The following is a 60948-nucleotide window of genomic DNA, read 5'->3' on the forward strand; positions in this document are numbered from 1 at the left end:
CTATTTCTCTCTGCAGCACGGGACACTAGGTCAGGAGACACCGGAAAGAGAAATGATTAGTATATTCTGGCCTCCTCTCTCCTTCACCTTCCCCTCTCCTCCCGACTCTACATCCCAAAGCCCCGCGGCTAGACTGGCTCAGGCTCCCCAGGGGAAAGGACGTGGGCTCCCTTCGTAGGCTGTGGGTTGGGGGCAGGGAAGCAGGCCGCACAGAAGTCAGTTTAACCTAAACACAGATCCTCCCATGTAGTTTGGGCCTGTTTCCAAGAACCAGAGGAAGCATTACCCGAGGACAGCCCTGCGCTCCTGGTGCCTGCTGCTGCCTTTCTGGTCTTGGGGGCTGGTCGAGTGGTTCCTGGTCACCTACAGGGAAAGGACACACAATCCAGCTTCTCAGGCTCCCAGTGAGGTGGACAGGGCCTAGCAGGGTCTAACCGGAGGTGAGGCAGCACCACCCCCTACTGGTAACAAGCCAGTCCTGCTCCCCCCAGCGGCTCCAACCTTCTGTCTAAGCCTGCCTCCTCTCTTCCCCAGGGGCAGCCATTCCCCAACTGTGGTCCCCAGAGACTGTGGCTCTGGGTTCGACCCCCTCAGAAGCTGCAGCCACATCCAGCAGCTGGGGGAACAAAGTGGGTGAACAGGACTTAACAGCGTAGGCTGTTCCTCCGCAAGTCTATGTCCACAGTTGCAGTTTGGGGCACTGCCACCATCACCCCTGCCCCAGAAACCCCACACAGAGGATGATGTGGCCCAAGACAACCATTGACCTCACCCCATCTCCTGGGGGAGAAGTTGCCTGGGAGCAAGGCTGAGCCCCCAGCAGAGACAGCAAGAGGTTTCTCTCCTCGTCCCCTCACCCCTCCTATCAAACCCAGGAGACTCACCTGGGGGTGCAGGCCCTCTGGGCATGTCGTCTCCCTGGTTCCGGGCCAGGGGCTCTAAGCGTCCTGAATCCTGGGAGGCTCTGGTATTGAGGTTACCACTGCTGGATGCCCCACGATGTCCGCACGAAAAAGATCGCCCTCGCCTGTGTGTTGGAAGCTGAAACAAAATTTCTTACCAATTTGGATTCAGGATGTGTGTGTGTGTTTACTTGGTTGCATGTGTATCTATGTTTGTGTGTGGGTGAGAGAGAACCTGTTTCGAGGCTGGGGTAAGGCAGGGGACTGGAGTGGAATGTGACAGGCTGGTCTCATCAGCACTTTCTCCCTCAGTCAGCCCCAGGCCAGCAGACAGAGTTGAGCCAGGGACAACAGTGGGGTACTAAGAAAGCTCAGGCCCCCTGCAAGGAACAGCTAGGAAATAGGAATCAGGAAGCTGATGACTCTAATCACTGAAGTTTTGTTCCCCAAACTTCTAAGGGGTCCCCTGATCCAATTTCAGCTACCAGTTCACCCTTCCATCCCAGCCTCTGTCTGGGAGAGGAGGCCGGATACCAGCCATGTGGGGGGGAACAGTGACCCCCACACCCCAAGGGAAACCTTAGTGTTTGTCCCTAGTAGAACAACCCCGATCTGGCATCCTAATGACCCAGTGACCCAGGGGAGCCCAATGACCACCCCTGAGGGATGGACAGAAGGAGCACAGGTAAAGAACTTTGCGGTGGGGGGCGGTGGGAGGGGGAAGGGGGAGAGAGGAGGAGCATGGCCTACTCACTTGGCCCTTTGCGACTGGGTCTCTATTTGGGTCCTTGTCTTCTCCTGCCACCGCAGGTTCGGACACCCTTGCCCTCCTGGCCACGGATTTCTTGCCAGTGCCGCTGTGCTTGGACTGTTTGGTTCCCGAAGGGACCGAGGAATACCTCTTGGACCTCCCAAGCAGCGGAATACCAGAGATTGGGGGGAAGGTGGCCGGTTCCAGGGGAGCTGCCGAGACTCGCTGCCCCCAGGGAGGGAAGATTCTCCCCAGGGCCAGGTTGGAGATCCCCTGGGGGGATTTCTTCTCCGGGACCCCCCTCCTGCTAAGAGTGGCCTGGGGCAGGCTGCTCCCAGCAGCAGCACCTCCGAGATAGGGCCTGCTTCCCACCTTCCCCCTGAGCACGCTTTGCATTTTCTTAGGGGAAGACATTTCCAGCTCCCCAGCGTCCTGCCTTTCCACAACCGAGGTGAGTCCCTGGGGAGCGGAGGGCAGGAAATTCTCCCTGACTTGGAAAGCCGAGTGTCTGGCTGTGTCCCCCGGATCCTTAGAGCTGCGGGGCTTGACCTGGCCTCCTTCTTTGAGGCAAATGCTCACTCTAATCGGCTGGAGCTCACTGAACTCATCTGACGACTCGGTGTCTGAAGGCAGCCCCACCAGGCCTTTCATGACGGACTGCGGCCGATCGGCAGCCGCCTTCATCCTGCTCTTCGTGCCTCTCTTAGGCGTCCCCCAGGTCCGGCCCCCCTCAGCCCCATCAGGCGGGAGAGGGCCGGCCACAGCCGGCTGCGCTTCTCCACAGCTCTGGGCGGCCGCGCCTCGACCGCCGGGAGCCGCCTTGGGCCCGGCCCACAGGCGGGACTCTCTGGCGGCTGAGCTCACCCGGGACGGGTATCTGCGGACGCCCAGCACGTCCCGGTCGGTCAGCTGCTGCAGGATGGCGGCCGCAGACTCGTCGGCCAGGTCCCGGGCGTCCCCCTTGTCGTCCGCTGAGGAGCCGGGTCGGCCTTCGCGGCCCCAGAGCACCGGCCCTCCTGCTTCCAGCACCACCCGCTCGGACTCGAAGCCCTTGGGGGCCGCGAAGCCGCCCCTGCCCTCGCCCTGGCCGATCCGCGGCGCCCTGGGGTTGGGGCCGGGGGCGGGTCGCCCCTGGGCTCTGCGGCCGGCCTGGCGGACGCCGTCCCGCTCGCCGCCCTCTGGGCCGAAACCCGCTTCCGAAACAGACACCTTATCCGGGGAGCTCATGTCGCGACCGGGGCGGCCTCGCTTCAGGGGCGTCAACTGATCGCCCGGGTCCCGGTCGCGCTCACAACCGTGGTCACGGAGGCTGAGGCAGGTGGCCTTCTGAGGCGGCGTCAGGCACCACTGGCGCCACACGAGATCACCTCACACGACGCGCGGCTGTCGCTGCGAGGTTAACGACCGCGCTGGGGCCTCCTTATTGGTCCGGCCTCCGCCAACCAGCGCGCGCCTTGTTGGCCCGCCCCTCGAGGCCCAACCAATGGGGTCAGGGCCTCTGGTTCGCCGCCAAGTCCCAAGGTGGTCGGGCAGTTGGCGAGTTGGCAGCAGAGCTGGTGATGTTTAGAATGCGGCTGTCAGGCCTCTTGTCGCACCTCTTCCTATCCTGGCTCCCCTTTCCGATTAGAGTCACAGCTCCGAGCCACTGTGTCCCCTGTACAAAAGGGATTGGAGGCGAGGGGGCTTCTCTCGGGGGTGGTGAGGAGAAGCCACAGGATGGAGTCTCTGGGTGCCTAGTGAGGGCAGAAAGCCCTTAGCAGCCTCCCATCTAGCCCAAGCCTTACACCCAAGAGGAGAATGGGCACAGTGATCAGGGGTCCACATACTATTTTCCTAAAGGGTCGGAGAGCCAAGGGTTCGTATTTACGGGTTGTAAGGTCTCTTTCTGGCTCCTCTATTAGATAGACCATGAAATCGGCCTGTGCGCTCAGCAGATGTTATTGGCAGGCAGTTTTGGTGGACAGGCTGGGGGTTGCCCAGCTCCCTCAGCCCCTCCCACACTCCGAGGCAATTCAGAGGAGAAGGAATCGCAAGGTTCTGTGCACACCTCGAAAGAAGCTTGCCATCTCCTACCTGGGAAATGTGAACTAAAAGCATGAATCGGTTTTCACACACCACATTTGCAACCTTCAAAGAGTTTAAGCACTCCGAGAATGGGACAGGGTAGGAGAAAGCTGGTGCTTTCTCGTGCCCACAGTTCGATGCTGTTACTGGGAGAGGGCGGGGCGACACAGAAGAGTCTTGGAGTGGATCATTTGAGTCCGTGAGAAGCACAGACTGTGCGTCTGGCACTCTTCTAAGCGCTGTACATGAATAGTTATGCATCTTTACGACAGTCCTTGCACTGAAGTACCCACTATTATTGCTCACTTACAGGTGAGGGAAAGGTGCTGAGAGGTTCAGCCACTGGCCCAAAGTCATTCAGTTTGTCGGGGTCAGTGTCAGGTTGGAAACCAGGCAGTCTGGCTCCGAATTCCTTGCTTTAAGCAAAAAAATCTTAAAACTGAAAAAAAGGAAAAACAAAAAAGAAAGCAACAACACCTTTTCCCTCTATGTCCTGGCAATTCGCTGCCAGGTACATTAAGGAGACACCGCCGTTCTTGAAGTGTACCAGGGCATATGCATAAGGATGTCGGTGACGGGAAAATCTAGGAACACCCTAAATGGATGAATGCACCGTGGCACATGCATCCAGTAGACTAAACTGTGGCAGTGCAAAGGAGAATGCATCAGGCCGTGTTCACAGATTTCAAAAACATCCTCCTGACTGCATACTGCAAATTGCAGAGTGATGGAGTTTGATAGATTATACACACACAAGTCAATCTTAGCTAATATTTGAGAATTCATATAGGTGTATGTATAGGTATATTTTCAAGGTCTAGAAAGAGCACAACAAATAGCTGTTGGTGGTGGTGGCAGTGGATGTGGATCACCAGGTGTCTGTCAAACTTTCCTGTAACTGCTGTTTCCCAGATTCCCTGAGAGGAGCAGTACTGATATCTTTGGTTTCTAGAAGGCCTTGGAGTGTTAGAATTTCCCTTGTTTGCACCCACCCCCTACTCCAACAGCCCTCCATCCCTTCCATCCCTTCCTTCCTCTCTTTCCCATTCATACTCCTCTGTCTTCAGTCACCTCTCCCTCCTACATCCTGCTCTGGCAGACCTCCTGGAGAGGCCTGGGGTGTCTGAACCACTCTTGCCTGCAGAACTCAAAGGACTGATTTCTCTGGGTCTGCACCTGGGCTCTGACTGTGCTGGGGAAGGATACAGAGCAGGGGAGATTGGGTGCACTGTCAATCTGCAATCCTCCTCCTCATGCGTGCCCCCCATCATCCCTGCCTGTGTGTGGTTGCTGATGTCTCCCACTTCTCCCAGGGACATTTAAAGACATGCTAAAATGGATAAGGAAGGATATAGCGAAATACCCTGCACCTATCACCATTATAGCAAATGTTACCAGTAGATCCAGTGGCATCCCTCTCACCATTTCCATTCCCTCCCTCCTTCCACCCCTTCCTTCCACCCTCATAGAGAGAATCCTAGAACTTCTTCCCACCATCTACACTCTCTTCATCCGGGCATCTCTCCTACTCCTCTTCCCTTGCACCCCATAGGTCTCCCGTGGTGTCACTAATCTCTGCTAACTGCCCCCCACCACCCTTGCTCCTCAGGATCCCATATTGGTTTTCACTTACTGTCTCGGCCTGGGGTGAGGTGTCAGTGTTAAGGGGTTCCTCTTGGCCTTCCCCACTGTAATAGCTCTTACCCCACAGACCGATGACCCAGTTGGAGGTCAGTGCTCCAACTGCTAAGTGTATCATTTACAATGATCAACTTGGGGCTTGGAGGAATGACCACTGTCTTGGTCCAAGGACCCAGTCAGTTCACTGGGAACTGGTCTCTCTCCCCAGCTCCTTTGATTGCCAGGGCCTCATAAGTCCCCCTCTAACAGGGCCCCATTGTGACACTTTTGGTCTCTGGAATCGATGTCAGCACAGATCCTGTGGCCAGTAGTCCTAGAGATGTGTGTGTCTATTCATCCAGCCCCAGTGTACAGTCACCTGAGCAGCTGAGAAGCTGCTATGAACTTTTGCATACAGGTTTTGGGGGAATGTAAGTTTTCATTTCTCTTGGGTAAATGTCTAGGAGTTAGCTTGCTGGATCAAATGTTAAGAGTATTTTAACTTTATATGAAAGGTACAAACTGTTGCCCAGAGTATACCATTTTGTATTCTCACTAGCATTGCAGGAGAGTTCCAGTTGTTCCTCATTCTCTCTACCACTTAGTATTGTCTGTATTTTTTATTTTAGCCATGCTTATAGGTATGTCATAGTATTTCATTGTGACTTTAATTTGTATTTCTCTAATGCTAATGAGGTCAAACATCTTCTCAATAGCTTCATGACCACCCATTATTTTCTTTTCAGTGTTTTTGCTCGTTATATATGGAGTTGTTTGATTTCTTATTACTGAATATGGAATGCTCTTTATCTCTTTTGGATACAAGTCGTTTATTGTAAGTGTGTTTTGCAAATGTTGTCTCCCAGTCTGTGGCTTATGTTTTCATGTTCTCTTTTTGGTAAACACTTTTTGAGGTATAATTCATGTACTATATGATCCTCTTTGTAGTTTTCGAATCAGAAGGTGACATTAGCAAGATGGAGGAGTAGGAAGGCCCAGACCCTCCTTCCCCCAATGGAGACATGGACTCAAGAACGATATATGGACCAATTCCCTTTGTGAGAAACCCAGAAATCAGTTAAGAGGCTTCTGCACCCCAAGGGAGCAAGAAACCAACTACACTGAAACCGACTGGAAAAACTCATGGCTGCAATGGTCTTCAAATAGCTAAAACAATTTTCAGATAGATTAACAAAGCTGTAGGCTTTATACTTCCTGACTTTGAAACACATTGTAAAGTGACAGTAATCAAAATAGTATGATACTGATAGAAGGACTTACATAAATAGCAATAGAACAAGATGAGAAGCCAAAACTATACCTATGTAAAAAATAGTCAAGTGATGTTTGACAGTAGTGGCAAGAATACACAATGGAGAAAGTATAGTCTCTTCAAAAATGGTAAATGGAAAGCTGTATATCCAAATGCAAAATAATGAAATTGGACCCTTATCTTATACCATACACTAAAATCAAATTAAAATGATTTAAAGGCTTAAACATGAGATCTGGAACTATGAAACACTTAGAAGAAAACCTAGGGGAGAACAAAACCACAACTGACTGCTAAACAACCATCAAAAAAAGACTGGAACCTAGCAAAAAAGATCTTCTGCAACTTGAAACATAAAGAGGGAACCACAGCAGGATGGGAGGAGTGGCTTGCTCGCAGTATAATCAGGCCCCATTACCCCTGGTGGGCAACCCACAAGGTGAAGAATAATTAAGTCACAGAGGCCCTCACACAGGAGTGAGAGTTCTGAGCCCCACATTAGGCTCCCCAGGCCAAGGTTCCAGCAGTGGTTGGAGGAGACCCCAGGATATGTGGTTTTGAAGGCCAGTGGGCCTTAACTCCGGAAGCCCCACGGGACAGAGACTTCATTCTTTTGGGAAGCGTATCAAGAATCTCACGTGCTCCAGTTCCAAGGGCAGAGGCAGTGATTTAATAGGAACCTGGGCCAGACCTGCCTGCTAGTTTTGGAAGGTCTCCTGGGGAGGTAGGGGATGGCTACAGCTCACCCAGGGGACATAAAAGCTGGTGGCAGACATTCCGGGAGTGTTCATCTACATGCGCTTTCCTAGAGGCTGACATCTTGACTGGATCATTAACTTGAAGACCTAGCCCCCACCCAACAGCCTGTAGGCTAAAGGGCTGGGAAACCTCAGGCCAAACAACATACTAGGTAGGAACTCAGCCCCACCCATCAGCAGACTTGAACCCTAAACTGCCCCTGGACAGGCTCCTGGACAGGCTCCTAGCCAGGGCCCTACCCACCAGAGGACCAGGGCCAAGCTTCACCCAGCAGTGAGCAGGCAACGACTCCACCAGCCAGGAAACCTGCTTAAGCCTCTAGTCCAGCCTCATCCACCAGGGGCAGATACCAGAAATAAGAAAACAACAATCCCAAGCCTGAGGAAGGAATCCACAGACACAGGCCAGACTCTACACTGGGATTGGCTGGACCCAGGCCCTTGGGTGACAAGAGAGGAGTGCACTGCTGGGATGCATAGAATGTCTCCACCGGGGGCCACCTCTCCAAGGTCCAGAAACATAACTAACCTACATAAAAATACAAACAGAAAGATAGACAATATGAAGCCGCAATGGAATATCTCCTAGGCCAAGGCACAAGATAAAATCCCAGAAGAAGAAATAAGTGATGAGCAGATAGGCAATTTATCTGAGAAAGAGTTTAAAATAACGATGGCCAAGATGTCCAGAGAACTCAAGAGGAGTATAGACGCACAGAGTGAAGTTTTTAGCAAAGAGTTGGAAAATATAAAGAACACCCAAAGTTGAAGAATAAAATTACTGAAATGAATATCACACTAGAAGGAAGCAAGAATAGATTAAATGAGGCAGAAGAACGGATCAGTCAGATAGAAGACAAATTAGTGGATATCACCACTGCAGAAGAGAAGAAAAAAGAATGAAAAGAAATGAGGATAGTTTAAGAGAACTCTGGGACAACATGAAGCACACTAATATTCACATTATAAGGGTCCCAGAAAGAGAAGAGAGAGAGAAAGGACCTGAGAAAATTTTTGGAGAGATAATAACTGAAAACTTCCCCATCTTGGGAAAGGAAACAGTCACCCAAGTCCAGGAAGCACACAGAGTTCCACACAGGATCAACCCAAAGAGGAACACACCAAGGCATGTAGTAATCAAATTGACAAAAATTAAGAATAAGGAGAAAATGTTAAAATCAGCAAGAGAAAAGCAACAAATAACATACAAGGGAACTCCATAAGGTTATCAGCTGATTTTTCAGGAGAAATTCTACAGGCCAGAAGGGAATGGCTTGATATATTTACAGTAATGAAAGGAAAAAACAACCAAGAATACTTATCCAGCAAGGCTCTTGTTCAGATTTGATAAAGAAATCAAAAGCAGATAAACAAAAGCTACAAGAATTCAGCACCACCAAACCAGCTTTACAGCAAATGTTAAAGGAACTTCTCTAGTCATCAAACCACAAGAAAAGAGAACAAAAAGAAGAAAGAGGAAAAAAAGACCTACAAAAGATTGCTTTGGCAATTCAGGGTCTTTTATGGTTCCATATAAATTTTGGAATTGTTTGTTCTAGTTCTGTGAAGAGTGTCTTGAGTATTTTGACAGGGGTTGCTTTGGTTCTGTAGATTGCTTTGGGTAGTATGGCCAGTTTGATAATGTTGATTCTTCCAATCCAAGAGCGCAAGATAACTTTCCATTTCTTTGTATCATCTTCAATTTCCTTCATCTGTGTTTTACAGTTTTCAGAGTATAGATAACCTTCTTGGTTAGGTTTATTTCTAGGTATTTTGTTGTTTTTGATGCTATGGGAATGTTTATGCCAGCTATGAAATTCTGACTTTTGAAGTGAAAGGAAAAAAACAGTGAATGAAGGGCTGCAAATGACAAAATACCCTTTTGTGTGAGTGAGTTGTATTCCATTGCATATATATGCTGTATCTTCTTTATCCATTCATCTATTGATGTGCACTTAGAATGCTTCCATGTCTTGGCGATTGTAAATAGTGCTGCTGTTAATAGCGGGGTGTATGTATCTTTTTGAATTAATGTTTTTTCTTTTCTCAAGTATATGCCCAGGAATGGAATTGCTGGGCCATGTGGTCATTCTGTTTTGGGGACTTTGAGAAACCTCCATATTGTTTTCCATGGTGGCTACACCAATTTACATTTCCACCAACAGTATACAGGGGTTCCCTTTTCTCCACCTCCTTGCCAACATTTGTAATTTGGTGATGGCCATTCTGACAGGTGTAAGATGGTGTCTCATTGTGGTTTTGATTTGCATTTCCCTGATGCCGGTGATGTTGAGCAGCTTTTCATGTGCCTGTTGGCCATCTGCATTTCCTCTTTTGGAAAAATGTCTGTTCAGTTCTTCTGCCCATATTTTAGTGGGTTGTTTGTTTGCTTGCTTGCTTTTTAATAGAAGTACAGTTGATTTAAAATGTTTTATTAGTTTCTGGTGTACAGCATGGATGGACTTGGAGGGCATTATGCTAAGTGAAATGAGTCAGACGGAGAAAGACAAATACTGTAAGATATTACTTACATGTGGAATCTAAAAAAAAAAAAAACACAACAAACTGGTGAATATAACAAAAAAAAAAAAAAAAAAAAAAAAACCAGAATCACAGATGTAGACAAGGAACTGGTGGTTACCAATGGGGAGAAGGAAGGGGGAGGGACAAGATGAAGGTGGAGGATTAAGAGTACAAACTATCAGGCATAAAATAAGCTACAAGGATGTATTGTACAACATGGGGAATATAGCCAATATTTTATAATAACTATACCCTAACCTTTAAAAATTGTGAATCGCTATATTGTATACCTGTAACATATAATATTGTACATCAACTATACTTCAGTTTTTAAAATATGGTATTGTAAACTAAATAAAGTTTAAAAAACCTGGGGGAAAACATTCATACATTGGTCTTGGCTAGGATTCCTTGAATATGACACCAAAAGCAAATGCAAAAATAAGCAAATGGGACTATGTACATTAATCTAAAAAGTTTCTGCTTTGCAAAGGAGACAGTCAACCAGGTTAGAAAGCAACCTATGGAATGAGAGAAAATATTTGCAAATCATACATCTGATAAAGGGCTAATATCCGAAATATGTAACAAGCTTCTTCAACTGAAAAACAAAAACCCAAATAACACAATTTTTTTTTTTTACATGAAAGGGGTTTTATTTGCAGGGGGTGGGACTCTAGTCAAACAGTCCAAACCCTGTGTCATCCACATGGACTCCCCCTACTCCTCATTCTTCTCTTTCTTCTCTGCTGTGGGTGGGGCAGAACCACAGCAGGAGCTGCAGATCCTAGGGCAGCAGAGACGGCCACAGCCCTGCCAGCAGGCATGCTGGCCAGCTTTCTGACACCCTGGACAATGACATCCTCAATGTTCTGTCCGTTCAACTCACTGATAACCTTGTTGAGCTGGTTGTCACCCGCCTCGATGCCCACGCTGTCCAGGATCTTCTTGATGTCCTTGGTGCTGGGGGAGGCATTGCTCCCGAGAGTGGCCAGCAGGTAAGAGGAGATGTAGCACATCCCTCCATGGTGCTTCTGGCTGCAACAGGTTGGTGCCCTGGCCTGGCCACCCCACTCACTTGGCAGCAGCCCCAAATAACACAGTTTGAAAAAGGGCAAAGGTCAGGTCAAGACCAGAATCTCAGGATGGCCCCAAGTGGTCACTGGCTCAGGGCGGTCCCTTGACTTGCCTGTGGCCTCCGTGTGCTGGTGATCATCATCCTGTGCATGGGTCACGGGCAGAGAAAGCTACAGAACCAGGCCAGAGGGGACCCGTCACGCCAGCGTGGGTGCGCTTCCTGGCCAGCTGGGTGGGGATGTGCAGGGAAACGTGGGATGGGTAGAGGGCCTGGGGACCATCTCGGGGGCCAGGCCCAGAACCCCAGAGTGCACACGAGTGCATTTGTCATTTCTACCGACTGCTTCCTTTGGAGCTGATACAGTGTCCCCTACACAGAGCGCACTTTGAGGCCCACGGAAGGGAGAGCCCCCAGTGCGGGGCCAGCGTGTGGTGAGCACAAGGGAGTCAAGGCTGGGTGGATGCCCAAAGAGGCAAAGGGATTCTAGAGTCTCAGCAAAAAGCACGTCTGGAGAGCTTCCTGAGTGTTGGAGTGATGGAACTTGATGTCACGGGCCGTGCTGAGCACCGCGGGCTGTCCTTCGTGCCCCGCCCCCACGGAACTCAGCTTCACAGGTCCACCATGGGGAACCTGTACGCGGGAAACGTAGCATACAAAGCCACCCCGAGCCTTTTACTCCACACTTAGAGCTGCTGTCACACCACACACATGCCTTCCCATGGCAGTACGGTCTCTGAACAGGGAATTTTCGGTGGCTGTTTCTCTGTGATTGGGTACTTGGGGTATCTCCAGGCTGTTGTGATATTCTATACATCCCTGCAGGTATGTTGCTGTGCCCAGTATTGGTATTCCCTCAGGTGGAGTTCTTGAAGGGGACTGCAGGCTCGGAGGGCAGGGTCTGCGAGGGTCTTCCTGTAGCCAGAGTGCTTTCCGGAGAGACTGCCCGCTAACATTTGTGACAGTGCAGGCTCGGCTCACCCCACACTTTGTTTCTAGCTGACTGTGTTATTCTTTTATGGAAAATCTTTGCCACCTTGACAGGCAAAGAAGGGTGCTGGTTAGTCTCTCCTTGCGGGAGGGCTGGAGCTGTTGGTGTTCCAGGGCTGGACCCTGGAGCCCATGCCTTCTTCTTTTGTGAATCAATTGCCTGGTCTTTGCTGAGTGGTCCAGCTTTTTATGACTGGCATGAGTTCTTCCATTTTAAGGGTATTAAATCCCAAGATTTAAGATTATAGAGTTTGTTCTTGAAGAGACAGGTAAGAGCAGACAGAACCTGGGAGGGGCTAGAACCCACCCAAGGTGGGCTGTCTCCACAGCCCCTCCCGGGCTTGCTGTGATTCCTGTGGGGGTTCATTCTGCTGCCAAGGGGATAGTGTGTGCGGCTGTGCTGGGAACTGAACCAGGGAACCCAGAGGGGTCAGGGTTCTGTGTGCCAAGAGACTAGAGTGGTAGCGATGGGACAGCGGACGCAGCTGGATTGTGTGTGTGCGTACACGTGTGTGTGTCTGGACCGAGAGAGCCCCCAGGACCTGTGTTTGCAGCTCCAGGCTGTGGCCTGGGCAGGGCCATAGGGACAGACTGAGCTTCTATCATGAGGTGTTCAGGAAGTCCTTGATGCCCAGTCCCTGAGGCTGTGGGGAACATTGAAGGCAGCAGGTGCAGGGGTAACGAGGAGAGCCTGGAGCAGCGTTCCTCAGTGTCGCTCAGGGAACACTCGTCCCTTGAGCAGCCCTGAGTGAGATGCCTGTGGGCCAACACCCTGGCCTCCACTGCCCAGTCTGCCCTGCAGAACACACCCCTCCACTGCCCTCTTCCCAGTCCCACTGCCCTTGCTTTCTTTTAGCTGTCAAAGGTGACGAACGAACAAAAAAAGGGCTCAGAAGAAGAAAATCAGGGGTGTGGATCATCCCTGGGCTGCCCTGATGTGTGTTTACTCCTCCATCCGACACTTGCTGACAGAGGCACGGAGATGAACCCGGGGCACGTGGGGCATTTTGCACTCAGTGACACTTCTTCCTTGTCCTGGATGAGCAGCCTGGCGTCCAGGGGCTGGAGGGGCTTCAGCAAGAGTGCAGGGCCAAGGCTGCCCCATCTTCCTGAGAATCGCTGACACGCTGGGAACTACTGGAGCCATGGCTCTTTGCCCAGAACAGGGCTCGCTCCCATCCAAAAGAGGGCTTTCTGCTGGCTGACTGTCCTGTACTCTGCTCGCCCTGATGAAACGTGTGACAGATGCTTCCCTTTTGTAGCCTCACTCCCTTGACTCCCTTGGCCTGGGAGCAGGTGGGCACTGGCCCCCAGGGTAGCTGACCCATGGGTAGCAGGCCATGGTGAATCCGTGGAGCATTGGTTCTACAGGTTCTGGGGAAGGAAGGCCTGGGTGCCCACTCTATGTGCCACCTGCAGGTCAGGTGATCTCAGGGTCCTGACTGCTCCCAAAGCCTTGGCACCCAGACTGCGGGAGAGGGCTCACAGCCTCTTACCTGCAGAGTGGTTTCAGCTGGGATGCAGTTTCCGGTCCCTGGAGTGTTGCAGGTGTTCTTGTTACTGCAGTCAGCTTTATTAGTTTCAGGGACGCTGATGTGCTTAAGCCCCACAGAGTGTTAAGAGCACCAAGGGTACTTGGCGGTGGTCTCGTGGGTCACATTTGTAATCACACAGGCTGTCCCTGCTGCCTCCCTGCCGGGCCTGCTGCCTACCTCCCAGAAGTAGGGCATCCAGGACTAGGTCCGGGTTGCCACGTGCAGAGGGCACTGTGTCTAGCTGTGCTCTGGGTTTGGGGTGCTGTTTGCAGAGCACTGCACAGCCGGCATTTACTCTGCACTGTCAGAGTGGAGACCCAGGTCACTTCTCTGGTCGTAGGCACTGCAACAGGGGTTTGGAAATGCTCTATGGTTAAAACCCTTGTTTTCAAGTACATTCTGTTGTTCCTGCTGGAAGGGCTCCTACCTTTTTGGCTGAAGAAGTGCTGTGCTCAGTTGAGTTCTGTTGAGAGTTCCTGGCATTTATAATTCATGTAAAAATAAATGTGTTGTCTTCTTTTGAAAAAAAATGGGCAAAAGAATAGATATTTCTCCAAAGAAGATACATGAATGGCCAACAGGTATATGAAAGATGCTCAACATCACTAATCTTCAGGGAAATACAATTCAAAACCACAGTGAATTACCACTTCACATTTGTTAGGATGGCCATTATTTTAAAAAACATAAAGTAGCAACTGTTGGCAAGGGAGTGAAGAAATTTAACCCCTCATGCACTGTTGTTGGGATATAAAATGGCGTAGCTGTGATGCAAGACGGTATGGAGGTTCCTCAAAAAATAAAAATAGAACTACCATATGATCCAGCACTTTCACTTCTGTATATTTATCCATAATAATTGAAATCAGGATCTTGAATAGGTTATCGCACTCCCATGTTCATCGCACCATTATTCACAACCACCAAGAGATGAAAACAACCTAAATTTCTATCAACAGATGCATGGATAAAAGATGGTACATATAATGGAATATTATTCAGCCTTTAAAAAGGAGGAAATCTTGCTATATGCTACAATATGAATGAACTTTGAGGACATTGTGCTAAGTTAAGTAAGCCAGTCACAAAGGACAAATACTGCATGTTTCTACTTAGGGAGGGTATCTAAAGTAGTCAAACTCTAAGAGGCAGAAAATAGAGTCCTGATTGCCAAGGGCTTGTGGGAGGGGGAATGGGGAGTTGTTCAATGAATGTATAATTTCAGTCATGCAAGATGAAAAGATTCCAGAGATCTGATGTACAACAATGTTCATATAGTTAACGACACAGTACACTAAAACATTTTTAATGAGGTAGGTTTCATGTTATGTGTTTTTTACCACAGTAAAAATAAATTTAAGAAATAAAGTGCCTTATTAAATGGTATTTCATATATTCACAGAGTTGTGCATCCATCACAATTAATTTCAGGATATTATTATTAGCACAAGAAGATGCCCTGTATGACCTAGCCATCACCTCCAATCCCCCAACCCACCCTTCCCCCAGCCCTAGGCAAGCAATAAACTACTTTCTCTTTCTACGGATTTGCCTATTCTGGAAATTTTGTATAAATGGAATCACACAATATATAGTACAGTGTGACTGGCTTCTTTCACTTAATAGAATGTTTTTGAGGTTCATCCACATCACAGCCTGAATCAGTACTTCATTTATTTGTATTGCCAAATAATATTCCATGGCATGGATATGCCACATTTTATTTATCCATTCATCAGTTGATGGCCATTTGGGTTATGTTTAGCTTAAAAATGTTATGGATAATGCTGTTAAGAATATTCACATACCTTTTGAATTCATGTGTATTTGTGTGAATATATATTTTGAGTTCTCTTAGGTAGATAGCTAGGAGTGGACATTCTGGATCATATAGTAACTCTATGTTTAACTTTTAAAGGAAATACCAGAATACTTTCCAGAGAGATTCCACTATTTTACATTCTCACTAGACGTATATGAAGTTCCTGATTTTTCCATATCCTCTCCAATATATTTGTTATTATCTGTGGTTTTGATTATAGCCATCCTATTGTTTTTGCAAAATGGTATCATTATGGTTTTAATTTTTATTTCTCTACTGATGAGTGGTTTTGAACATCCTTTCATATGCTTATTAACCATTGCTATACCTTCTTTGAGGAAATGTCTATTCAAATCTTTTACCCAATTTAAAAAAAAAATAGACTTTATTCTTTTAGAGCAGTTTCAGGTTCACAACAGAAGTGAGTAGAAAATACAGAGTTCGCACATAGCCCTTCCCACCCACACATATACTCCCCTACCCTCAACATCCCTCATCAGTGAGGCATATTTGGTACAATCAATGAACCAACATAGGCACATTATTATTAACCGAGGTCCATAGTTTACATTAGGATTCAATCTTGATGTCGTACATTCTATGGGCTTTGACAAATGCGTAATGAAATATAGCCACCACTATAGTATCATACAGAGTAATTTCATTGCCCTAAAAATCCTTTGTGCTCCATCTATTCATTCCTCTCTCCCTCCTTCTCCTCAAACCCCTGGAAACCATGATCTTTTTATTGTTTCTGTAGCTTTGCCTTTTCCAGAATGTCATTTGATTGGAATCGTACAGTTTGTAGCCTTTTCAGACTGGCTTCTTTCGTTTACTGATATGTCTTTTAAGTTTCTTCTGTCTTTCATGGATTGATAGATCTTTTTTTTTGAACTGCACATATATTTTTTAACTTAAATATATGTACTGTTCATTGTTTCTAAGAATGTTTAGAGCTTTAGCTTTTTAAACTTACATAGTTATCAAAGGAATAAAGCAAACCACAAAATAAGAATTAACTCAAAAAGATACATACACCCTGCTATTAACAGCAACATTATTTATAATTGCCAAGATGTGGAAGCATCCTAAGTGCACATCAATAGTTGAATAGATAATGGAGATGCAGTATGTGTGTGTGTGTGTGTGTGTGTGTGTGTGTGTGTATGAATAAAACTCGCCCATAAAAAAGAAGGATATTTTGCCATTTGCAGCTCTTCATTCACTTTTTTTTCACTTCAAAGACCACAATTTTATAACTGACAGAGACATTTCCATTACATCAAAAAACAACAAAACACCTAGAAATAAACTTAATCAAGGAGGTTATCTATACTCTGAAAACCAAAATGACACAAAGAAATGGAAAGATTCATTGTGCTCTTGGGTTGGAAGAATCAACACTATCAAAACGGCCATACTACCCAAAGCAATCCACAGATCCAACACAACCCCCATCAAAATACTCACGATATTCCTCACAGAATTAGAATAAACAATTCCAAAATTTATAAGGAACCACAAAAGACCCTGAACAGCCAAAGCAATCTTTTGTAGGTCTCTTTTTTTTCCTCTTTCATCTTTTTGTTCTCTTTTCTTGTGGTTTGATGACTAGAGAAGGTCCTTTAACATTTGTTGTAAAGCTGGTTTGGTGGTGCTGAAATCTTTTAGCTTCTGTTTATCTGTGAAGTTTTAGATTTCTCCATCAAGTCTGAATGAGAGCTTTGCTGGATAGAGTATTCTTGATTTAAGTTTCCCCCTTGCATCACTTTAGATATATCATGCCACTCCCTTCTGGCCTGTAGAGTTTCTGCTGAAAAATCAGCTGATAACCTTATGGAGTGCCCTTGTATGTTATTCGTTGCTTTTCTCTTGCTGATTTTAACATTTTCTCCTTATCCTTAATTGTTGTCAATTTGATGACTATGTGCCTTGGTATGTTTCTCTTTGGGTTGATTCTGTGTGGTACTCTCTGTACTTCCAGGACATGGGTGACTGTTTCCTTTCCCAAGTTGGGACCTTTACTTGCCATAGTCCCTCCTCCCAGCAGTATGGCAATTGGCTGGAAATGCCCTGATCTCTGCCTCTCTCTGGGAAGGGAAAGAGGAGAATGAAGCATACATCCAATGTTGAGATTTTTTTTGTGGGACACCCAAAGGATTAGTTTCTGTCTTGCCCCAATCAAAGCACTGACAAGAAAGGGTGCCAGGTTGGGAGCTTCTGAGAATAAAGGAGACAATGTGGGTTATTACACACTCATTCACCCAGTTTATTCCCCCAGCTCTGTGAGGAACAAGTAGGAGAAGCTCTCTACTTTCAGCTTCTCCCTGGGGAGGAGAGAGTTGGAGCGTGCGTCTACATTTTTGGCTTTTCAGTCAGTGGGGATTTGTCTGAGGAACTGGTTTCTGTCTCACTGGTCTCAGAATGCTGATGGGACTCAGCATCCTCTAGATGCTTGAGGGTCATTTAGAAGGAAAAAGAGTTGGGTAGCTTGTTGCTTCAGAGAAACTGAGATACAGCAGACATATACTAGATGGCTCTGAGTATTTGTCTTTTCCCAGTGTACAGTCTCCTGAGAAATGCCAATCAGTCTTTTTAGGATGATGAGCAATTTGGTGAGGGAAATGGTTGGGGTTGGTTTTTGGAAATGTCAAGATTGAGGTTCATACAGAACATGCAGGTGGATTATCCAGAATGCACTTACAAATTTGGTTCTGGAGCTCCAGGGAGTGGTCAGAGCTAGAGATACCTATTTTGAAGTCATTCATTCCTTCATCAGATATTTATAGGAGTGTTTTTTCACACACTGTTACCTTAGACGTCCCCTGTGGTTCTCCACCTGATTTTATTCTCTTCACCCTCCTCAGAGGTAACCTTTATTCTGAATTTGTCATCATGAACTCAATTTTTTTTAAGGCAGAACAAGAAAATGTTTAAACAAAATTCTCTCTCTGCCCGTATGAGCCACTCCACACCTCTCCTTCAGGTGTGAATTGTGTATCTGCATTATACATTAACTAGATCCCCTTAGAAGACACAGGAATGCCTACTCGCCAAAAAAAAAAAAAAAAAAAAAAAAAAAGCAATTTCCTTCTGGCACCAGCAAGGTAACTCCTTCAGAAATAACATTTCTTTCTCAATCCTGTAAGGAGTCATGATGACCCACTACTCACCTTGTTGGACTATGTAAACTATCAATATGCTACTTTGATGCACAACCATTTGTCTCAAATCTTTGGTAACTATGCTTTACTTCTAATAATATAGAATAATTGTATTTATTCTTATTAAATTAATTATTATTATTATTATTAAATTAATTAATATTATTATTTAAAAAAATAATAATGGACCAGTCCTCAAAGCTTTCTGAAATACTGTCTCTCAGGTTATAATCCTCATGTTGGCTTGAATAAAATTTCCCATTTCTTTTTTAGATTAACTATTGATTAATTTTTCGATGACATTTACATAGCATAGCCCCCAGGATATCAGATATACCCGTCAGAGGACACTGGGAGTCTACCCCAAACTGCCACTCTGTACCAGCACAGGCCCTTTGTGCCCCACCATCTTCTTGATACTCCTCAGATGTTCCAGTGAGTTCTGATATCCAGATGTCATTGTTAAGTGATGATCCTAAAACTTTTAAAATTTGAGCTGTTTTCATTTAAGACTTGGAGTCTTAAGGGGAACCAATGCTTTCCTAGACAAGGACCTAGGGGGGCCTGGGTGGGAGACCCAGGGAAACATAGGTGGCTGGTTTTTGTTAAATTTGGCTTAAATTGAAAAAAAAAAACACCCAAGTTGATATGCGGTCTAAACAAACCGTTTGCTAGTGAAATGAGAGACTGAATTATTCAGCTCTGGTGAACAAGGGACACTTGCTCCTTCCAGCCATGAGGTGTCCTCAGGCAACTGAAGACCTAGCAGAAGTGTCTGAGGATTAATCCTTGTGATGTGCAGCAGTCCTACAGGGACCCCAATTACAACCATTAAGTAAATACTGTTCTTCCTGGGAGTGCAATAGAGCCTGAAAACCTAGCTCCCCAAGCACCCATGGTGGGTTTTTTTTTTTTTTTTTTACTGTGGGAGTGAGAAACCAAGACACATGAAAGAGTCAAACTGACTCAAAGGCAATTCTTTGGGGAGCAAGACTTGGAAGTAGCACACATCCAATCCACTGCCCTGTTCTCAGAAAGTTGTTTAGATCATATCTGAATTAGGAGACCAAATTAATAATGGGAAATTGTGCCTCAAAGGCCAAACAGCTCCTAGATGAACAGCCACCTATGGGAAGCCCAACTGAATTTATGCATAACACTTATGGAACTGATACTTGCAAGTGCTTACTTATTTGGGAACTGAGGGAAGTCTTGAGCTGTAAATGATCAAGAAGGGACACTTTTGACAATCCAAAATTAGTTTTGTGTGCAGTCAGAGAAAGCTTGCTTGATAAAACATCTTTTCAGAATTTTGACCCTAAGAAAACAAGTCCTAGGAGAACTTGATTTTCTCTCCCTGTGCCTTGAGATGTAAATGTTCTACCAGGACTCTCAGGCCCTCCTATCTTATCTAGACCACTTCTAATTCCTGAGACTGAGAGGAAAAAAGGAGGGGAGGAAGAAGTCTTTTAACTCAAGCAGGAAAACTATGAGATCTCTGTATCTATATGGATGTATGCGTGTCTATGTATGGTATAGATATTATATGTCTTTACCTTTAGATGGTGTTAGTCAAAATTAATTTATAAATGTGTTATATTTAACTGGGTTAAAGGAAAGCAAACGCTTTTGTAAATTCTCAGAAATATGAAAATAACTAACCTGAATGAATTTAAGGTTCACATGACATGGGAAATATTCAGAATTAAATTAAAATCTGGTTGGTTTAAACTTGTTGGTTTAATTAATATAAATATGTATTTACAGTCATCAACATTAAGTATAATACTTTTATTGTACCTAGGTTTACTAGAAGTCAATAAGATCTTATATCTGCTGCAAATTTGCCAGCGAGGAAAATAACTTGATATGATTTAATTTTGTGAATAAATTGGTTGTAAATGAGATGAGAGCCTTTAGGAATAATTATATTTTTGGGATATCTACTTAAAAATCATCTCTCCAGATTTTGGTAACTTGACACTTTAGAGTTTACTAAATTAAGTTAAATGATGGAAGTTTATTAAATATCTAGCTCATTCCCCAATAAAATAAGATACTAAAACATTAATTACTGAACATGGACTTCCTTTTTACAGAGAGACTAAGGATATTTAGGACTATTAATAAATATGCTTGGTGTCACACTGAGACATTTCTATAAGAAAGCACATGTTTTTTTAGAAATTATAAGTAGTATTCATAAGTTTGCCAATCTACAGAATGCTAATGTAAAAAACAGTTCATAATTGTTTACTTCTTCATTTTCACTAGAAATTTGAGAATTCTAATTAATATATGTAATTAAAATTAAAAATTAGTAAGGAAAACATCTTTGTGTGCAAGGAAAAGGAAGGTCTAAGAAATGGAAATGCATTTTATTAAGGTAAAAGAAAGTAATTTTGTCCTAAAGCTTGATATTTCTAAATGGGAAAGAAAATAAGGGATGAACTAATATGGATACAGAAACGTGTGGAAGATTTGTGGAACAAGAACCATGAGAAAGGAATTTTATGCGTAGTCAGGACTGGCTAAGGTTAAATTGAATATAATTAAGTAAATACGTTTTAATATTAAAGCTAAGGTGGTACAAAACTAGAGCTTGGTTTTCTCTATTCAGAGGACAAAGTTTTCCTGGAATATTGACCTGCTTTTAATAACAGATTACAAAAGTGTCTTTACCTTTTAAAGTAATTTGTTGTAACTTTCTGTATTTGCTTTTAAAATCTTTTATTGTCACTTTGGTTAAGTGAATAAACATTGTTTCACAGTGATCTATGATCCTATTTGACCACGTGTTTCAAAACAGTTTAACATTTTTCACAAACTTCCCTAAGGTCAAATTCTTTTATTTTTTTTGTTTTTGTTTTGGCTTGTTTTGTTTGTTTTATGAGGGGGTGGTAATAGGGTTTATTCATTTATTTCTATTTGGAAGAGGTGCAGGGGATTGAACCTGGGACCTCATGCATATCAAGCATGCACTCTACCACTTGAGCTATACCCTCCCCCCAACCCAAGGTCAAATTCTAATTGAAGTTCCTTTGACCTCCAGGTAACTTTGGGATACCCTGAAGCATCTCAGAGAGAGCTATATTAAACTAATTAAAATTACTTGGTGTGTTGGATTACATGGGAAGCACTGTCAAGTGAGTGGAATATAAACCTCCTTAGGTTATACTGTATAGGTAAAGTGTCATTAATATAAATATTCTAGAAGTTACATGACATTTCTTAAAATTGGATATGTCCTCGTATAATGTTATCAGTCATAATTCTAGTTATTATCTTAAAATGTTTTATATCACAGCAATAACTAATTGTCTTTGTCAATTGCATTGTAATCAGATCTTAACCACATCTTTTAAAAGTTTTTTGTCAGTCATAGAAAGCTACTGTTTTACTCAGGCCTTCACAAAAATGCTTCATCTTCAAGAAGATTCATTCACAGACAAGCAAAAGCTAAAAGAGTTTAGCAACACTAAACCCATGCTAAAAGAAATATTGACAGGTCTACTCTAAATAGAAAGAAGCAGGATGCTACAAAAATGAGAAACTCATAATTGGAAAGGAGATAACTGCCATGAATTACAGAAAGAATAAACACAAAATTGTAAAAGAAGACATCTAAATCATTAAGAGTGGGAGAGGGAAGCAAGGAAAGCCACTGTGGAAAACAGTATGGAGATTCCTCAAAAGACTAGGAATAGACTTACCATATGACCCAGGAGTCCCGCTCCTGGGCATATATCCGGAAGGAACCCTACTTCAAAATGACACTTGCACCACAATGTTCATAGCAGCACTATTTGCAATAGCCAAGACATGGAAACAGCCTAAATGTCCATCAACAGATGACTGAATAAAGAAGCTGTGGTATATTTATATGATGGACTACTATTCAGCCACAAAAACCGACAACATAACGCCATTTGCAGCAACATGGATGTTCCTCGAAAATGTCACTCTAAGTGAAGTAAGCAAGAAAGAGAAAGAAAAATACCATATGAGATCACACATATATGGAATCTAAAAAAAGAAAAAACATAAATACAAAACCGACACAGACTCATAGACATAGAATACAAACTTGTGGTTGCCAAGGGGGCAGAGGGTGGGAAGGGATAGACGGGATTTCAAAATTGTAGAATAGATAAACAAGATTATACTGTATAGCACAGGGAAATATACACAAGATCCTATGGTAGCTCACAGAGAAAAAAATGTGACAATGAATATATATATATGTTCATGCATAACTGAAAAATTGTGCTCTACAGTGGAATTTGACACAACATTGTAAAATGACTATTGCTCAATAAAAAAATGTAAAAAGAAAGAAGATTCATGAAAGGACTTTTTGACAAGTACAGGTTTCTGATAACTTTCAGATCATACTGCTGAACTGGATAAGAAATTAAAGAATTCAATTGGAAACCCTGATGGCTTCATAAAACTGTTAACAAAAGATTAAGATCAAGGATTAGTCACATAGGCCTAAGTGAACTGATGAATATGGTTATAATTTTTATGATTTTTTGTCTGAAATATTGGTGGTTTTTAATCTGTGTTTTCCAGATATAAGAAAGTCTTTTCCCATAAGCTAATTATGGTTTATGGCAACTTGGTGAATTATACCTTTGTAAGTAGAATTGAAACATTTATCTTTTCTCTCTCCTGATTCCTCCAGAATTTGAAAACTCTTAATGAGTATTCTTATTTTTATCTGCATAAGTTCAATAAGAATCTGTTCTCCTTATAGCAGAACATAATTGGAAACATTGGTTCTATTACCATGGCTTCGACTGAAATGTCATATTTAGAAAATACATAAAATCAAATATGACCAGAGAGCTTAAAAAACTAAAGTGGACTTTATGGAACAGTAAGGCCCCTTGGAAAAACAACCTGGTTCCCTACTTATAGTCTTCACAGTAGCCTTATCAGGTAAGTAAGAAAGGCCACCTCCTGGCAGATGTTGGAATCTCAAGATATTTTGGGGACCTCAAGAAGAGAGGAATTCACCCAAATCTACAAATATCACAGGCAGAATCTGACAGCAAGCCCTCAGTATGGCTTTCCTGGCCTTGAGAGGCCTTTTAAAAATTCAACCTGAAATTCTTTGTGACAAAGTTCCAACAAAGCCAAATTTAAAAGAGCCTATTTGATCAATTATGCTTATGTAAATAATTAGGCCAGGTTTATTGAAACCATTTTGATTTTGCAAACAATTTAGTCTTAATTTGGCTATATTTGGTAGAAATAAGGATAATTTTAAAGAGAAAGAAAAGTAATACCTTTGTGGATATTAAATTCTAGTGTCATTTAATGTCTTTGAGGTTCTATATTTACTGCCTAAGACTCACCTCCTAGATGGCTCCTTGTTGCTGTGTTACATTATTGTAGAATTTAATTGAATTATTAAAAGGACAGTTCAAGTTTGTTTCTGAAGCTTATCACAGTAATCTATCTTTGGATGAAGATCAGATTCCCCATGACTTGCAACCAGGAGACTGTGCATATTGGAAGAGACATCAGATAAAGGACCTCTTACAGCCACATTAGAAGAGGCCATATTAGGCCTCATCTCCTGAACAGACTGTATCTCCTGTTTCTGACACCCAGCTTCAACTAATTGAGACCAGCACTACCAAACCAGGAAGAGAAGATGACACAAACTTCAAAACAGACTCAATAAAAGATAGCAAATCAATTAAATGAATAATTAAAAATCTTTCTACAATGAGTAGCTCCTCTCCAGATCAGACATTTCACATAGAAATAAGAGCAACACTCCAAAAACTCTTCCAGAAAATAGAGGAGGAATGAAACCTTTCCAAGTAGCTCTATTAGGCCAGTATTACTGTAGTGTAAGCCTCTGATGGTAGAGTGTTTTTTTGTTTGTTTGTTTGTTTTGTAATGCAAGAACCTGATATTAAGCTTTTGGTTGCTGAGGTATCGACTTCAAAGACAGCTGTATCAAATAAACACATTGCTAGCTACACAACTAGATAAAGAGCCAGACCACCACACCCCTGAAGTTTCCTTTGTTTTAGAGATATCTGGTTGACTTGGATAACTGACCATTTGGCTGCTTGTTTTTCCCTCCCTGTGCTTTAATACCTGTTCTTACGTTTTAAATTTAACAATAAGAAATGAATCCACAAAACCCTAAGGCCCCCATCCTTGACCCCAATAGAAACAGAACCCCATGTCTCAGCTCTCTTTCTCTACCCACAACCTTTTTTGTGTGACCCCAGGTATGGCACATATCCTCCAGGACTTGTGAGTAATAAACCTTGTCCTTTCAAAGTTTCCTGATGGTTACTGCTGAGGTGCATCTTGAATTATAATAAGAACCACAAGGGCTAGTTCAACCACAACCTTGATTCTGAAAGGGGAAATATCTGTGGAGGCTCGTTTTGGGGTCCAGGTGAGTGCCCCCAGTCATGCCTAGATGATAGTATCACTTTTGATAGGCTGAGACCAATGCAGAACAATTACCCTGATGCCAAAGACATGCAAAAGCATCCAGAATAAAGCTGCAGACCAATCTTCATCATGAATATAGATGAAATAATCCTCAACAAAATATTAGCAAATTGAATTCAGAAATATATAAAAAGCATTATATACCATAACCGAGATTTACTCTAGAAATACAAGTTTGGTTTAACATCTAAAAATCAATTTATATAATACACTAGATTAAAAGAAGAACTGAAACATGATCATCTTAACAGATACAGAAACAGCATTTGATAAAATCGAACTACTTTTCATGATAAAACTAATTTAAAAACTAGGAATAGAAAGAAACTTCTTCAACATGATAAAGAATATCTATGAAAAACCTACAGTTAACATCATATTTAGTGGTGAAAGACTGCATACTTTTCCCCTAAGATCAGGAACAAAGACGTGCTCACAACTTTTATTCATCATTGCATGGGAAGCTTGAGCCAGTTCAAACAGGGAAGAAGGAGAACTAAAAGTCATCTAGATTGGGAAGGAACAAGTTTTTATTCTCAGATGACCTGATTTCACATGCAGAAAATCCTAAGGAATCCACAAAAATCCATTAGAACTAATAAACAAGTTCAACAAGGTCTCAGAATACAAGAATGGTATATAAAATAAACTATATTTCTAAATACCTGTGGCAAATAACCCAAAATGAAATTAAGGAACACTTAATACTAGTTATAATTCAAAAGAATAAAATGCTTAGGCATATATTTAACAAGCCAAATGTAATACATATGCACTAAGAAACACATTGATCTTTGCTGAAGGAAATGAAAGATGATCTAAAAAATGGAGAGACATTGCACATTCAAGATTGGAAGACTCAAAATTTATATGATAATTCACCCCAAAGTGATCTATTGATTCAATGAATCCCTATCGAAATTCCAGCAGGCTTTCTTTGCAGAAATTCACAGGTTGACCCAAATATTCATGTGAAAATGCAAAAGACCCAGAATATTCAAAACTATTTTGAAAAAGAATAAACTTAGAGGACTTCCATTTTCTGATTTCAAAACGTACTATAAAAACTCAGATATCAAATTAGCATGGTACTGGCATAAGGATAGATCAATGAAACAGAATTGAGAGTTCAAAAATAAATCTTTATATGATTTTTCTATGATTTTCAGTTCAATAGGGAAAGGCTAGTCTTTTTTTTAAACTTTTTTTATTGATTTATAATCATTTTACAATGATGTGTCAAATTCCAGTGTAGAGCACAATTTTTCAGTTATACATGAACATATATATATTCATTGTCACATTTTTTTCTCTGTGAGCCACCATAAGATCTTGTGTATATTTCCCTGTGCTATACAGTATAATCTTGTTTATCTATTCTACAATTTTGAAATCCCATCTAGTCTTTTCAACATGTGGTGTTGGGACACTTGGATATCATCATGCAGAAACACAAACGTAGACCCTTGCTTCATACCACACAAAAACCTTAATTCAAAGTGAATCAGAGACTTCAGTTTATAAAAGCTACAACTATAAATCTGCTAGAAAAAAATAGAGGAGAAAAATCTTTGTAAACATGGGTTAGGCAATGATTTCTTAGATACAATACAAAAGCATGATCCATTTTTTTAAAAAAACTTGATAAATTCGATGTCATCAAAATCGAAAACTTTTATGCTTCAGAAGGCACTATTCAGAAAATGAAAAGACAAGCTACAGCCTGGGAGAAAATATTTGAAAGTCACAGATCTAACAAAGAACTTGCATCCAGAATAAGCAAAGAATAAGAAAAATAAATAAATAAGAAAAATGACCACATTAAATAATCAGGCAGTTCCAGTCAAGATGCCGGAGTGGTAGGACCACAAGCTTGCCTCTCCTTACAACTACAACAAACCCACAACTGAATGCTAAACAATCATTGAAAAAAAGACTGGAACCTAGCAAAAAAAAGATCTTCTGCAACTGGAAACATAAAGAGGGAACCACAGCAGGACAGTGGGAGGGGCGTGCTCACAATATAATTGGGCCCCATACCCCCAGGTGGACAACCCACAAGCTGAAGAATAGTTAAGTCACAGAGGCTCTCCCACAGGAGTGAGAGCTCTAAGTCCCATGTCAGGCTCCCTGGCTCAGGTCCTGGCATTGGGAAGAGAAGGAGACCCCAGGACATCTGATTTTGAAGGCCATGGGGGCTTGGCTCTGGGAGCCCCTCACAGGACTGGGGGAAACAGAGACTCCATTTGCTTGAGAAGCGTACATGGAAACTCACATGCACTGGGTCCAAGGGCAGAGGCAGTGATTTCATAGGAACCTGGGCCAGACTTGGCTGCTGGATTTGGAGGGTCTCCTGGGGATGTGGGAGATGGCTGTGGCTCACTTAGGGGACATAAAAGCTGGTGGCAGACATTCTGGGAGTGTTTATCTACAGGAACTTCCCTGGAAGCTGACATCTTGATTGGATCATTGGCACCAAGACCTAGCCCCTCCCAACAGCCTGTAGGGAAGCCTCAGGCCAAACAACATACAGGGTGGGAACACAGCCACACCCATCAGCAGACTGCCTAAGCCACAAAGGCCTCTAGACATGGCCCTACCCACCAGAGTTCCAGGACCAAGCTTCACCCAACAGTGGGCAGGCACTGGCTCCTCCTGCCAGGAAAACTGCATAAGCCTCTAGTCCAGCTTCATCCACCAGGGGCAGATACTAGAAATAAGAAAACAACAATCCCAAAGCCTGTGGAAGGAATCCACAAACAAATAGGAAGATAGACAATATGAGGCTGCAAAGGAATATCTCCCAGGCCTGGGCACAAGATAAAACCCTAGAAGAAGTAAGTGATGAAGAGATAGGTAATTTATCTGACAAAGAGTTTAAAGTAACAATGGCCAAGATGTTCAGAGAACTCAAGAGGAGTATAGACGCACAGAGTGAAGTTTTCAGCAAAGAGTCGGAAAATATAAAAAATACCCAAACAAAGTTGAAGAATAAAATCACTGAAATGAACAATACACTAGAAGGAACCAAGAATAGACTAAATTAGGCAGAAGAATGGATCAGTGAGCTAGAAGACCGATTAGTGGAAATCACTACTTCAGAACATAGAAAAGAAAAAAGAATACAAAGGAATGAGGATAGTTTAAGAGACCTCTGGGACAACATGAAGCACACTAATATTCGTATTATAGGGGTCCCAGAAAGAGAAGAGAGAGAGAAAGGACCTGAGAAAATTTTTGGAGAGATAATAAACAAAAAATTCCCCAACTTGGGAAAGGAAACAGTCACCCATGTCCTGGAAGTACAGAGAGTACCACACAGAATCAACCCAAAGAGAAACATACCAAGGCACATAGTCATCAAATTGACAACAATTAAGGATAAGGAGAAAATGTTAAAATCAGCAAGAGAAAAGCAACGAATAACATACAAGGGCACTCCATAAGGTTATCAGCTGATTTTTCAGCAGAAACTCTACAGGCCAGAAGGGAGTGGCATGATATATCTAAAGTGATGCAAGGGGGAAACTTAAATCAAGAATACTCTATCCAGCAAAGCTCTCATTCAGACTTGATGGAGAAATCTAAAACTTCACAGATAAACAGAAGCTAAAAGATTTCAGCACCACCAAACCAGCTTTACAACAAATGTTAAAGGACCTTCTCTAGTCATCAAACCACAAGAAAAGAGAACAAAAAGATGAAAGAGGAAAAAAAAGAGACCTACAAAAGATTGCTTTGGCTGTTCAGGGTCTTTTGTGGTTCCTTATAAATTTTGGAATTGTTTATTCTAATTCTGTGAGGAATATCGTGAGTATTTTGATGGGGGTTGTGTTGGATCTGTGGATTGCTTTGGGTAGTATGGCCGTTTTGATAGTGTTGATTCTTCCAACCCAAGAGCACAATGAATCTTTCCATTTCTTTGTGTCATTTTGGTTTTCAGAGTATAGATAACCTCCTTGATTAAGTTTATTTCTAGGTGTTTTGTTGTTTTTTGATGTAATGGAAATGTCTCTGTCAGTTATAAAATTGTGGTCTTTGAAGTGAAAAAAAAGTGAATGAAGAGCTGCAAATGGCAAAATATCCTTCTTTTTTATGGGCGAGTTTTATTCATACACACACACACACACACACACACACACACACACATACTGCATCTCCATTATCTATTCAACTATTGATGTGCACTTAGGATGCTTCCACATCTTGGCAATTATAAATAATGTTGCTGTTAATAGCAGGGTGTATGTATCTTTTTGAGTTAATTCTTATTTTGTGGTTTGCTTTATTCCTTTGATAACTATGTAAGTTTAAAAAGCTAAAGCTCTAAACATTCTTAGAAACAATGAACAGTACATATATTTAAGTTAAAAAATATATGTGCAGTTCAAAAAAAAAGATCTATCAATCCATGAAAGACAGAAGAAACTTAAAAGACATATCAGTAAACGAAAGAAGCCAGTCTGAAAAGGCTACAAACTGTACGATTCCAATCAAATGACATTCTGGAAAAGGCAAAGCTACAGAAACAATAAAAAGATCATGGTTTCCAGGGGTTTGAGGAGAAGGAGGGAGAGAGGAATGAATAGATGGAGCACAAAGGATTTTTAGGGCAATGAAATTACTCTGTATGATACTATAGTGGTGGCTATATTTCATTACGCATTTGTCAAAGCCCATAGAATGTACGACATCAAGATTGAATCCTAATGTAAACTATGGACCTCGGTTAATAATAATGTGCCTATGTTGGTTCATTGATTGTACCAAATATGCCTCACTGATGAGGGATGTTGAGGGTAGGGGAGTATATGTGTGGGTGGGAAGGGCTATGTGCGAACTCTGTATTTTCTACTCACTTCTGTTGTGAACCTGAAACTGCTCTAAAAGAATAAAGTCTATTTTTTTTTTAAATTGGGTAAAAGATTTGAATAGACATTTCCTCAAAGAAGGTATAGCAATGGTTAATAAGCATATGAAAGGATGTTCAAAACCACTCATCAGTAGAGAAATAAAAATTAAAACCATAATGATACCATTTTGCAAAAACAATAGGATGGCTATAATCAAAACCACAGATAATAACAAATATATTGGAGAGGATATGGAAAAATCAGGAACTTCATATACGTCTAGTGAGAATGTAAAATAGTGGAATCTCTCTGGAAAGTATTCTGGTATTTCCTTTAAAAGTTAAACATAGAGTTACTATATGATCCAGAATGTCCACTCCTAGCTATCTACCTAAGAGAACTCAAAATATATATTCACACAAATACACATGAATTCAAAAGGTATGTGAATATTCTTAACAGCATTATCCATAACATTTTTAAGCTAAACATAACCCAAATGGCCATCAACTGATGAATGGATAAATAAAATGTGGCATATCCATGCCATGGAATATTATTTGGCAATACAAATAAATGAAGTACTGATTCAGGCTGTGATGTGGATGAACCTCAAAAACATTCTATTAAGTGAAAGAAGCCAGTCACACTGTACTATATATTGTGTGATTCCATTTATACAAAATTTCCAGAATAGGCAAATCCGTAGAAAGAGAAAGTAGTTTATTGCTTGCCTAGGGCTGGGGGAAGGGTGGGTTGGGGGATTGGAGGTGATGGCTAGGTCATACAGGGCATCTTCTTGTGCTAATAATAATATCCTGAAATTAATTGTGATGGATGCACAACTCTGTGAATATATGAAATACCATTTAATAAGGCACTTTATTTCTTAAATTTATTTTTACTGTGGTAAAAAACACATAACATGAAACCTACCTCATTAAAAATGTTTTAGTGTACTGTGTCGTTAACTATATGAACATTGTTGTACATCAGATCTCTGGAATCTTTTCATCTTGCATGACTGAAATTATACATTCATTGAACAACTCCCCATTCCCCCTCCCACAAGCCCTTGGCAATCAGGACTCTATTTTCTGCCTCTTAGAGTTTGACTACTTTAGATACCCTCCCTAAGTAGAAACATGCAGTATTTGTCCTTTGTGACTGGCTTACTTAACTTAGCACAATGTCCTCAAAGTTCATTCATATTGTAGCATATAGCAAGATTTCCTCCTTTTTAAAGGCTGAATAATATTCCATTATATGTACCATCTTTTATCCATGCATCTGTTGATAGAAATTTAGGTTGTTTTCATCTCTTGGTGGTTGTGAATAATGGTGCGATGAACATGGGAGTGCGATAACCTATTCAAGATCCTGATTTCAATTATTATGGATAAATATACAGAAGTGAAAGTGCTGGATCATATGGTAGTTCTATTTTTATTTTTTGAGGAACCTCCATACCGTCTTGCATCACAGCTACGCCATTTTATATCCCAACAACAGTGCATGAGGGGTTAAATTTCTTCACTCCCTTGCCAACAGTTGCTACTTTATGTTTTTTAAAATAATGGCCATCCTAACAAATGTGAAGTGGTAATTCACTGTGGTTTTGAATTGTATTTCCCTGAAGATTAGTGATGTTGAGCATCTTTCATATACCTGTTGGCCATTCATGTATCTTCTTTGGAGAAATATCTATTCTTTTGCCCATTTTTTTTCAAAAGAAGACAACACATTTATTTTTACATGAATTATAAATGCCAGGAACTCTCAACAGAACTCAACTGAGCACAGCACTTCTTCAGCCAAAAAGGTAGGAGCCCTTCCAGCAGGAACAACAGAATGTACTTGAAAACAAGGGTTTTAACCATAGAGCATTTCCAAACCCCTGTTGCAGTGCCTACGACCAGAGAAGTGACCTGGGTCTCCACTCTGACAGTGCAGAGTAAATGCCGGCTGTGCAGTGCTCTGCAAACAGCACCCCAAACCCAGAGCACAGCTAGACACAGTGCCCTCTGCACGTGGCAACCCGGACCTAGTCCTGGATGCCCTACTTCTGGGAGGTAGGCAGCAGGCCCGGCAGGGAGGCAGCAGGGACAGCCTGTGTGATTACAAATGTGACCCACGAGACCACCGCCAAGTACCCTTGGTGCTCTTAACACTCTGTGGGGCTTAAGCACATCAGCGTCCCTGAAACTAATAAAGCTGACTGCAGTAACAAGAACACCTGCAACACTCCAGGGACCGGAAACTGCATCCCAGCTGAAACCACTCTGCAGGTAAGAGGCTGTGAGCCCTCTCCCGCAGTCTGGGTGCCAAGGCTTTGGGAGCAGTCAGGACCCTGAGATCACCTGACCTGCAGGTGGCACATAGAGTGGGCACCCAGGCCTTCCTTCCCCAGAACCTGTAGAACCAATGCTCCACGGATTCACCATGGCCTGCTACCCATGGGTCAGCTACCCTGGGGGCCAGTGCCCACCTGCTCCCAGGCCAAGGGAGTCAAGGGAGTGAGGCTACAAAAGGGAAGCATCTGTCACACGTTTCATCAGGGCGAGCAGAGTACAGGACAGTCAGCCAGCAGAAAGCCCTCTTTTGGATGGGAGCGAGCCCTGTTCTGGGCAAAGAGCCATGGCTCCAGTAGTTCCCAGCGTGTCAGCGATTCTCAGGAAGATGGGGCAGCCTTGGCCCTGCACTCTTGCTGAAGCCCCTCCAGCCCCTGGACGCCAGGCTGCTCATCCAGGACAAGGAAGAAGTGTCACTGAGTGCAAAATGCCCCACGTGCCCCGGGTTCATCTCCGTGCCTCTGTCAGCAAGTGTCGGATGGAGGAGTAAACACACATCAGGGCAGCCCAGGGATGATCCACACCCCTGATTTTCTTCTTCTGAGCCCTTTTTTTGTTCGTTCGTCACCTTTGACAGCTAAAAGAAAGCAAGGGCAGTGGGACTGGGAAGAGGGCAGTGGAGGGGTGTGTTCTGCAGGGCAGACTGGGCAGTGGAGGCCAGGGTGTTGGCCCACAGGCATCTCACTCAGGGCTGCTCAAGGGACGAGTGTTCCCTGAGCGACACTGAGGAACGCTGCTCCAGGCTCTCCTCGTTACCCCTGCACCTGCTGCCTTCAATGTTCCCCACAGCCTCAGGGACTGGGCATCAAGGACTTCCTGAACACCTCATGATAGAAGCTCAGTCTGTCCCTATGGCCCTGCCCAGGCCACAGCCTGGAGCTGCAAACACAGGTCCTGGGGGCTCTCTCGGTCCAGACACACACACGTGTACGCACACACACAATCCAGCTGCGTCCGCTGTCCCATCGCTACCACTCTAGTCTCTTGGCACACAGAACCCTGACCCCTCTGGGTTCCCTGGTTCAGTTCCCAGCACAGCCGCACACACTATCCCCTTGGCAGCAGAATGAACCCCCACAGGAATCACAGCAAGCCCGGGAGGGGCTGTGGAGACAGCCCACCTTGGGTGGGTTCTAGCCCCTCCCAGGTTCTGTCTGCTCTTACCTGTCTCTTCAAGAACAAACTCTATAATCTTAAATCTTGGGATTTAATACCCTTAAAATGGAAGAACTCATGCCAGTCATAAAAAGCTGGACCACTCAGCAAAGACCAGGCAATTGATTCACAAAAGAAGAAGGCATGGGCTCCAGGGTCCAGCCCTGGAACACCAACAGCTCCAGCCCTCCCGCAAGGAGAGACTAACCAGCACCCTTCTTTGCCTGTCAAGGTGGCAAAGATTTTCCATAAAAGAATAACACAGTCAGCTAGAAACAAAGTGTGGGGTGAGCCGAGCCTGCACTGTCACAAATGTTAGCGGGCAGTCTCTCCGGAAAGCACTCTGGCTACAGGAAGACCCTCGCAGACCCTGCCCTCCGAGCCTGCAGTCCCCTTCAAGAACTCCACCTGAGGGAATACCAATACTGGGCACAGCAACATACCTGCAGGGATGTATAGAATATCACAACAGCCTGGAGATACCCCAAGTACCCAATCACAGAGAAACAGCCACCGAAAATTCCCTGTTCAGAGACCGTACTGCCATGGGAAGGCATGTGTGTGGTGTGACAGCAGCTCTAAGTGTGGAGTAAAAGGCTCGGGGTGGCTTTGTATGCTACGTTTCCCGCGTACAGGTTCCCCATGGTGGACCTGTGAAGCTGAGTTCCGTGGGGGCGGGGCACGAAGGACAGCCCGCGGTGCTCAGCACGGCCCGTGACATCAAGTTCCATCACTCCAACACTCAGGAAGCTCTCCAGACGTGCTTTTTGCTGAGACTCTAGAATCCCTTTGCCTCTTTGGGCATCCACCCAGCCTTGACTCCCTTGTGCTCACCACACGCTGGCCCCGCACTGGGGGCTCTCCCTTCCGTGGGCCTCAAAGTGCGCTCTGTGTAGGGGACACTGTATCAGCTCCAAAGGAAGCAGTCGGTAGAAATGACAAATGCACTCGTGTGCACTCTGGGGTTCTGGGCCTGGCCCCCGAGATGGTCCCCAGGCCCTCTACCCATCCCACGTTTCCCTGCACATCCCCACCCAGCTGGCCAGGAAGCGCACCCACGCTGGCGTGACGGGTCCCCTCTGGCCTGGTTCTGTAGCTTTCTCTGCCCGTGACCCATGCACAGGATGATGATCACCAGCACACGGAGGCCACAGGCAAGTCAAGGGACCGCCCTGAGCCAGTGACCACTTGGGGCCATCCTGAGATTCTGGTCTTGACCTGACCTTTGCCCTTTTTCAAACTGTGTTATTTGGGGCTGCTGCCAAGTGAGTGGGGTGGCCAGGCCAGGGCACCAACCTGTTGCAGCCAGAAGCACCATGGAGGGATGTGCTACATCTCCTCTTACCTGCTGGCCACTCTCGGGAGCAATGCCTCCCCCAGCACCAAGGACATCAAGAAGATCCTGGACAGCGTGGGCATCGAGGCGGGTGACAACCAGCTCAACAAGGTTATCAGTGAGTTGAACGGACAGAACATTGAGGATGTCATTGTCCAGGGTGTCAGAAAGCTGGCCAGCATGCCTGCTGGCAGGGCTGTGGCCGTCTCTGCTGCCCTAGGATCTGCAGCTCCTGCTGTGGTTCTGCCCCACCCACAGCAGAGAAGAAAGAGAAGAATGAGGAGTAGGGGGAGTCCATGTGGATGACACAGGGTTTGGACTGTTTGACTAGAGTCCCACCCCCTGCAAATAAAACCCCTTTCATGTAAAAAAAAAAAAAATTGTGTTATTTGGGTTTTTGTTTTTCAGTTGAAGAAGCTTGTTACATATTTCGGATATTAGCCCTTTATCAGATGTATGATTTGCAAATATTTTCTCTCATTCCATAGGTTGCTTTCTAACCTGGTTGACTGTCTCCTTTGCAAAGCAGAAACTTTTTAGATTAATGTACATAGTCCCATTTGCTTATTTTTGCATTTGCTTTTGGTGTCATATTCAAGGAATCCTAGCCAAGACCAATGTATGAATGTTTTCCCCCAGGTTTTTTAAACTTTATTTAGTTTACAATACCATATTTTAAAAACTGAAGTATAGTTGATGTACAATATTATATGTTACAGGTATACAATATAGCGATTCACAATTTTTAAAGGTTAGGGTATAGTTATTATAAAATATTGGCTATATTCCCCATGTTGTACAATACATCCTTGTAGCTTATTTTATGCCTGATAGTTTGTACTCTTAATCCTCCACCTTCATCTTGTCCCTCCCCCTTCCTTCTCCCCATTGGTAACCACCAGTTCCTTGTCTACATCTGTGATTCTGGTTTTTTTTTTTTTTTTTTTTTTTTTGTTATATTCACCAGTTTGTTGTGTTTTTTTTTTTTTTAGATTCCACATGTAAGTAATATCTTACAGTATTTGTCTTTCTCCGTCTGACTCATTTCACTTAGCATAATGCCCTCCAAGTCCATCCATGCTGTACACCAGAAACTAATAAAACATTTTAAATCAACTGTACTTCTATTAAAAAGCAAGCAAGCAAACAAACAACCCACTAAAATATGGGCAGAAGAACTGAACAGACATTTTTCCAAAAGAGGAAATGCAGATGGCCAACAGGCACATGAAAAGCTGCTCAACATCACCGGCATCAGGGAAATGCAAATCAAAACCACAATGAGACACCATCTTACACCTGTCAGAATGGCCATCACCAAATTACAAATGTTGGCAAGGAGGTGGAGAAAAGGGAACCCCTGTATACTGTTGGTGGAAATGTAAATTGGTGTAGCCACCATGGAAAACAATATGGAGGTTTCTCAAAGTCCCCAAAACAGAATGACCACATGGCCCAGCAATTCCATTCCTGGGCATATACTTGAGAAAAGAAAAAACATTAATTCAAAAAGATACATACACCCCGCTATTAACAGCAGCACTATTTACAATCGCCAAGACATGGAAGCATTCTAAGTGCACATCAATAGATGAATGGATAAAGAAGATACAGCATATATATGCAATGGAATACAACTCACTCACACAAAAGGGTATTTTGTCATTTGCAGCCCTTCATTCACTGTTTTTTTCCTTTCACTTCAAAAGTCAGAATTTCATAGCTGGCATAAACATTCCCATAGCATCAAAAACAACAAAATACCTAGAAATAAACCTAACCAAGGAGGTTATCTATACTCTGAAAACTGTAAAACACAGATGAAGGAAATTGAAGATGATACAAAGAAATGGAAAGTTATCTTGCGCTCTTGGATTGGAAGAATCAACATTATCAAACTGGCCATACTACCCAAAGCAATCTACAGAACCAAAGCAACCCCTGTCAAAATACTCAAGACACTCTTCACAGAACTAGAACAAACAATTCCAAAATTTATATGGAACCATAAAAGACCCTGAATTGCCAAAGCAATCTTTTGTAGGTCTTTTTTTCCTCTTTCTTCTTTTTGTTCTCTTTTCTTGTGGTTTGATGACTAGAGAAGTTCCTTTAACATTTGCTGTAAAGCTGGTTTGGTGGTGCTGAATTCTTGTAGCTTTTGTTTATCTGCTTTTGATTTCTTTATCAAATCTGAACAAGAGCCTTGCTGGATAAGTATTCTTGGTTGTTTTTTCCTTTCATTACTGTAAATATATCAAGCCATTCCCTTCTGGCCTGTAGAATTTCTCCTGAAAAATCAGCTGATAACCTTATGGAGTTCCCTTGTATGTTATTTGTTGCTTTTCTCTTGCTGATTTTAACATTTTCTCCTTATTCTTAATTTTTGTCAATTTGATTACTACATGCCTTGGTGTGTTCCTCTTTGGGTTGATCCTGTGTGGAACTCTGTGTGCTTCCTGGACTTGGGTGACTGTTTCCTTTCCCAAGATGGGGAAGTTTTCAGTTATTATCTCTCCAAAAATTTTCTCAGGTCCTTTCTCTCTCTCTTCTCTTTCTGGGACCCTTATAATGTGAATATTAGTGTGCTTCATGTTGTCCCAGAGTTCTCTTAAACTATCCTCATTTCTTTTCATTCTTTTTTCTTCTCTTCTGCAGTGGTGATATCCACTAATTTGTCTTCTATCTGACTGATCCGTTCTTCTGCCTCATTTAATCTATTCTTGCTTCCTTCTAGTGTGATATTCATTTCAGTAATTTTATTCTTCAACTTTGGGTGTTCTTTATATTTTCCAACTCTTTGCTAAAAACTTCACTCTGTGCGTCTATACTCCTCTTGAGTTCTCTGGACATCTTGGCCATCGTTATTTTAAACTCTTTCTCAGATAAATTGCCTATCTGCTCATCACTTATTTCTTCTTCTGGGATTTTATCTTGTGCCTTGGCCTAGGAGATATTCCATTGCGGCTTCATATTGTCTATCTTTCTGTTTGTATTTTTATGTAGGTTAGTTATGTTTCTGGACCTTGGAGAGGTGGCCCCCGGTGGAGACATTCTATGCATCCCAGCAGTGCACTCCTCTCTTGTCACCCAAGGGCCTGGGTCCAGCCAATCCCAGTGTAGAGTCTGGCCTGTGTCTGTGGATTCCTTCCTCAGGCTTGGGATTGTTGTTTTCTTATTTCTGGTATCTGCCCCTGGTGGATGAGGCTGGACTAGAGGCTTAAGCAGGTTTCCTGGCTGGTGGAGTCGTTGCCTGCTCACTGCTGGGTGAAGCTTGGCCCTGGTCCTCTGGTGGGTAGGGCCCTGGCTAGGAGCCTGTCCAGGAGCCTGTCCAGGGGCAGTTTAGGGTTCAAGTCTGCTGATGGGTGGGGCTGAGTTCCTACCTAGTATGTTGTTTGGCCTGAGGTTTCCCAGCCCTTTAGCCTACAGGCTGTTGGGTGGGGGCTAGGTCTTCAAGTTAATGATCCAGTCAAGATGTCAGCCTCTAGGAAAGCGCATGTAGATGAACACTCCCGGAATGTCTGCCACCAGCTTTTATGTCCCCTGGGTGAGCTGTAGCCATCCCCTACCTCCCCAGGAGACCTTCCAAAACTAGCAGGCAGGTCTGGCCCAGGTTCCTATTAAATCACTGCCTCTGCCCTTGGAACTGGAGCACGTGAGATTCTTGATACGCTTCCCAAAAGAATGAAGTCTCTGTCCCGTGGGGCTTCCGGAGTTAAGGCCCACTGGCCTTCAAAACCACATATCCTGGGGTCTCCTCCAACCACTGCTGGAACCTTGGCCTGGGGAGCCTAATGTGGGGCTCAGAACTCTCACTCCTGTGTGAGGGCCTCTGTGACTTAATTATTCTTCACCTTGTGGGTTGCCCACCAGGGGTAATGGGGCCTGATTATACTGCGAGCAAGCCACTCCTCCCATCCTGCTGTGGTTCCCTCTTTATGTTTCAAGTTGCAGAAGATCTTTTTTGCTAGGTTCCAGTCTTTTTTTGATGGTTGTTTAGCAGTCAGTTGTGGTTTTGTTCTCCCCTAGGTTTTCTTCTAAGTGTTTCATAGTTCCAGATCTCATGTTTAAGCCTTTAAATCATTTTAATTTGATTTTAGTGTATGGTATAAGATAAGGGTCCAATTTCATTATTTTGCATTTGGATATACAGCTTTCCATTTACCATTTTTGAAGAGACTATACTTTCTCCATTGTGTATTCTTGCCACTACTGTCAAACATCACTTGACTATTTTTTACATAGGTATAGTTTTGGCTTCTCATCTTGTTCTATTGCTATTTATGTAAGTCCTTCTATCAGTATCATACTATTTTGATTACTGTCACTTTACAATGTGTTTCAAAGTCAGGAAGTATAAAGCCTACAGCTTTGTTAATCTATCTGAAAATTGTTTTAGCTATTTGAAGACCATTGCAGCCATGAGTTTTTCCAGTCGGTTTCAGTGTAGTTGGTTTCTTGCTCCCTTGGGGTGCAGAAGCCTCTTAACTGATTTCTGGGTTTCTCACAAAGGGAATTGGTCCATATATCGTTCTTGAGTCCATGTCTCCATTGGGGGAAGGAGGGTCTGGGCCTTCCTACTCCTCCATCTTGCTAATGTCACCTTCTGATTCGAAAACTACAAAGAGGATCATATAGTACATGAATTATACCTCAAAAAGTGTTTACCAAAAAGAGAACATGAAAACATAAGCCACAGACTGGGAGACAACATTTGCAAAACACACTTACAATAAACGACTTGTATCCAAAAGAGATAAAGAGCATTCCATATTCAGTAATAAGAAATCAAACAACTCCATATATAACGAGCAAAAACACTGAAAAGAAAATAATGGGTGGTCATGAAGCTATTGAGAAGATGTTTGACCTCATTAGCATTAGAGAAATACAAATTAAAGTCACAATGAAATACTATGACATACCTATAAGCATGGCTAAAATAAAAAATACAGACAATACTAAGTGGTAGAGAGAATGAGGAACAACTGGAACTCTCCTGCAATGCTAGTGAGAATACAAAATGGTATACTCTGGGCAACAGTTTGTACCTTTCATATAAAGTTAAAATACTCTTAACATTTGATCCAGCAAGCTAACTCCTAGACATTTACCCAAGAGAAATGAAAACTTACATTCCCCCAAAACCTGTATGCAAAAGTTCATAGCAGCTTCTCAGCTGCTCAGGTGACTGTACACTGGGGCTGGATGAATAGACACACACATCTCTAGGACTACTGGCCACAGGATCTGTGCTGACATCGATTCCAGAGACCAAAAGTGTCACAATGGGGCCCTGTTAGAGGGGGACTTATGAGGCCCTGGCAATCAAAGGAGCTGGGGAGAGAGACCAGTTCCCAGTGAACTGACTGGGTCCTTGGACCAAGACAGTGGTCATTCCTCCAAGCCCCAAGTTGATCATTGTAAATGATACACTTAGCAGTTGGAGCACTGACCTCCAACTGGGTCATCGGTCTGTGGGGTAAGAGCTATTACAGTGGGGAAGGCCAAGAGGAACCCCTTAACACTGACACCTCACCCCAGGCCGAGACAGTAAGTGAAAACCAATATGGGATCCTGAGGAGCAAGGGTGGTGGGGGGCAGTTAGCAGAGATTAGTGACACCACGGGAGACCTATGGGGTGCAAGGGAAGAGGAGTAGGAGAGATGCCCGGATGAAGAGAGTGTAGATGGTGGGAAGAAGTTCTAGGATTCTCTCTATGAGGGTGGAAGGAAGGGGTGGAAGGAGGGAGGGAATGGAAATGGTGAGAGGGATGCCACTGGATCTACTGGTAACATTTGCTATAATGGTGATAGGTGCAGGGTATTTCGCTATATCCTTCCTTATCCATTTTAGCATGTCTTTAAATGTCCCTGGGAGAAGTGGGAGACATCAGCAACCACACACAGGCAGGGATGATGGGGGGCACGCATGAGGAGGAGGATTGCAGATTGACAGTGCACCCAATCTCCCCTGCTCTGTATCCTTCCCCAGCACAGTCAGAGCCCAGGTGCAGACCCAGAGAAATCAGTCCTTTGAGTTCTGCAGGCAAGAGTGGTTCAGACACCCCAGGCCTCTCCAGGAGGTCTGCCAGAGCAGGATGTAGGAGGGAGAGGTGACTGAAGACAGAGGAGTATGAATGGGAAAGAGAGGAAGGAAGGGATGGAAGGGATGGAGGGCTGTTGGAGTAGGGGGTGGGTGCAAACAAGGGAAATTCTAACACTCCAAGGCCTTCTAGAAACCAAAGATATCAGTACTGCTCCTCTCAGGGAATCTGGGAAACAGCAGTTACAGGAAAGTTTGACAGACACCTGGTGATCCACATCCACTGCCACCACCACCAACAGCTATTTGTTGTGCTCTTTCTAGACCTTGAAAATATACCTATACATACACCTATATGAATTCTCAAATATTAGCTAAGATTGACTTGTGTGTGTATAATCTATCAAACTCCATCACTCTGCAATTTGCAGTATGCAGTCAGGAGGATGTTTTTGAAATCTGTGAACACGGCCTGATGCATTCTCCTTTGCACTGCCACAGTTTAGTCTACTGGATGCATGTGCCACGGTGCATTCATCCATTTAGGGTGTTCCTAGATTTTCCCGTCACCGACATCCTTATGCATATGCCCTGGTACACTTCAAGAACGGCGGTGTCTCCTTAATGTACCTGGCAGCGAATTGCCAGGACATAGAGGGAAAAGGTGTTGTTGCTTTCTTTTTTGTTTTTCCTTTTTTTCAGTTTTAAGATTTTTTTGCTTAAAGCAAGGAATTCGGAGCCAGACTGCCTGGTTTCCAACCTGACACTGACCCCGACAAACTGAATGACTTTGGGCCAGTGGCTGAACCTCTCAGCACCTTTCCCTCACCTGTAAGTGAGCAATAATAGTGGGTACTTCAGTGCAAGGACTGTCGTAAAGATGCATAACTATTCATGTACAGCGCTTAGAAGAGTGCCAGACGCACAGTCTGTGCTTCTCACGGACTCAAATGATCCACTCCAAGACTCTTCTGTGTCGCCCCGCCCTCTCCCAGTAACAGCATCGAACTGTGGGCACGAGAAAGCACCAGCTTTCTCCTACCCTGTCCCATTCTCGGAGTGCTTAAACTCTTTGAAGGTTGCAAATGTGGTGTGTGAAAACCGATTCATGCTTTTAGTTCACATTTCCCAGGTAGGAGATGGCAAGCTTCTTTCGAGGTGTGCACAGAACCTTGCGATTCCTTCTCCTCTGAATTGCCTCGGAGTGTGGGAGGGGCTGAGGGAGCTGGGCAACCCCCAGCCTGTCCACCAAAACTGCCTGCCAATAACATCTGCTGAGCGCACAGGCCGATTTCATGGTCTATCTAATAGAGGAGCCAGAAAGAGACCTTACAACCCGTAAATACGAACCCTTGGCTCTCCGACCCTTTAGGAAAATAGTATGTGGACCCCTGATCACTGTGCCCATTCTCCTCTTGGGTGTAAGGCTTGGGCTAGATGGGAGGCTGCTAAGGGCTTTCTGCCCTCACTAGGCACCCAGAGACTCCATCCTGTGGCTTCTCCTCACCACCCCCGAGAGAAGCCCCCTCGCCTCCAATCCCTTTTGTACAGGGGACACAGTGGCTCGGAGCTGTGACTCTAATCGGAAAGGGGAGCCAGGATAGGAAGAGGTGCGACAAGAGGCCTGACAGCCGCATTCTAAACATCACCAGCTCTGCTGCCAACTCGCCAACTGCCCGACCACCTTGGGACTTGGCGGCGAACCAGAGGCCCTGACCCCATTGGTTGGGCCTCGAGGGGCGGGCCAACAAGGCGCGCGCTGGTTGGCGGAGGCCGGACCAATAAGGAGGCCCCAGCGCGGTCGTTAACCTCGCAGCGACAGCCGCGCGTCGTGTGAGGTGATCTCGTGTGGCGCCAGTGGTGCCTGACGCCGCCTCAGAAGGCCACCTGCCTCAGCCTCCGTGACCACGGTTGTGAGCGCGACCGGGACCCGGGCGATCAGTTGACGCCCCTGAAGCGAGGCCGCCCCGGTCGCGACATGAGCTCCCCGGATAAGGTGTCTGTTTCGGAAGCGGGTTTCGGCCCAGAGGGCGGCGAGCGGGACGGCGTCCGCCAGGCCGGCCGCAGAGCCCAGGGGCGACCCGCCCCCGGCCCCAACCCCAGGGCGCCGCGGATCGGCCAGGGCGAGGGCAGGGGCGGCTTCGCGGCCCCCAAGGGCTTCGAGTCCGAGCGGGTGGTGCTGGAAGCAGGAGGGCCGGTGCTCTGGGGCCGCGAAGGCCGACCCGGCTCCTCAGCGGACGACAAGGGGGACGCCCGGGACCTGGCCGACGAGTCTGCGGCCGCCATCCTGCAGCAGCTGACCGACCGGGACGTGCTGGGCGTCCGCAGATACCCGTCCCGGGTGAGCTCAGCCGCCAGAGAGTCCCGCCTGTGGGCCGGGCCCAAGGCGGCTCCCGGCGGTCGAGGCGCGGCCGCCCAGAGCTGTGGAGAAGCGCAGCCGGCTGTGGCCGGCCCTCTCCCGCCTGATGGGGCTGAGGGGGGCCGGACCTGGGGGACGCCTAAGAGAGGCACGAAGAGCAGGATGAAGGCGGCTGCCGATCGGCCGCAGTCCGTCATGAAAGGCCTGGTGGGGCTGCCTTCAGACACCGAGTCGTCAGATGAGTTCAGTGAGCTCCAGCCGATTAGAGTGAGCATTTGCCTCAAAGAAGGAGGCCAGGTCAAGCCCCGCAGCTCTAAGGATCCGGGGGACACAGCCAGACACTCGGCTTTCCAAGTCAGGGAGAATTTCCTGCCCTCCGCTCCCCAGGGACTCACCTCGGTTGTGGAAAGGCAGGACGCTGGGGAGCTGGAAATGTCTTCCCCTAAGAAAATGCAAAGCGTGCTCAGGGGGAAGGTGGGAAGCAGGCCCTATCTCGGAGGTGCTGCTGCTGGGAGCAGCCTGCCCCAGGCCACTCTTAGCAGGAGGGGGGTCCCGGAGAAGAAATCCCCCCAGGGGATCTCCAACCTGGCCCTGGGGAGAATCTTCCCTCCCTGGGGGCAGCGAGTCTCGGCAGCTCCCCTGGAACCGGCCACCTTCCCCCCAATCTCTGGTATTCCGCTGCTTGGGAGGTCCAAGAGGTATTCCTCGGTCCCTTCGGGAACCAAACAGTCCAAGCACAGCGGCACTGGCAAGAAATCCGTGGCCAGGAGGGCAAGGGTGTCCGAACCTGCGGTGGCAGGAGAAGACAAGGACCCAAATAGAGACCCAGTCGCAAAGGGCCAAGTGAGTAGGCCATGCTCCTCCTCTCTCCCCCTTCCCCCTCCCACCGCCCCCCACCGCAAAGTTCTTTACCTGTGCTCCTTCTGTCCATCCCTCAGGGGTGGTCATTGGGCTCCCCTGGGTCACTGGGTCATTAGGATGCCAGATCGGGGTTGTTCTACTAGGGACAAACACTAAGGTTTCCCTTGGGGTGTGGGGGTCACTGTTCCCCCCCACATGGCTGGTATCCGGCCTCCTCTCCCAGACAGAGGCTGGGATGGAAGGGTGAACTGGTAGCTGAAATTGGATCAGGGGACCCCTTAGAAGTTTGGGGAACAAAACTTCAGTGATTAGAGTCATCAGCTTCCTGATTCCTATTTCCTAGCTGTTCCTTGCAGGGGGCCTGAGCTTTCTTAGTACCCCACTGTTGTCCCTGGCTCAACTCTGTCTGCTGGCCTGGGGCTGACTGAGGGAGAAAGTGCTGATGAGACCAGCCTGTCACATTCCACTCCAGTCCCCTGCCTTACCCCAGCCTCGAAACAGGTTCTCTCTCACCCACACACAAACATAGATACACATGCAACCAAGTAAACACACACACACATCCTGAATCCAAATTGGTAAGAAATTTTGTTTCAGCTTCCAACACACAGGCGAGGGCGATCTTTTTCGTGCGGACATCGTGGGGCATCCAGCAGTGGTAACCTCAATACCAGAGCCTCCCAGGATTCAGGACGCTTAGAGCCCCTGGCCCGGAACCAGGGAGACGACATGCCCAGAGGGCCTGCACCCCCAGGTGAGTCTCCTGGGTTTGATAGGAGGGGTGAGGGGACGAGGAGAGAAACCTCTTGCTGTCTCTGCTGGGGGCTCAGCCTTGCTCCCAGGCAACTTCTCCCCCAGGAGATGGGGTGAGGTCAATGGTTGTCTTGGGCCACATCATCCTCTGTGTGGGGTTTCTGGGGCAGGGGTGATGGTGGCAGTGCCCCAAACTGCAACTGTGGACATAGACTTGCGGAGGAACAGCCTACGCTGTTAAGTCCTGTTCACCCACTTTGTTCCCCCAGCTGCTGGATGTGGCTGCAGCTTCTGAGGGGGTCGAACCCAGAGCCACAGTCTCTGGGGACCACAGTTGGGGAATGGCTGCCCCTGGGGAAGAGAGGAGGCAGGCTTAGACAGAAGGTTGGAGCCGCTGGGGGGAGCAGGACTGGCTTGTTACCAGTAGGGGGTGGTGCTGCCTCACCTCCGGTTAGACCCTGCTAGGCCCTGTCCACCTCACTGGGAGCCTGAGAAGCTGGATTGTGTGTCCTTTCCCTGTAGGTGACCAGGAACCACTCGACCAGCCCCCAAGACCAGAAAGGCAGCAGCAGGCACCAGGAGCGCAGGGCTGTCCTCGGGTAATGCTTCCTCTGGTTCTTGGAAACAGGCCCAAACTACATGGGAGGATCTGTGTTTAGGTTAAACTGACTTCTGTGCGGCCTGCTTCCCTGCCCCCAACCCACAGCCTACGAAGGGAGCCCACGTCCTTTCCCCTGGGGAGCCTGAGCCAGTCTAGCCGCGGGGCTTTGGGATGTAGAGTCGGGAGGAGAGGGGAAGGTGAAGGAGAGAGGAGGCCAGAATATACTAATCATTTCTCTTTCCGGTGTCTCCTGACCTAGTGTCCCGTGCTGCAGAGAGAAATAGACAGCCTCAAGGAGCAACTCGGTATGAGGAACCAGGGGCAGAGAGCGGTGTGTTAGTGCAGAACCCGGGTGGGCGCTTGGGGTGGGGTGGGCTGCAGGTGCAGGCAGCCCCTCAGGGACGAGCATGCCTGCGGGGAGGAGACCTAGCAGGCCTGGCCCTGGAGCCTGCTGCATGTTCTGAATGGTCCTGACATGGCCCAGAGCCTGAGAGCTGCTTGCACACTTTGGTTCCCTTTAGGAAACATTTCCACATTTAGTTCAGGTGGTGGTGGAGTGAATCAGGCCCAAGGCTCTTTGCATCTGGGCAGGAGGGGGTTTCAGGTTGCAGGGCTGGGCGGTTCGCCATGGGGACAGGGCTTGGGCTTCTATATCCCTATGTCTGGAGTGCCAGCTTATGCCTCTCCCCGTTTCAGCGGCCATGGAGAACCTGGCTTACAAGTTCCAGATCCTGTGAAGTGAGTGTTACACACACCATACCCCTCGCCACAGTCCTGGCTGTTGAGCAGGGCCGAGGGCTGGCCCTGGCTTGAGGCTCTTCCCTGACTGTGCTGTCTCACAGGTTGAGCCCAGCATCTTCATGCAAGAGGAGCCGCTGATACCTCTGGGGCCCGGGAGCTGTGGCCAAGCTCGTTCCCTCCTGCTCTACCTCAGCCAGGGCCTCCTCCTCTCTCTTGTTTGCTCCCGCCCCACCCGTTTCACAGCAGTTTCCAATTAAAGTACCTCTCACGGTCTGTGGTCTGTCCTCTCTCTGGGGAGGCAGGGGAGTGGGCAGGAGCGGGGCAGGAGCTGTTCGGTGTCAGAGCCTTTTCCAGAACAGTCCCTCTGGCATCCTGTGGTGGGCCTTCTCCCTGTGGGGAGTCCGGGGAGCCTCTGCTCCCATCCCTGCAGTCAGGCCTGCAGAGTGCCTGGCTCTGGGTTTGGTGTGGGCTCTGCCTGTCCGCACTGGCATGTCCTCCCCTTCCCCTGGAGGCCGTCTTCCAGTTCCCTCCAAACCCCTCCTCCTTTGGGGTCCGGCGGTTCCCATTCATCGCTGCCGTTCCCCCTCCCCATCACCAGGAACCCATGACCCCTTCCAGAGCTCCCATGCCCCTTTCCCTCAGTGGGATCACCATCCTGCTTCCCCCCTCCATCCACCCTGCTTTGCTGTCAGAGCACCCTCGATCCCTCCCCTGGCTTGCCGTCGGTGGCCTTCCTGCACGTGCACTTCAGCAGGTGTTAAACAGGCACAGTTGAGCTCATCTTCCCTCTCCTGAGACCCAATCCTGCCTGTGAGGTCCCTACCTCCCCCTGGTGCCACCATGCACAAGGACATCTCACCCAGGAACCTGCGAGTCGTCCTCCTGTCCTCCTTAGCTCTCACTACTGATCCTGGGTTACCAGTCTTGTCATGTCTGTCTCCGCGGGTTCAGTAGAGGGATGGAGGCAGAAGTCACGGCCCGGTGGATTTCAGAGCAAGAGGGAAGGTACAGGGAACACGGGAGAAAAGCACAGGGTCGTCTCCGGCTGGAGTTAGGGGAAAGGCGTCTGTTTGGTGCCAACCTGGGGGAGACTGCCCGCCAGCAGCTAGACGTGGATGGTCCAGCCCTTGGAGCTTTCACATCCTCCCTGCCCGGCCAGCTGACCGCCCTCCTCCAGCCTGGTTGCCTCCTTACCCTTGGGTGGAAAGTGACCATTCAATTCTATGTCAAGTGGGGTTGGTAGGTCTCAGTGTTCTTTCCTGGTCCCAGTCAAGGAGTGTTGACCAGCCCCATGACAAAGATTTTCATGGAAATGATGTTTCCGTGTCCCAACTCAATCTCCCAGACTATCTTTTTAGGGCACAGATGATTGAGTCTAAACTGCATGTTAGATTTCCCCCTCACTGGAGGTTGGGAATCACTTCCTTCCCTCAGCCAAGACCCAGTGCTGTGCCAGCCTGAGACTCAGAGGCGCATATTTGTATTGAGTGAGGTATAGCCAGGTTCTGCTGGTCACCCTTCCTGAGAAATCAGGGGTTTAATAAACAAAAGCGGGGGTATGATTGTAGATAGAGCATTAAAGTTGTCTGTGTCTGTGTTTGTGAATAAATTTCATCAGGGACAATCTCCCTTGAGGGAGAAAGATGTGACTCAGGGAGGAAAGGGAGTACAGACTGTGGTCAAGAATCTCTAAAGCATTGAATGAGCAAAAGCAAGTTTCACATCTCCTTTATTCCAGGAGTGTTGTTAAATTCCCAAAACGTAGGAGAGGGATGTTTCACAAGGCATGAAAGCCTACAACGAGGTGTCAGGACGCTCAAAATGTTGGAGTGGCTGGAGGAGGCTCTGGGTCCTACTGTGTGATTCGAAAACATCTGACAACCACTGTGCGTCTGGATGGATTGAGAATGGGAAGGATGGCTCCTCAGAGTAGCTGGGACTCTGCTCATCTTAGAAGCAGGGGGACCCACGTAGGAGACGCCGAACATGAGGAACCCGGGAAACAGGCAGGATGGGCACAGTGAGGATGGGAAGTAAGAGGTGACTGCACCTGGACAATGGGGTGCCCCTGGTTCCACCCTCCCCCATATTCTCACCCTGGCTCCCTTCCCACCCACGTGGCATGAGCTCAGGTAGACAGACTATCACATGTGGGATGGGACAGTCACAGGCTTGAGGGCTGGCAAAGAACGTTCGGGGGACTTAATCCTTCCACTTCCAACCCCTCCCAGGAGAAGGTCGTCTTGATTGCTGAGGTTACAGCTTTGACCCTGAACCTGACCCACTGGCTAGTTCTTGGCGGGGTGACCTAGTGCGCTGCTGTCTGAGTGACTAAGTTTGGCAGAGACTTTCCAGCTGGGGTTTCTACCCACTGAGACATGAGGGCAAGTTGTGACTAGGGGGAAGTCCAGCATCAGCACCAGCCCTGCCCAGGGGATGGGGCACAGGGTGATGTCCGCCAGGGTGACGAAGTGTAAAAACTCATTGAAGAGGACTTGAGAGGACTTGGACACAACCCTTGGTGATATGTTTTTTGAGCCTCCTTTCCCTTCTCTGAGCACACAATCTCTCTGTTCCACATTTAGATCAGCAATAATGTTGCTGGAAACTTGTACATCACAGGTGGTGGCTCAGCTCCACGCTTTCCAATTCCAGAGGGAAATAAATGGCAGGTCCTGAGGCACAGGTTAAAGAAATACATCTGGGCCCCAGGATGGAGGTGGAGGTCAGAACCCCACCCTCATTCAGTGCACCCCCTTTGCCTTTCCCCTCAAGCCCCTTCTCCAGCCCAGGAAGCAGTAGCAGCTGGCCTAGAGGGTTCTAGGCTCCATTCTGCCTGGTTCTGCTCCCTGCCCAACCCCTGGGCATATGCCCCCTCACACCCCAACCCCTACTCTGTCAAGTTGAAAACATTTATGCCTTGGATGTTTTCAGAATTCAGTAGGGAAACCTGGAGGTATTTTGTGAAACGTGTTTTGACAACTGGTTTGTTTCTTTATGTTTATGAAACAATTCAGGTTGGCTATTCTTTCTTGAATCAGCTTTGTCGAGTTTTTTTTTTTTTTCTTCTAGGAACTAGTCACCTTTTCCTGAGTTTTCAAACTGATTGGAATAAAGTGGTCCATAATATCCTCTTATTCCCCTAATTTTATTTTTGGAAATATCTCACCTGCCGATAGTAACTGCAAGAAAATTGCATGGAACACCTTTCATCTGGACTCACCTGTTATTAACATTTTGTCACATTTGCCATATTCTCCCTCCCTCTCTCTCTTTCTCTGTTTTGTTCAGTCCTTAGACTGACTTTAAGACAATGCAGTACATCTACCCTAAATATTTCAATATGTATGTCTTAAAAAGTATGGTCTGCTACAAAATCTTAATGCTATTATCACATTTGGAAAATTCAACTTTGAGACAATACAATTCCCTGCTATATAATCCTCATTCAAAATGTCCAACTGTCCCAATATTATTTTTGTGCATAATTTCTAAAATAAATTTTGTTTCCAAATAAGGGTCATGCAATGAATTTAGTTGTCTAGTGTCTTTAGTGTCCTTTAAACTAGTACAATCTTCCAGACTTTTTTGAGTCTTGCATGACCGTGACATTTTTGAAGATCCAGTCCAGGTGTTTTTCAGAACCTTCTCGATTTGGATTTATCTGATTACTGCTTCCTGATTCCATTCAGGTAAAGCATGTTGGGCAGGAATATTACATTGGTGGTATCCTGTCCTTCTCGGTGCATGGCATCAGAATGTTCTTTCCTTTTTCTTCCAATTTTATTGAGATGTAGTTGACACACAGCACTGTATAAGTTTAAGGTGTACAGCACAGTGGTTTGACTTACATACCTCATGACATTATTATCACAATAAGTTTAGTGAACATCCATCATTTCATAGATACAAAATTTTTAAAAAAGAAATTTCTTGTGATGAGAACTTTTAGGATTTACTCTTAACACTCCTGTATAACATCTACCAGTGTTAATTATATTTATCATGTTGTATATTGCATCCCTAATACTTATTTATCTTATAACTGGAAGTTTATAACCTTTGACTGCCTTCATCCAATTCCTCCTCCCCCCACCCTCTGCCTCTGGTAACCACAAATATAATCTCTTTTTCTATAAGCTTTCTGTTTGTTTGTTTGTTTTGAAGCATAATTGATCTACAACACTGTGTTAGTTCCTATTACACAACATAGTGATTTGGTATTTGTATACATTTCAAAATGATCAGTGCGGTAAGTTTAGTTACAATATGTCACCATACAAAGATATTACATAGGTATTGACTACATTCCCCACAATGTACATATGTGTGTGTGTGTGATTATTTTAAGTTTCTGAACTCTTAAGTTCAAATGCACTTTAACTACCCTGCATTTTTACTCCTCCCCGCCATGCCCCCACGTTTACTGTTTTTGACATCATATTTTATATCTGTTTGTTCTGTGCATTCTTTAATGACTTATTGCAGGTATAGATGGTTTTACTACTTTCGTCTTGTAACCTTCCTGCTAGCTTCATATGTGGCTGATTTACTGCCTTTACTGTATATTTGCCTTTACCAGGGAGATTTTTCCTTTCATCATTTTCATGTTTTTAGTTGTGGTCTTTTCTTTTTTGCTTAGAGAAGTCCCTGTAACATTTCTTGTAAAACGGTTTGGTGGTGCTGAACTCTTTTAACTTTTGCTTGTCTGTAAAACTTTTGATCTCCCAATCAAATCTGATTGAAAGCCTTGCCAGTAGAATATTCTTGGCTGCAGGTTTTCCCCTTTCATCACTTTAAATAAATTGTACCACTTCCTTCTGCCCTCAGAGCTTCTGCTGAAAAGTCAGCCGATGGCCTTATGGGAGTTCTCTTGTTCGTAACTTGTTACTTTTCCCTTGCCACTTTTAATATTATCTGTTTATCTTTAATTTTTGTCATTTTAATTACAGTGTGTCTTGGCGTAGTCCTCTTTCTGATGGGACTCTCTGTGCTTCCTGGACCTGGATGTCCATTTCCTTTCCCAGATCAGGGAAATTTTCAGCTACTATGTCTTCAAATATGTTCTCTACCCCTTTCTGTCTGTCTTCTGCTGCTTGGACCTCTAGAATGCAAATGTAACTATGCTTGATATTGTCTCAGAGATCTCTTAAACTGTTCTCATTTCTTTTTATTCTTTTTTCTGTTCAATTTCAGTGATTTCCACTACTCTGTCTTCCAGCTCACTGATCCTTTCCTCTGTATCATTTAATCTACTGTTGAAGTGTATTTTTCATTTCACTTACTCTATTCTTTATCTCTGTTTGGTTGTTCTTTATATTTTCTAAATTTCTCTTAAAAACTTCTAACTTTAACTCTGTTCATCCAATCTTCTCCTGAGTTCTTTGATCATCTTTACAATCATTACCTTGAATTCTCTATTCACTTAATTCTTCTTCTGGGGTTTTATCTTGTTCCTTCATTTGGAACATGTTATGCTGTCTCCTCATTTTGCCTAATTTGCTGTTTTATTCCTATGTATCTGGTAGGTTGGTTATGTTTCCCAACCTTGGAGAAGTGGCCTTTTGTGGCAGATGTCCTTCATGTGTCAGGAATGCACTTTCCTCTGATCAACAGAGCTATATGCTCTAGGGGTGCCTCCTATGTGGGCTGCATGGGTCCTTCTGTTGTGGGCAGTCTGGTAGGTGTTGCTGGTCCCCAGTCAGATGGGTTTCCAGGCCCTGCCTTGTATGTAGGCTGCCAGCCACTGAGGGGCAGTGCTGGGTTCTGGAGTGGCTGAGTGTGGGGTCCAAGGTCCCTGTTGGTGAGTGGGGCTGGATCTTGGAGAAGATGGCTGAGGTGTCCAAGGTGTCTTGGAGTGGATCTTGAACTGCTGTTACAGGAAGCCAGGTCCCAGGGTCTCTGGCTGCAGAGCCCTGGGGTTCCCAGGCTGGTGCTGGCATACTAGAGTTGAGGGCCAGGTCCTAGGCTGTCTACTTGACAGGCCTGGACCAGAGGGCTATGGGCTCAGGGAGTTTTCATCAGCTGACCTGCTGATGAGTGGGGCTATGTTCCCACCCAGCTAGCTGCTTGCCCTGAGGGGTCCCAGTACCAGTGCCTAAAGGCTGGTAGGCAAGTCTGGGTACTGGTGCTAATAAGCTAGATAGAGGATTCCAAAATGGCACTTGCTAGCTCCAGTGTCCACAAGCTCTCCCAAATGGCTGCCTACAGTGTCTGTGTCCCCAGGGTGGGCTCCAGTTGCCCCCTGCCTCTCTGGGAGGCTCTTCAAGATCTGAATCAAGATCTCCAAGATCCATTCCAAGGTCTGACCCAGGCTCCTTTCAAATCACTGCTTCTGCCCTGAGTTCTGGGGCATGTGAGATTTTGTGTGTGCCCTTTAAGAGTGGAGTCTCGATTCCCTACAGCCCTCTGGCTCTCCGAAAATTAAGCCCCAGTGGCCTTCAAAGCCAAAAATTCTGTGGGCTCACCTTCCCAATATAGGACCCCCAGGCTAGGGGATGCTAATGTGGAGCTCAGACCACTCCCTCCTTGCGGAGAACCTCTGCCGTTGTAACTATCCTCCCATTTGTGTGTTGCCTACCTGGGGGTATGGGTCTTGACTATACTGCATCTCTGTACCTCCTACCCATCTTCTTGTAGTTCCTTCTTTATATTTTTATTATAGAAGATCTTTTCTGCTAGTCTTCCAGTCTTTCTCATCAATAGTTGCTCTGTAAATAGTGTAATTTTCGTGTGTCCATGAGAGGAGGTGATCTGAGAATATTCCTTCTCTGCCACCTTGGCCACTCCCCACCCTGACATCAGGATATTGTTGATGTCAGTTTGCCCCACAACTGCTGATGTTCACTTTGACCATTTGTTCAGGGTGCTGTTCCAAATGACTCCATTTTAAAATTAATATGTCCCTTTTGTATAATAAATTTATGTGCCATTATTTTGACACTGTGAATATTCAGTTGCCTTGTAATATCCTCTTATTATCTTTTAAATTTACTGTAATTCATTTTTTGAATACACAAAAAAGTGTATATAATATATACAAGTTGCTGAGTTTTAAGATAAGTATACAACTGTGAAACCATTACCACAGTCTATGCCATTAACCTCCAAAATTTTCATTACCTCCAAAAGTTTCCTCCTTCCATGTATTAATTGCTGTTTCTTTTGTTGTGGTAAGAATTCTTAACCTAAGATTTACCATTTAGCAAATATGGAAACAACACAAATTTCCACTTTCATGCACTGAATTTATAAATTGTGGCATATTCATATGAAGAAATACTAGTTCATCAGCAAAAATGTACAAAGTACCACTACACAGAATAATAGGCATGAATCTTACAAATTTAACCTTAAGTGAAAGAAGCAACACATATATTTAATAATTATAGATTCAGATAACTGCAAATAACAGGCAACACTAACTCATATCATTTAAAGATGCATATATAGGATATAAAACTTTGAGCAAAGGGGAGGAAAGTGTGGTCACAAAAGTAAGAGTGTGGGTATTCTCTTTGAAGGAGGAATGGGGCTGAGATCAGACAGAGAAACTGCAAGCACCTTGGGGGATGCTGACAGTACCCCATTCTGTGACCTGGGGCTGTACACTTGATAATCATCTATTAAGCTACACATACATATTGTGGCCTTTTCTCTGTCTATGTTACCTTTCACCATAAATGGAGAAAAAATAATGCTAAGGGAAATAACATCCCAGTATAAGCATATTGTAATTGCATTTTAACCAGAAGTAGAGCCAAAATCATTCCCTTTATTTTTAACAGATCTCATTGAGATTAGTAATCTTATTTCGTTTATATTAACAGTCTTATTTTCAAGAACTTATAGGTTTTACTAAAAATAATGAGTGATTCTTACACAATCTTTTCTATATATAATCTTTTATAATATCAATTATTGTATATATTCCATACTTAGGTGGTACATTTTCATTCAGAATTTAATTGTGAATGTGTGCTGAAACCCACAGAAGTGTTGCACTATGGTCACCATTTGTCAGAGATTTCTCCCCTCCCCACCCATTTCCTCTTAGAGTTGGAGGACCAAGCACCTGAGAGAGAAATGAAGGCAAAAAATCTAGAGCAAAGTGCCTGCACTGTAATACATAGATTTGACCAGCCGAGGGCAGTATCGTTTAAGGCTGTTGGGAAGTCAGGGTCCAAATGCCATGCCTGTGGAATTCCTTCTGTTCTTTATGATTAGCCTATTAACCCCTGGGACTGAAGGGGCTATTGTGCCAATAAAGGCTATGGTGGGGGGGGGGGTTGTTTTGATGAGCTGCATCTCCCTTGCCTGTTTGACGCTTCTATCTTAACAACCAACCTTCACCCTGCTCCCCCAACAGCAACTCTTTTCTTCCTCTTTCTCCTCAGACAGCAGCTGAGACCACTGACTTGCTAGACTGGGCGTGCCCCCCAACCCCCACCCCAGGCAGAGAAACAGCAGGTGGGTGTGCACAGAGCCCTTCAAGCCCTTCCCTTGTTTGTGAGGAGCAAAGCTAAAAGAATTTTCCTGAAAAGTTAGCCTCCACCCCACAATGAGTTCTCCCTGCTTTTGTTTCTAGTCTTGTGTTCCCCCAAGGTGGCCCCAGGGAAGGCGCCACACTGGTATGTGGCATTGATAGAGTCAATAGGAAGAATGTCATGGTGTTTTATCTCATTGATTAATGAAATGAAACAAAATTGAATCTCTGGGGCCACCCCCTTTGCCTAAAGATAAATAGCATTTCCTGTGATAAATACTGCTCTGTTCTCCAACCTCATTGTTTAGAAATCCAGCTACCATAATTCAGCTCCCTTATTTAAGGGTTGACCTGAAGCAGAAATTAAGGAACCATTTCTGTCAAAACTTTACTTTAAATGACTAAGTATTGAAAGGGTCTTTTCAGATTCTTGTTCGGGATTTTTCATCTCTTTAAATTACATTTTCTTCGTTGCTAATTCTATTTATACCACTAGAAGACATTTTGAAAAAAATTATTTTGCCCATAATTCTAGAATCAGAATTCCTCAGTTGATTTTTCTCCCATGGTCCCTGCCTCAGAATCACAGAATATTAGAGTTAAAAGATCTCATGGAGAAATCTAATAGGCCTACTCCTGGGCAGTGTTCAAGTGAGAGATGGGAGCAAAGAGGGACAGTGCCATGTTCAAGGCTGTACCTCTTCAGTCCCCACTTTGTCCTCCATCTCTTCACACTTGGGCCTCTTGTGGATGCATATTAAAGTTGGTGCAACTTCTTCCCAACCTCCTAACTAGTTTGAAGCACTGAAATCTATCCCATTTGCTGTCAGTTACAGCTAGAGCCTTGTTAACCCATGTGAGCATCCCAGGTAAATAAGCAACCGTCCCCTTCACCATGTCCACAGGACCTGTAGTGTGCTGGAGCCACCCTGAATTGTTGACCTGACAGGCCTACCAGAAGGCAGAGTAAGGTGGGGCCAGCACTAGAAGAGGAATCGGGAGACCTGGCTCTCTCTTAACCTGCTGGAAATCACTTCCCCTTTCTAAACCTCTGTTTCTCCATGTGCAAAAAGAGGAAGGTGGCCTGAAACAGTGGTTCTCAACCTGGGGTCCGTGAACTTCCTGAAATTGTGTGCAAAGTTGTGAGAGGCAATGTATACAGTCTCCTTGGGAGGGTGTACAGAGCTTTCATCAGATTCTCAAAGGGGTTCTCTTATGGACTGGAATGTGTTACCCCCAAATTACTATCTTAAATCCCTAACCCTCAATGTGACTGAATTTAGGAATGGGACCTTTAGGGAGGTATTTAAGGTTAGATGAGGTCATAAGGGTGGGGCCCTAATCCCAGAGGACTGATATCATTATAAGAGGAAAAGATATCGGAGATCTCTCTCTCTTCTTCCCATACAGGCACAGAGGAAGTAAGGACACGGTGCGAAGGTGGCCATCTACAACACAAGAAGAGACCCCTCACCAGGAATTGAATTTGCTGGCATCTTGATCTTGGACTTCTAGTATCCAGAACTATGAGAAAATAAATGTTTGCTGTTTAAGCCACCCAGCCTATGGTACTTTGCTTGGGCAGATTGAACAGACTAACACAGGTTCCATAACCCAAAAAGGATTCAGAGCCAGTGGACCCACCCACTGGTCCCCAGAAACCCATCCTGGACATTCATGTTTTACTACAACGTGCTTCTAGATATTTTGCAGACTTCTTGAGCTTTTAACTTTTCATATACGTGTTTTACACAGTTGTGGTTATAACATACATACAAATTTTCTTTTTCTCTGCACAGAACTGTGCAGCATATTTATTATCATGACATACTTCATTTTCTAATATTTGCATAGCACAGGTTTGGAGCTATATAAACCCATAGACCAGAGTTGAAATCCTGATCCCACCACCTTCTAGCTGTTTGACCCTGGACAAGTTATCACATGCTTGTGCCTGGATGTAAAATAGGGATAGGGTTAGTATCTACCTCGCATGGCTTTTGTGAGAATCAAATGAGATAATGTAAGTAGAGGGGCGGGCACATAGTAAAGTTTCAACAGATATTAGTAGCTCTTGTTGTCATTGTTGAGTGTTTAAGTTGTTATCAGGTTATTTGCCTGTCTAAATAACACCGTTGTGAATAAACTTCTTTGTACATGGACATTTTTTGCTTTTAAATGATTTCCTCAGGCTCAGTTCCTGAGAGTGGTGTAACTGGGTCACTAGTTAGGTAATTTTTTTTCTTTTCATTAAGAATTTTTATTTTGTCTTCATTGGAAGATCTCATTTATATTTATTTAGATGTAGATCTCTTGGAAATACATAAAAAGTAAATCAGTTATTTATTGATAACATTTCTAGACATTATATTTAGTATAGAATTTTTAGGAGTCCCTTTTCAACTCAGAGTTGTCTGTGTTGCTGGTTTTGCACTCTATGCAATTCTTTGGTGGGACACTGTTTATAAAGAGTTAGCTCCAAGATTTCCTTCCAAGTTACTAAGACCCAACTATACCCTTTTCAATGGAGATGCTGTCTAAGGGGGTTTCATGTACTTACAAGTAATGACAACTACATCACAAAAGTGCCAGATGGCCAAGAGTCATCACTGATTGTCTAAAAGATGCTGATTTCAGAAACATGACAATGTAAAAAAAAGAAAAAGCCTGTCTTAGAATCCATGAAACATGCTTACTCACCATTACTGTGAATCCCATCTTCAAATAGAGTTGTTTTTTTTTTTTTGCCTTTAAATTTTTTTTCCATTTTGGGGGGAGGTAATTAGTTGGTTTTTTTTAATAGAGGTACTGGGGATTGAACCCAGGACCTCATGCATGCTAAGCATGTGCTCTACCACTGAGCTATACACTCCCCCAGAATTTTCTTAAACTACATTTCCCAACATCCCTTACAGGCCTGTGATCTAGTTCTCACTAATAAGGTACATCCATTTCCATGATTTGGAAGTGACATGGGGAGAGAGCTAGGCAGAGGTCACTGGTTTCCGTGGCACAGATGGCAGCCGAGGCAGTGATGTTTCTGAGAGCTTTGCCTAGCGCTGCTCCTAAAGCCTTTCTAACAATTCTGCAAGGGATAAATTCCTTTCTGTTTCAACTAGTTAGAGTTGCCCACCTGAGATCTTTTCATTCCTTCTTCCATGTTAACAAACCTTGATTTTGTTGGAGGCAGCAGTATGTACCAGCTAAAAAGCTACATTTTCCAGGCTTTGTCAAAGAGGGTTAAGCACATAACTAAATCCTGACCAGTGAGACATAAATAGAAGTTGGTACATAGAGCTTTTGGGAAAATTCCTCAGGAAGCAAGGTAACCTCAGTATGTCCCACAAGGTAGCGTCTTGCAGCTGGGGTGGTGTGTGTCAGCTCCTCAAAGCTAGAGTTTTATTTTATTATTGTTGTCAAGTGTCACCACAGAGCACATATTCAAGGCACATATTCATTTTGGCAAAATAAAAATAACACCCTGAAATGCATTTGAGTTATGATAAGGAAACAAAGACATGAAACGTAGCTCTCCTACTGTATACTGATAAGTCCCTCAGAAGGTGGAGAATGCTCTTTCAGCTCTGTACACAGCATGTACATAATGTCATTTTACCTGAACCCCATTCAGCATGCACAAGGAGCCACTAGGTACAAATTGGCCAGATGCTTCTGCAGATGTTAGTGCAGGAAATATTTGACAAGCCAGAACCAGAATCTATTACTTTGCCTTTATTGAAGGTAAATTTTTTCTTACACATGACCACTGATTTGGATTTCATTTTGTATTTGCAAAGTTTTCCATTGAATAATAATGAATGCTTGCAGCAACATGGATGCTCCTGGAGAACGTCATTCTAAGTGAAGTAAGCCAGAAAGAGAAAGAAAAATACCATATGAGATTGCTCATATGTGGAATCTAAAAAAAAATAATAATAATGAATGCCAATCTTATGGAAAGCTCATATTGTAATTCAACAAATGCTAATTTTCTTCTTGTTTGCCCTACATCCCTTTTCTCACCGTCAGAATTTGATTTACTCTTCATGGTGGTCCTATTTCTTAGTGTTTTAAATTGGAATGATCCTAATTCACAGAGCTTTAAATTATAACAAGAAAGGTGAACTCATACAAAGTATCTTTTCTGATCATAGTGAGATGAAACCAGAAAGCAACTGCACAGGAAGACTGAAAAATCCACAAATATGTGGAAATTTAACAACACACTCTTAATCAACCAATGGGTCAAAAAAGAAATCACAAGAGAAATTAGAAAATATTTTAAGACAGAAGATAATTAAAATACAATATACCAAAAGTTATGGGATACAATGAAAGCAATGCTGGGAATTTATAACCATAAATGCATACATTAAAAAGTAAAAAAGATCTCAAATCAACTATGTAATTTTACATCTCAAGGAACTAGAAAAAGAAGAACAAACTAAATCCAAAGCTAGCAGAGGAAGGAAATAATAAAGATTAAAGCAGAAATAAAAGAAATAAAGAATAGAAAAAATAACACAAAAAACCAACAAAACTAAGATTTGGTATTTTAAAAGGTCAACAAAATTGACAAATACTTAGCAGGATTAACTAAGAAAAAATATAAAAAGACTCAAATAACTAAAATCGGAAATGAAAGAGAGGACATTACAACCAATGCCATAGAAATAAACAGGATTATAAGAGATATGATGAATAATTGTATACCAAGAAATTGGACAACCTAGAAGAAATGGATAAATTTCTAGAAACTCACAATCTACCAAGACTAAATCAAGAAGAAACAGAAAGCTTGACAGACCAATAAAAAATAAGGATATTGAACCAGTAATCACAAACCACCTTGTGAAAAAAAAGACCAGGAGCAGATAGCTTCATTGGAGAATTCTACCAAACATTTAAAAAATTAATACCAATATTTCTCAAACTCTTCCCAAAAATTGAAGAGGAGGGAACACTTCCAAACTTATTTTATTTCCCTGATATCAAAATCACCAAAAGAAAAGAAAACTACAGGCCAGTTTCCCAGAGGAATATAGATGCAAAAATCCTCAACAAAATACTAGCAAATCGTTTTCAACAGCACATTAAAAGTATCATACACCATGGCTAAGTGAGATTTATCCCTTGGTTGCAAGGATAGTTTAACATAGAAAAATCAATCTGTGTGATAAAACATATTAACAGAATGAAGGATAAAAATCACATAATCATCTCAATAGATGCATAAAAAGCATTTGAAAAATGCAATACCCTTTCATAATAAAAACACTCAACAAACTCGAAGTAGAAGGAAATTACCTCAACGTAATAAAGGCCATATATGAAAAGCCCATAGCTAACATCATTCTTAATGGTGCAAGAACTGAAAGTTTTTCTTCTAAGATAAGGAACAGGGCAAGGATGCCCACTCTCACCACTTCTATTCAACATAGCACTGGAAGGCGTAGCCAGAGCAGTTAGGAAAGAAAAAGAAATAAAAGGCACCCAAATCAAAAAGAAGTAAAATTATCTCTGTTTGCAGATAGCATGATCTTATACATAGGAAACCCTAAAGACTCCACACACACACAAACTATTAAAACTAATAAATGAATTCAACAAAGTTGTAGGAGACAAAATCAGCAAACAAAAATCAGTTGCATTTCAGTACACTAACAATGAACAATCTGAAAAGGAAATTGAAAAGCAATTCCATTTACAATAGCATCAAAAAAATAACATATTTAGAAATAAACTTAAGCAAGGAGTTGAAAAACTAAACTACAAAATATTGTTGAAAGAAATTAAAGAAGACACAAATAAATGGAAAGGCATCTGTGTACATGGATTGGAAGACTTAATATTGTTAAGAGGTCCATAATACCTGTGATGGTTAGTTTTATGTGTCAAATTGACTGGTCCATAGGGTGCCTAGATATTTAGTCAAACATGATTCTGGGTGTTTCTGTAGGTTGCTTTTTATGAGAGTAACACTTAAATCAGTCAGTTGAGTAAAGCATATTGCCCTCCCTAATGTAGGTGAGCTTCATCCAATCAGTTGTAGGTCTGAATAGAACAAAAAGCCTGAACTTTCCTCAAGTAAGAGAGAATCCTCTTGCATGAAAGCCTTTGGACTGGGACATCAGCTTCTTTTCCTGCCTTTGGAGTCAGCTGAAACATCAGCTCTCCTGGTCTGGTTCTTAGACCTTCTAAGTAGGACTAGAGTTAAACCACTGGCTCTCCTGATTGCCAACTCACCCTCTGGATCCTAGGACTTACCACTCTCCATGATTGCAGGAGTCAGTTCTTTATCGTCTCTTACACACATACACACACACACACACAAACACACACACACTCTCCACTGGTTCTGTTTCTCTGGGGAATCCTAACTAATATACTACCAAAAATGATCTACAGATTCAATGCAATCCTTATCGAAATCCCAATGGCATTT

At 44.4% G+C, this 60948-nt stretch overlaps 2 protein-coding genes and 2 pseudogenes across 2 annotated transcripts in view; 2 read left to right on the forward strand and 2 right to left on the reverse strand.

Annotated features, from left to right (window-relative positions):
* LOC116150999 (uncharacterized protein CXorf49 homolog) overlaps window positions 1-3009 on the reverse strand; it is a 3739-nt gene extending 730 nt beyond the window's left edge. The window contains exons 1-4 of the mRNA XM_031446618.2: window positions 1657-3009; window positions 885-1041; window positions 287-363; window positions 1-25 (exon numbers count right to left, since the gene is read on the reverse strand). The exon at window positions 1-25 is cut by the window's left edge and continues 21 nt beyond it. Of these exons, the coding sequence (XP_031302478.2) occupies window positions 1-25; window positions 287-363; window positions 885-1041; window positions 1657-2880 (1483 nt within the window). The 5' untranslated portion in view covers window positions 2881-3009. The remainder of the gene's footprint in view (window positions 26-286; window positions 364-884; window positions 1042-1656) is intronic.
* A 7558-nt stretch (window positions 3010-10567) lies between these two features.
* LOC105106138 (large ribosomal subunit protein P2-like) lies at window positions 10568-10910 on the reverse strand (annotated as a pseudogene).
* Window positions 10911-34649: 23739 nt separating this feature from the next.
* LOC135320140 (large ribosomal subunit protein P2-like) lies at window positions 34650-34992 on the forward strand (annotated as a pseudogene).
* A 7560-nt stretch (window positions 34993-42552) lies between these two features.
* Window positions 42553-46291, forward strand: LOC105106684 (uncharacterized protein CXorf49 homolog). The gene is made up of 6 exons (XM_031446409.2): window positions 42553-43905; window positions 44521-44677; window positions 45199-45275; window positions 45537-45582; window positions 45974-46015; window positions 46120-46291. The coding sequence occupies exons 1-5, from the start codon at window positions 42682-42684 to the stop codon at window positions 46012-46014; spliced, it is 1545 nt and encodes a 514-aa protein (XP_031302269.1). The 5' UTR covers window positions 42553-42681; the 3' UTR covers window position 46015; window positions 46120-46291.
* Window positions 46292-60948: the final 14657 nt, after the last annotated feature.

This window comes from Camelus dromedarius, chromosome X (assembly GCF_036321535.1).
Source record: "Camelus dromedarius isolate mCamDro1 chromosome X, mCamDro1.pat, whole genome shotgun sequence".
In the NCBI taxonomy this organism is placed as follows: domain Eukaryota; kingdom Metazoa; phylum Chordata; class Mammalia; order Artiodactyla; family Camelidae; genus Camelus; species Camelus dromedarius.

Bases quoted from the DNA above. Each gene is read 5' to 3' on its own strand.
- LOC105106684 (XM_031446409.2), top strand. From the start codon at position 42,682: ATGAGCTCCCCGGATAAGGTGTCTGTTTCGGAAGCGGGTTTCGGCCCA. The intron at 44,678-45,198 runs GTGAGTCTCCTG...CTTTCCCTGTAG, and splicing joins CAGAGGGCCTGCACCCCCAG to GTGACCAGGAACCACTCGAC. The intron at 45,583-45,973 runs GTATGAGGAACC...TCCCCGTTTCAG, and splicing joins CAGCCTCAAGGAGCAACTCG to CGGCCATGGAGAACCTGGCT.